Source organism: Plectropomus leopardus, chromosome 12, assembly GCF_026936395.1.
Source record: "Plectropomus leopardus strain MGB_pleo_1.0 chromosome 12, ASM2693639v1, whole genome shotgun sequence".
In the NCBI taxonomy this organism is placed as follows: Eukaryota; Metazoa; Chordata; class Actinopteri; order Perciformes; family Serranidae; genus Plectropomus; species Plectropomus leopardus.
This window is the reverse complement of record NC_142187.1, coordinates 1,389,535-1,461,623: the sequence shown is the minus strand read 5'-3', so window position 1 is coordinate 1,461,623 and position 72,089 is coordinate 1,389,535. Positions and strand designations below refer to the sequence as shown.

General features: G+C 40.3%; 1 pseudogene; it reads right to left on the bottom strand.

Annotated features, from left to right (window-relative positions):
- Nucleotides 1-19,442: 19,442 nt before the first annotated feature.
- LOC148187779 (uncharacterized) lies at nt 19,443-69,888 on the bottom strand (annotated as a pseudogene).
- Nucleotides 69,889-72,089: the final 2,201 nt, after the last annotated feature.

Below are 72,089 nucleotides of genomic sequence, written 5' to 3'. Positions count from 1 at the left end.
ATACCTCTCCATCTGTACTTCACCAAATCCATCATTTAGATCACAATCTGCCAATTCCTGGCACACCTGGCTTTAAAGGGAATGGGAGCTGATTCAGATTAGATTAGATTAGATTGGTTAATTCATGTATTGCCTAAAACACACCCATAACTAATTCAGAGTCTGAATACAACCCCTCTGTGCCATGCATCGCACCTGGCGTCCCGATTATCCGCCATTTAACTAACAAAATGGACTTCGGCATGCCCAAAAAGCATTTTCTCCATGCACTTTAGACCATGCGCAATAGATCGTCTAAATAGGGCCCATAGTGTTTTAGCAATTATTAACTAATTATTGTTAATTACTAACCACTATTTAACAATTGATAGGTGCTAGATCATGTTCCCACAATGTTACATGAAAACAAAGGAGGAAAGCAACATTAACAACATGTTTTCAGGATGTTATTAGGGCCTAAGATAACACTTCTTTTGTTATGAAATGTTCAATTGATGTGATGGGTTTTTTTTTTTATTTCTATGATGTTTATAGAAAATGTTACTCTATTAAGAATGATTACTTATAATAATTAGTAATTATAATTACTAAAACACTGGGTAGCACTTTCTATAAAGTCCACATCTATAACGCATTATGACAAAATTCATCGTGAAGTATAATGCATTCATAATGCTTATGAATACACTCATAAACACACATAATGCTTACCGATGCACTATATCAACAGTCATAACCCATTATAGATTTGACGTATAATGATTTATAAGTGGCAAGGGTCTTATAGATGCTCTTGACTTGTTATAAACTAGAGGTTGAATGCTGGGGCTTACAATGCATTATAAATATTTATACTCACCTACTCACATATCAGCAGTTAACTGTAATAAGGACTGAAAGTGTGAACAGTCCATGCTGTATCATAAGTTATCATGTATGTGTAAAGTGAGGTACATATTGATTTATTGATTTATTATTGACTTTTATATTAATTAATGCTTCATCATAATGTTAGATTGTAGGTGTTAAGTGTAATAATTTTCATGCATATATAAGAATGCATGCCATATCATAAGTGATTAATGTGTACCATACACAAGAATACTTTGAAAATGCATTTGAAAAGACCTGATTCTGACAATGTGTCAGAGAGTTTTTAGCCACAGAGTTAGATTTAAAAAAAAAAAAAAAAAATGGGAATCTTGCAGTGTCAGAGGTGGACAGAAACTGTTACAGCCATTGAGGTCCACAGTGAGTATGCTATATGTTGTAGCTAGCTAACTGTCCCCGTATCAAACAGGCTATCTGCAAGCTAAGTTAATCACTGGAATGTTTGCTATTAGCCTACAAGATAACCGTATGATTTAGATGAAGATTGCTTGGGTTGTTGGCTCTCCCAAAAGTAGCTTGAAGTAGCTAGATCACATAATCAACAAATGTTTATAATATGCAATTCTGGCAAAATTAATAGAAAAGGTTTACAAGGTAGTTTACAAACTAAGTATTAACTTTTTTACAAACTTCTTTTGTTGCCATATAACTATCCATCCATTTTCGTCTACTTATCCAAGGCCAGGTTGCCAGGGTAAAAGTCTAATAACGCATTATAAATATTAATACTCACTTATTCACACATCAACAATTAACTGTAGTAAGGACTCATAGTGTGATATAACATCACACCATAGCATCATAAGTTATCATTGTATGTGTTAAGTAAAGTGTGGTACGTATTGATGCATTTTTAATAATTTATGTTTCATTATAATGTTTCATTGTATGTGTTAAGTAAAGTGTGGTACGTATTGATGCATTTATAATAATTTATGTTTCATTATAATGTTTCATTGTAGGTGTTAAGTAAAGTGTAATCATTCTCATGCATATATAAGAATGCATGCCACATCATAAGTGATTAATGCGTACAATACACAAGAATACTTTGAAAATGCATTTAGAAGACTGAATTCCAACAATGTGTCAGAGAGTTTTTAGCCACAGAATTAGATTTCAGAAAGACTGGGGATCTTGAAGTGTCAGAGGTGGACAGAAACTGTTACAGCCATTGAAATCCACCGTGGGTATGCTATATGCTGCAGCTAGATAGCTAGCTAACCACTACCCCCATCCTTAACAGGCTATTTGCTCGCTAAGTTAGCCACTAGGATGTCTGCTATTAGTCAGTTTCCTTTTTATGTGTTTTCAAAAGATATGAAACCAACTTGCTCACATTTCAAAGGTTTAAATGCGCCTGAAATGTTGATCCAGGTTTCAGGGGGTTAGGACTAAGGACTCCATTACTGTACTCCTCCTCCTTCTGCCAGCAAGCTAAACATGCATTTTAGCTGAAGATTGCTAGCTCCACTCATATACATGGTCGCATGATATGATTTTTGAAGCTAGCAGTTTTAAGTTCAAACATACAGTTAGCTTGCAGGCTAATAGAAAACAATCCAGTGGCTAATGTTAGCTCACAGGTAGACCCTACAGTGGTTAGCTGGCTAGCTTACAGCATATAGCATACTTACCAGGAATTTCAGGAGCTGCAGTAATCACTGTCCACTTTATTCTTCCCCCTTCTAACACAGTACAAATCTGAAGTCATGTCAAAGAAGAAATCTTATTCCCTTGTTAGCTCCACATTGTCCTCTTTTTACACAGTCCAAGACAAATGTCATTAAATATGCAAATGTAAACTGTTCAACAAGTACTAGTCAATCAGTCCGACTAGTTTGGGAGTCCGGCTTTCCATGTGGATTTATTTATTTATTTTTTTTGTTTGTATACCTCACCATGTGCCTCTTGTGCCTAATCCTAACCATCATGACAGTAGTAGCGGCTGCCATCTCCTCCTCAACACCACTCACACAGAACTCATGTGGTCAGTCTGACCAGCAGCCCGGTAGTCTGCAGCAGACTCCATGACAGCTCTGAGAGCTGCCTGCCCTGCAAATAAATCATGCGTGCGCAGCTTCCAATCAGTCACAGACGATTTTGTACAGTTACAGCAGAGCCGTTGCTCAGTACATATTTTTAGATATGTTTTTGTCTTTTTTAGTTTCACACCCAAAACTCCCTCGCACGCTTCACTCTGTATCATTTAGTCTCACTCACACACTGAGTCACTGAGCCTGTCCCTCTTCTTGTTTTTCTGGCAAAAATATAAACTACAAGACCACATTTTTGTATGTATGTATATATATATATATATATCTATATATATATATATATATATCTACACTGTTATATATAAAATAGTAATAGAATATATGGCCCCTCCGTGAATCGCAACCTTACTGTGGTGTAGGGGTTTGCATGCCCCTGTGATCCTGGGAGCTGTGTTGTCTGGGGCTAGTAGTCCCTGGTAGGGTCTCCCAAGGCAAAGTGGTCTCGGGGGAGGGGCCAGACTAACAGCAGTTCAGAAAAGACCATCATGAAACGGTGTTCTTGGGATGTGGGTACCTCACCATGTATGTGGTCACTGCCCCCGCCCCGTGCCAATTCTCAGCGTCGCGAACTGGTTCTAGGGACGTGGAATGTTATCTCTCTAGTGGGGAAGGAGCTAGAGTTGGTGCAGGAGGTTGAGTGGTACCAGCTAGATATAGTTGGGCTCACTTCCATTGGTTCTGGAAGCATACTCCTGGGAAGGGGCTGGACTCTCGTCTTTTCCAGAGTTGCCCAGGGTGAGAGGCACTGGGCGGTTGTCAGGATACTCACAATCCCCCGGCTATGCAACGGTGTGTTGGACTTTACCCTAGGGAACGAGAGGGTGTCTGACTGTCATGTGCGTTTGCACCCAACATCAGTTCATATTACCCGCCCTTCTTGGAGTCTCTGGGCGGTGTCCTGAAAAGGGTGCTGACTGGGGACTCCATAGTTGTTCTGGGGGACTTCAACGCTCACGTAAGCAATGACAGAGAAACCTGGAGGGGCGTGATTAGGAGTAACGTCCTGCCCAATCTAAACCCGAGTGTTTTGTTTTGAGTTTTGAGTTCAGTTATTGGACTTCTGTGCCAGTCACGGATTGTCCATAACAAACACCATGTTTGAGCATAGGGATGTTCATAAGGGTACCTGGTACCAGAGCTCCCTGGGCCAAAGATTGATTATCGATTTTGTAGTTGTATCATCTGATTTGCGGCCATATGCCTTGAACACTCTGGTGAAGAGAGGAGTGGAGCTGTTAACTGATCACCACCTGGTGGTGAGTGGGATCAGGTGGCGGGAAAGGCTGCTTTACAGACCTGGTAAACCCAAGCATGTAGTGAGGGTGAACTGGGAATGTCTGGCATAGGGCCCTGTCCACGAGATCTTCAACTCATGCCTCCGGAGGAACTTTTCGTGCATCCGAGTGGTCCTTGATCAAAACCTCCATTGTGGAGGCGGCTGCCAGAAGCTGGTTGGAGGGTCATCGGTGCCTGTCGTGGTGGCAACGGAAGGACCCGCTGGTGGACACCAGCAGTGAAGGAGGCCTTCCGGGCTTTGTTGGCCTGGGGTTCTCTGGACTGCTACCAGTTGACCAGAATGGGACAGGTACAGGTTGACCAGAAGGGCTGCAGCGGAGGAGAAAGCAAAAGCTTGGGTGTAGGAGGAGTTCGGAAAGGCCATGAAGGAGGACTTTCGGTCAGCCTCATGGAAGTTCTGGCAAACTGTGAGACACCTCCGAAAGGGGAAGCAGGGCTTGTCTCAGGCTGTCCTCAGCAGGAGAGGAGAACTGCTGACCCGGACTGGGGATATTGTTGAACTGTGAAAGGAACACTTCGAGGAACTCCTGAATCCTGTCTTCATGTCCTCCGTGGACTTAAAGAAGGAGTCTGAGACTTGGGGGAGCCTTTTTCCATATCCTTGACAGAGGTTGCTGAGGTAGTCAAAAAGCTCATTGATGGCAAGGCACCTGGTGTGGATGAGATTCTCCCTGAGATGCTGAAGGCTGTGGACATTGTAGGGCTGTCTTGGCTGACATGCCTGTTCAGTGTCACGTGGAGGTCAGGTACGATGCGTGTGGAGTGGCAGACCGGGAATGGTGTTTCCCATTTTCAAAAAGGGGGACCAGAGGGTGTGCTCCAATTATCAGGGTATGACATTACTCAGCCTTCCAGGGAAAGTCTGCTTCAGGGTGCTGGGAAGGAGGCTCCATCTGATTGTCGAACCTCGGATTCATGAGGAACAATGCGGGTTCCATCCGGACTATGGAACAGTGGATCAGCTCTTCACCCTAGCGAGGCTGCTGGCGGGGTCGTGGGAGTTTGCTCATCTGGTCTACATGTGCTCCGCACACTCAGTGTGAAGTCAAACACGTTCCCAGTTGGTGTTGCCTCCTCCAGGGTTGTCCCTTGTCTCCAATCCTGTCTGTGAATTTCATTAACAAGATCTCAAGGTGCAGCCGGGGGGAGGAAGGGGTCCGGTTAGGGGACATCAGAATTGCGTCTCTGCTTTTTGCAGATGATGTGTTTCTGTTGGCTCCATCACACCATGACCTCCAGCATGCACTGGGGAAGTGTGCAGCCGAGTGTGAAGTGGTCGGGATGAGAGTAGGCACCTCCAAATCTGAGGCCATGGTCTCGGCCGGAAAATGGTAGACTGTTTCCTCTGGGTGGGGAGTGAGTTGCTTCCCCAAGCAAAGGAGTTTAAGTATCTTGGGGTCTTGTCCACGAGTGAGGGTAGAACGGGGCATGAGATGGACAGACAGTTCAGTGCGGCATCCGCAGTGATGTGGGAGTTGCATCGGACTGTCGTGGTGAAGAAGGAGCTGAGCCAGAAGGCAAAGCTCTCGATTTACCAGTCTATCTATGTTCCAATCCTCACCTATGTTCATGAGCTCTGGGTAGTGACCGAAAGAATGGTATGCATTAATCACCATGCAGTGTAATCCACCATGTGCTTGTGTTGACAAAGCAAACTGAAACTGCTGAAGTTAAGAGGAAGTGAGTTCAAAATTAACTCAAATGAAGATTTTATTATTTTTCTTTAACCATTGGATCTCTTTAGCAGAAATGTTTCCTGATGGTTTGTGTTATTGTTCATTGGTGCATGGCAAATATGCTTTGTTCTATACAATGACTATTGTTTCACGTCATTTATGTCAGTAATATTAATGTGAAGATATACCATTCAGAATCAACATTTACTAGAGTAGCATACTTTTAGTTTTTCAGCTGATGTCTATGCAGTTGCACACTTGTTGGCTGATGGCCATGAAATTTCATCTGAGCCTGCTTTTTCCAACACCAAAAGCTAAACAGATTTACATGCTTCTTTGTCTCCCTTTAAGTGTGAATTTGTTTCATGAGCTTTAGGTCAGACAGGCAAGTGGAAATTATGAAGATGTGCAGCTGTTTGAGAAGATGCTTTTCAAGACTCCAGGAATAAATGTCTGTTAAATGATGCTTGAAGCTCAGTAAGCTCAGAGTCATTTTATGGAACTATAAAAGGCAAGAAACGAGCAGCAGAAACATAATGTAGCAGTTCTAATCTCTCTAGCTGCAGACTGTACCTGCACGCAGAGCCTTTGTGCAGAAGCACAATCACTTAGGGTAGATCAACCAAGGCACATGTAGGCCTTGTGATAATGGGCCATTACATTTACTTTGGAAAAATATAGTTGATTGTTGATTCTCATTACCTGGTCATCAAATACAAACTCTTTTGGGTTGGTGGTTCAGTCTGACAAACAACCCAGCCCAACCCTAAGTGATTGGGCTTCTGCACAAAGGTTCTGCGTGCAGGTATAGTTACACCTCACAAAAATTCACAAAAATGCCATTATATAAGTGTTTATACATTGTGCCTGCTTCACTTCTTATTAGAACTGCCATGAGAACAACAGCACAGTTTTACCAAGGTTGTCCTGTTTACCAATGCTGTTGCAATGCACAACATTAGCCATTAAAAATGATCAACTCAGGGTGCCTGGTGGCTCAGTGGATGGAGCGTCACCCTGTTTGCAGGGGTTGTGTCTTCACTGCAGCGGCCGTGGGTTTGACTCCGGCCTCGACCCTGGCCTTGACCCTTTGCTGCGTGTCACTCCCTCTCTCTCTCCCCCTTTCATGCTCACACTGCCCTGTCAAATAAAGGCAATAAAAGCCAGAAAAAATATATTTCTTAAAAAGATCAACTCAAGAAAACACTTTATGTGCATCAGTTATTCAAATTTCATCGAAATGCACCTGAGGATAATAGGACCTGATTCATGTTGTTGCTGGCCTGAACAGAACCACCTATGGACAACACCAACACTTGCAAAATGTTGATTGGGTTGTCTGTCCAACATTGATTGGTGTAAGACGTGTCAGAACTACTGGACAATAGTTGTTAGGAAATTTGGTTGAAGAAATTACTGCTCCAGAGGCTGAATGTTTTCTGATCTGAATTGTACATGTGGAAATGAGTCAAAAGCACACTTTGCCATAACATTTACCAATATTTATACACCACAGATAATTAACCCTTTTAACAGTGTGGACTTCTTAGAACTGATGACCATCACGCATGGATGGGAACAAAACCCTAATCCAGTGTCAGCCTGAAAGGTGGCTGTCAATTGTACTCAACTGAAGACAAGAGTGAGTCTCAATCAAAACTGCAGAGCCTTTCCCAGCACACTCTAGGTCAGAGGTAGTGGGAGCAGGCCATGGATATAATTAGGAAAAAGATAAAGCAAGCAATGTTGTGGAGGGTATACGTCAGTATATAGGGTATAGCTAATTTCTGTGGCTATTTACAGCAAGCTATACCCACCTATCAGTCAAAAAGCCATTGCAATATACAAACATTACCCGCTTTCTCACTGGTAACATACCCTTCTACACCCACCACACCAACTACTACTAGATACATCACTGTCACTCAGTTTTGTTGTGAATTTCTCCAAGCGACCACTGCACTAGAGAAAAAATTGTCTACATCCCAAAAAGCAGACAGTTAGCGCTGCTTCAGCATGGCAGCTGATGGTCGGCATCAGGTATCAGTCCCCCAATGATGAGAGGACATCACAACTATTTTAGTAGTCTTCACTTGCCCCATCATTCTCATTGCAAACAATATGCCTAAAAATATTAAAATATTACAGCTTGCACGGCATTTTTTTTGTATGAAAAGCTGCTGTGAAATCTGGCTGTAACAATCACAAAAATGCTGCAGTACAGCATAATGGTGAAGTACTGTTAATAAGTCAACATTGAGGATTTGGAAGGCCGGCATGTGCATATTTCTGTACTCTTCCACATTACGTCCAGGAGATCTTCATGTTCCACTGTGACAGAGGAGCCACCAGGGATGAGGAGCAGACCACATCTGATGCAAACTGATGTAAAGGCACAGGTTGTTTGGTCACATACTGAGCTCATGCATAACCAGAACATGATTAAAATTTAATGTGTGCTGGTACAGAAAATAATTTTTACAGAACTGCATGGAAAAAGACAACTCTGATATAACAGCCTTTGATGATAATCTTTTCATATGAATTCATATTCAACAGTCAAAAGGTGAGGTCATCTAAATGTCAGTGTATACCATGACATTTAGTGAAGAGGCATCGTGTACCGTTCGCTCATCTAAAAGTGCACTTCCTTTATTAAAGTTAATTTGGGCAGAGCCACAGTAAAATTCATCTTAACGCAATCATAGAAGCACACATATAAATACATTTACATCCACGAAGGTCTTAATGTGCATAATACACTACAAAAGTGAATTAAAATCATATCCCCATCATTTTTCTGAATGAGACAATTATGGGTGGCACAGACATCTGTCACAGAGATGGAATATGAGTGTGTACGAGGTATTCAACAGTATAAGACAAATACACCTACGGATACGTCTCCAGCAGTAAAATGAGCCATTCATCAACTTTTAACTTTGAAAGAATCAATAATGCAAAAATCTGACTAGTTTCATCTGTGCATTAAAATGAAGTGAAGCCTGCAAGTTAATCCAGGCAGCCATGCACTTTTTTTCAATCACGGCAGTTCATTTCAGCCCGTGGTATTCTGGGTAATCCTTTGCTATGTGCCGGCTGTTGCAGCACACACCTGAAAGCTACGCTGTCACTCTCCGTGGCTGCTGTTCATTTCAAAAGTCAACTCCACTGCAGCATCCACCTGTGCGCTGCTCTGTGTTCCCCTAGAGGGGGATGTTATCACCATCACTCTCTGCTCCCTGCAGATTGGTATTTCCATGTGAGGGGTGAGGCGGTCAGAGCCTGGGCACCAAATAAGTTGCTGTTCATATTCGTATTTACATCATCTATTCCACATGAGTTGGGTGACTGAACTAATGGTGTCGCACAGGATAGTTGCGCATGTTTTTATTCAGGTTTACTTGTGTGGACCACAACACAATATATTCTCTCTGTGACCCAGCCAGTTAGTACCACATAACATGGTGTCTTGAAGTGGGATTGTTTTCTACCTATTTCCACAAGTACACTTGATTAACCCACTGATTTTGTATTTAGAACTTTGTAAGTAGAAATTTGTCATGTTATGAGCCTAAAGAATCTATAACTGATTTGCTCATTTCTTGTGTTGGCTTAATGTCCATTGTCCCTAGCCTGATACTAAAATGTCAGCTTGTTCTCATACCAAACTCATAAAATACTGCCCGTTTGATGGCGCTTTATGAGATTGGTATGCCAGCGCCAGTAAAAATGTAATACAGCAAGTGCGAGGGAGGGCAGGATGGTGGTCCAACAAACTCCAGACTGTTATGCAAGAGGCCAGTGTTCATTTGCCATCTGAACAAGATAATTTTTTTCCTACAATTTACCACATGCCTCCTTCCCCTAACGGCTGTAGGTAACGTGTGGCTCTGGAGTCACACGTGGCTCTTGAGCCCCTCTCCAGTGGCTCTCTGTGTCTGACAAAAAATTACATGGAAATGATAATGGTTATTTTTTATTATTTTATTATTTTTATTCATCATCCTTGTAGGCTTTAACTGGTTCTGACATTCACTGAATGTAAAAATGTGTAGCCCATACACCAAATAAGAATTTATTAATATAAATTTCATTGACTAAAATGTGTATCATACTTCGACAGCATGATAACTTTTAGTCTAAATTTTGCCAAAACTCATTGCTAGTCTTGATCGCTCAAGCTAAACTAGCTATGGATACCAAATGTTAAGCAGGAAGCAGGCAAAGTCTCTGAGCAAATTTGAAAATTTGAAAGTGCATGTGTTGCTCCCACAAATCACAGCATCAGGGTAGACATATTTTTAAAATATCAATGATTTATTCTGCAAGAAAACTTTTTTTTTTATCAGCTGCCCTTTAGTCCCCTTAGTTGGCTGTTACAAGCAGAGAGGCAACTAAACTGCAGGACAACTGATAATTGTTTCTAATTATATAAGCTGACTTGCAGGGGAGCTTGTGCCTTTCTCATTAAAAAAAGAAATGATTCAAATCAATTACTTAATTTGATTTTAACATTTAAAATATAAACACATATATAACATTACATAAAATCAAGTGTGTCAATAGAGAATAAATATCCTGAGTGCCACACATGGACAGATTGTGATCATAAATAGCTCACTGCAGAGTAGCCACCTTGTGCTAAAACATAATCAGGAATGCTCATTTAGACCTATTAGATGATTGGCAAATTAAGACTAAATAGGTTGCTACCATTATATAGGCTGTGTTACCTTCAGTATAAGGCTCATATATGTTTTGAAGCTCAAGACAATTTTTTAAATGTTATTTTGTCCAAAAATGTCTCTTTTTATAAAACAGGTTGCCGACCCCTGCCCTAACCTAACCATCTGTGCCAGCATTGGTTGCCATGTGCTGTTGCCTTACTTAAATACGTGCAGTGTAATCGCACCATGTGGGTAAAGAGCAGATGCAGAAGGATACCTACAGTGTAGTGTGTAGATGCGGAAGTCCATGGCAAAGCAGCATCATGTGATGACTTGGGATGACAGTGTGTTGGGAAGGCATATAACATAAAATAACATAAATAAACCACTGTTGCAAAAGTGAAAAAAAAAAAGTAATTGTTTTTATTGTCAGTCTACTAGCATCGATGGCTGGAGCTAGAAATTTGTCATGTGCTTGTGGTTTATTTATTCATGCTTTTTCTTATCTATATGTATTTTTATTTTGTTTTTATAAACACTTTAAATCACTAATGATGTCTTTTCTTTAATTCACATTCACAGCAGACTGTCGGGCGGCACCTGCTGGTCTGCCCATTGCACACACGGGTGGTGTCACTTAAGACTGTGGCCAGACCAGGACAGCAATGGATTGTAATGTTGCCGGTAAGAAGTAACATAAGTAACATAAACACCTTACCATGTACCTCGTTCCACTAAACCTGACCTTTGTCACCTAAACCTAGCCATCAGTGTTTTTGTTACCTAAACACAACCACGTGCAATGGCATCCCACCGCATTTGTTGACATTGTGGTAATGGCATCCCAGGATGTAAACACACACAGAAGGATACCAAAAACATAATATGTGGATGTAAAAGTCCACTGCAAAAAAGCAACATGTGATGACTGGTAATGAGAAAATGTTGGTAAGACCCATGTTTTGATGCCTTTGTTTATTATTTCTGATGCATGAAGCGTAGTTAGGCAGACTTCACTGACAGTCAGCACCGGAGCTGAGAGCATCAAAGAGGCACCATCAAGGTGATGGTGCCACTTTGATGCTCTCAGCTCCGGTTCAGCTCCAGATCAGCTCCGGTTCTCCGGTTCTCTGGTTCCCCTTCTTCCATCACAATGAGTTTTGTGGTGAGGTCATTTTGAGACAAAGTTTGTAGAGTTCACAGCCATGCTGCTTTTCCTGCGTTCCTTTGTGTACAATGACAGCTGAAAACAGAGGTGCAAACAGTGGACTGACAAAATGAGAGCTGACTCCAGGTTTTCTCCACTTATGACCCATATCATTGATTTTTTGTGGGACAGTCCAACTAACAAGGCTATTTTCACAAGTTGAAAACACTTCAGTTCAACACACACATATGAGTCAGCTGACGCACACATCGGACATGGAATTCAGACAGAAGAGTCAATACTACATTGAACAAAACTAGCAGGTGAAATTAATGCTTTTCTGAATAACGTGTTGGCATTGTAAAAAAAGAAACCTGCAATGTTGTGTGTCAAGATGCCACCGATGTTAGAAGTTTACAAAGAAACAAAAACATGTAGGTGTTCTGATGTGCATCATTCACAGCCGGTGTGTTCCTGTTTTAACACCAAGCATATTATGTGCCCCTCTTTCAGTGTGGAAAATAGTAAAGTCTAGTTAGTTTTGTTTATATAGCCCAGCAGTTTTCAAAGTGTGGGGCACGCCTCGACTGGGGGGTTGTTAGAGTGCTTTAGGGGGAGGCACAGGTCACAAAAAAAAACATTTGGTTGCTAACTGCTATGTGTGAGGGGCAAAAAGGAACGATTCTTAGTGAGAAAGGAGACAACAGTCACAGAAGAGATAAAAACTGGCATAATTTGTGTCCGGCCCAGGACAGGAATGCTCTACGGCGGGTGATTAAAACTGCCCAGAACATCACTGATTCCTATCTACAGCGCATCAATGACCTCGGTGAACTGAGGTGCCTGTACAGTCACCCCAGCCACAGTCTGTTCACCCTGCTGCCATCTGGAAAAGATACAGAAGTATCTGCTGCAGAACCTTCAGACTACAGAGCTGCTTCTTTCCTTCGACGGCAAAAAGATGTAGCAGGATTTAGGGTCAACTTTAATTTCATTTCTTCTTAAACTACGTTAAAGAAAAATTACAATAAATCGCAATAAAGTGCCACTCCAGGGTGCAGGTTGAAAACAATCTACGTGGCATCCCTGCATCACCTGCCTATTCCCATCTAAGACACAGACTCATAGAATCCCTAAAGTAGGTAAGTAAGCAAAATGAGGAGGCAAAAATGTGAATCAGCTTATTGCAGAGAGGGATGTATGCACAAACTTTGCCTCAAGCGGGTTTGTTCTACAGCATACAACACCCTCTGTCCTTAAACCCTCAATTCAGCTAGGGGAAAACCCCACCCAAAAAGTCGTTTAACAGTTTCCCTGTTACTTTGGAAGAGGGATCTCTTTCTCAGGACAGATAGACAGGCAATTGATGTTATGTGGACAGAAAAGGATAGAGAGGCACAAAGGTGTGCTTTTAGGACATAAACAAGTGGAGGGTAAGGGACCTGCAGTGGTTTTCAGACAGTTCACAGGATTCTCATTGGCAGGACAAACCCAAACTATTGTAGGCTGAAAAGACAGAGTCCTTGCGGCTGAGATCTAGCTTCCAGATGGTCAATGGTAACAGGTCCAAGCCTTAAGTCATCAAAGACTAAGCAATCATGTGCAAGTTAAGGCTAAAATATTAATTTAAAGTTTGGATTCAATGGCCTCAACAGAGTGTCCCAGATGTCTGCAGGGAGGAATGTGATATGATAGGAAACAGCTCTGCAGCCTGCGGATGTCTTTATAACCCTGGGGACAGACAGAAATGCTGCATTCTGACATCTGAGAGCATTCAAGCTAATATAATATAAAATAAGAATTTACACTTTTGAAAGTCATCAAAAGTACTTTAAAGTGTGATTTGAGATGGACAGGGAGCAAATGAAGGTAAGCTTTAACTGGTGTAATATGATAACATTTTCTAGGTTTAGTTAGGATTCTAGTTGTAATAGTCTGTATCATTTGCATCAACTTTCTGTAGAGCATTAAACTTAACACCAAGATTCTTGCCGGTCAAATTTTAAAGGCTCACACAGTTGCATAGAACACTGTCACTATAGAGCACCAGGCCAAAGACGCCTAATTGATTTTCCAATAGTCCAGGAGCATATTGTGATAATTAGTGTCAAAAGCTGCACTAAGATCCATATATAGAAGGACTGAGGTGGAATCTGAATCCATTGCAGCAGCAGATCATTCACCACTTCAAGTAAGTGCAGTTTCAGTGGAGTGGCAGGCCCTGAAAGAAGAGAGGAAGGCTCAAACAGGCAGGTTGTAGGCTTTGATGCTAGCATGCGCTTTGACAACCATTCATGAGGGAAATTCAAAATTTGAAAGAAAAAGTCATAGTGTGAGTCAACAGATAACAGACTTTAAAGGAATAGCTGCAGACAAGGAACTAATTTTGTATTTAACCTCATGTTTTTTATGTTAAAAAAAAGAGACCTACAGATGTTTGAGCTTCTTACCTTTTCTCTAAGGCTGAGCCCAGATACTCCACTGAGGAAACTTTTTTGCAATTTAATTCTTTCAGTCACTACCCAGAGCTCATCACCAAAGGTGAAGGGTTGGAACATTCTTTACCACAGTAGTCAGATGCCGCACCAAATTGCCTGTCCATATCACGCTCCATTTTTACCCTCACTCGTGAACAAGACCCCAAGATATTTAAACTCATTCGCTTGGGGAAGTAACTTCCTCCCCACTCAGAGGGGGCAATTTTTTTCCAGTAGAGAACCATGGCCTGGTGTGAGGAGGAGGATGTGTCTGTGAGGAGCGGAACGAGAGGAGGCGAGACCAAACTCGCGAGACCAAACTCGAACTGACGAGATCCAACATGGCGGCTCTCTCTCTTTATCATATCATAATGAGTAGCACTCTGTTTTTTTTCATGTTGTTAGTGTCTTGTGACAAACCACTGTGTGTTGATCTTTTGGTGTAAATCCTTGTTCTCTCTGTACTGTGCATGATGACATATACTGTGTGATAAACCAACTGTCATTGTTTGTCTTTGTCCTGTTTGAAGGACAAAGTGTAACCAAGTCAAGATAATGCACTGTATTTTATTCCTGCATCTCCTTTGCTCTGGGCCCTTCCTTTTTGCGTCGTCTCACAGCCACAGAGGTAAAAGATCTATTTGATTCATTCTTTGGCAATCACACTTCATAAAAGATGATCGATGATCTGCTCTCCCACACAGGAGGCCTGTGTACAAGACACACTTGCTCTCCTGAGTCATTTAGCTGATAATGACCACAAGGTCAGCTTGTCAAAACTTCAGTACGTTTCAGAACAAGTCACTTTCTTGGGTCATGTGATCATAGCAGAGGGCAAAACCTTCTCACCCAAACAGATTGACCATCCAAAACATCACCATTAACACCATTAACCATCCAAAACATCCCACAGCCTGAAACAAAGAAACAGATTATGAGTGTTTTAGGAATGACATCATATTGTAGACAGTGGATCCCCAATTACGCGGAAATTGAGGCACCATTAAGCAACATTAACATTAATGTTAAGAGGTGCAATGTTCTTAATCCTGCAACTTTCCTCCCAACACCAGGTGATGGACAACCGCATGACTGTGTGGCAGTGATAGCAGAAGCTTGCTCTCCCAAACCTGACCTACAGGACTCACCTTTGCAGAATGCTGACCTGGAGCTGTTTGTGGGCAGATCAGCTTCCAGCAACCCAGCGACTGGTAAAATGGCAGGCTAAGCTATAACAACACAATATGACACCATTATTGCTGAACCACTCCCCTCAAATTGTTCTGCACAGGCAGCAGAATTGGTTGCACTGACTGAAGCATGCAAAATTGCTAAGGATAAAACTGCCAACATTTACACTCACAGTAGATATGCATGGGTAGTAGTAGTAGGATTTGGAAATCCCACCATCAGATGTGGGCAACCCTAGATTGCAAGCAGTTTTGATCTAATATTAACAGTGTAGAAGTTATGGGGCCAAGAAGTTAGATGTTTTCGCCACCAAACAGGAAGAAGTTTTTAAATCTATTGTAAATGATCCAATCTGCTCCAAATTTCACGTTTGATAAGAGTCCCGTCCTGAACATATCTATATGACAATTTTCAGCGATAGTGAGAGCGCCACCTATTTACACAGGAAAGACAAAGTTTTACACTAAGAGGTCCTGGTTGTTTTGATTGATCTCAAAATTGTGTCAAAAAATCATTAAGATGTTGCAGATGATGAAAAATTAATGTTGTGCCATTTCATTGAATGGCGTTCTCGTGACGGCACGGCGAATTTCAATGTTGCTACATGACATGAAAAACTGTCATAACTTGACCCCAGATGGTCAGATCTTAACAAACTTTCACAAATTCAGTCCAAAACAAACAAAGTTCCAAGCCTTGAAGACATCTGCAGTGCAATTTTGAATCACAGTCATAGCGCCTCCTAGCTGAAACAGGAAGTTACTTTTTTTACACTTTGATTCTTCCCCCGAGAGCAGGTTAAGCCCAGTGACCTCATACTCATAATACTAAAAATAATAAAAAAGTCATAATACTGCAAAGACTTCATAATACACAGAAAAAAAAACTTTTGAGTTTTCATCACAAGCTGTTGCCATGGTAACACACTATTCGCCATAAAACAGAAAGCATTTTTTTAGGGGCAAGACATGCACATCAATGCGCCAAATGTGGCTAGATCCATTAGAAATTCTAAATTGTGATATCTGATCTGATCCAGAAGTGTTAATTCAACTCCTAGGGAGTTAAATTCAACACTTTAAAAGTGTCTATATTGGTCCACAATAGATCGAGTTAAAATAACACTTTTGAAAGTTTTAAACAGTTAACGCTGTGACAGAGTTGGAACAACACTCTCAATAGTTGAAATTTAACACTCACCAGTGTTGAATTTACTAACACTAGTGTGTAGTGTCAAAAAATAACACTATCATTGTTGTTTTAACACTGAATAAGTTTCAGATTATATTAACACTATGGAGAGTGTTAAATATTATACTAATACTACTATGACTACTACTACTAATAATAATGCTAATAGTAATACTAATACTACTACTATTACTACTACTACTACTACTACTAATAATAATAATAATAATAATAATACAATAATCAAGAAAACTACACAAGTTGCAGTTTGAATAGACCTGTATTTCAAACAAGCGTTTGAAATACAGGTCTATTCAAACTGCAACTTGTGTAGTTTTCTTCTTAATGTGGTGTGCTTACACCACATTAAAAACAGCACAGGCACAATGTATGTTTTTTCACACATCTCATTAGAAAACTGTTTGTCATAGGTTCTGTAATAAATCAACTCCTTAACTGGAAAAACAGAGAATGAGTCTGCTCTCTCATTAAAACAGTATGCACTGAAATGATCATCAAAATAAAGAGTGTCCACTCTGCAAGTCAAAATAAAATCTTGCTCATCATGTACAATGATGTTGGTGACTTTCCTGAAAATAGGAACTTCCATATTTGTTCCAGTACACACAAACATACCAATCTGATATTCTGTTCCATAGTTCTTCACCCAATTAGTGGTTGACACTCCACAGTATGCATTTAGATTAAAAACAGAACTTAAAACATCACCTCCTTCCAAGCTATCAATAGTTTCTTTCTTCACTGACCAAACTCAAATCTCTGAAAATCAAAATTCTCCCAGTGGTAAGCTCGCTGTCTCTGGTGTTGTTTCACCAATGCTTTTGTGATATTTTTGAAATCTTTCACTGATCTTTTAAAAAATTATGTTTTGCCTCAAACCTCATGCACCATACATGAAGGAGTGGACTTATTTTTCTAATACAATGTGGATAATGTAGCATGAAATGATGCTTTGGAATCAATCTTCTTTGTGGAAACAAAGATTGAAATAGCTTGTGGTGGTCCTTAATCAAGTGCTTCAAATAGTATGTCATACCGTTAGTTACAATTGGTGAAAATACAATATTCACAATCTGAATCAAGAGGAGGAGCAGATTCCAGCAACAGTTATTTCTTTCCATTACATCACCAAAAATAAGAGGAGTATTTCTCACAAGGCACCACGACTGAATAGCATTTAGACCAAGGTCCTTGCTAGCATCATCCATTTTCAACCCGCTTGGCCTATTTTTTCTCTCAATATAACCATAGTTGAAACTTTGGATCCTCAGTGACAATGAATCCAAAGACAGATACTTATGGTTGACAAGGTATTGAAAGATAAGTTTGAGTTTGTACTGTACAACACCTTCAAGTAAGTCGTGCATTATATCAACTGCATAGTTTTCAGAGGTGTGGAAAAAATGCAGTGTATTGAGCAAGCATGTCTTTTTGACACCAAATGTTGAACTCAACATTTGGTGTCAAAAAGACACCAAAGACGATTTTCCTGTAGAGCTGCACAATGTTCTGCATGCATTTCTTTTGTACGAAAAATCATGTCAGGGTCATCTTCAGTAAACACAGACTGTGACTCAGCCTTACTTGTCAAACAAAATCTGCAAACATATGTAGGACTGAAGGCTGAAGAACTCGACAAAACCAAACAGTCCATGTAAACCTAGGTTGTCACCTGTTACTTGTATAACAGAACCAAGCAAAGGTGAGTCTGAGAAAGGCACCTCAATTCCTTGTGTTTCAAGTATTTTAAGATCATCGAGAAGATGCTTCAAGATGTCATCAAATCCGTAAGTCTTCAGGTCTTGTGAGTGAAAGAGTGCCACAACATGTATATTCATCAACACAGAATTATATTTTTGGGGCAGGTTCCTCAATATAAAGTAAATGCAACCAAGTTTGTGAATCCCTTTCTTTGAACCTAAGGGATTTGCTGTCTCAAACTCATCAAAATGGAGTTGAATCTGTAGAGCATGTTTGTTCTGGGAAAACAAAACGTTATTCTTGAAGTATGAACCATCACATATGTCTTTATAAACTCCCTCTTCTTGATGCTTGGCTTGCAAGAAACTTTCACACAATTCAGTGTTCTTGAACATAGACTTAAGAGTTCCCAGGATGGGTGTATACACAAATTTATCTGTTACAGGGACATGACTGTAAATTCCTGTTGTGTGATGCCTGCAAACATCAAACCGCACTCCAAGAACATATTCAATACGTTCAACAATTTCCCACTTTTACTCAAAGAACTTCTGTTGTTTGGCTCTTGTGTTAAAGGTTGAGAAAGGATTTTCTAGTTGATCAAAACACGTTTCCACCTTCTTTTCCAAATCTGTGCCTTGAATTTCTGTAGTACAGCTGAGAACTGCCTCTCTCGCTTGCCTATGAATGTCATTAACAAGTTCCTCCATGGACCCCACCATTGCTTGGACTGTGCTCTCAGCAAAACCAGATGCTTGCAACTGTGCTACAACAGAGCCACATGTTTAACACAAGATTATTGTCAACAGAGAGCTGGGTAGTTGTTGGAGAGTCTGCACTGACTGCCTGTGAAGTTGAGGGCTCACCAACTTCATTATGAGTGTCCACATTGTCATCAGTATTAGTCAAAGCAACATCTCTATGGAAATGAACAAGCTTCTTGAAACCTGAATAGGTGCAAAATGATAAACAACATCCCGGCTGTCCACATTTTAAACGTAATGTCTTTCCAGGATATAGACCGTGGTTGAGTCTTAAATGCTGACAAAGCAATGCAGAACTTTTGTGGTGTGCCTTACAGACATAACAAAGAAACATATTTTCATCCACGGATATTTATCACCTCAAGCGTCGTGCAAAAATCTCGCTCTGAGCTCAACTCTGGGACTTTCCTTGGCACGTCCCACGTCAATGTTAAAAACTGTGGTTTGGATGAATATATAGAAGTTGAAGAGGGAATCGTGGTAGTTGACACTGAAGATGAAGTGTGCTTTGAAGAGCTCATCGGAAGCTGCCAAGGATGCCTGTGCCTTGCAAGGGATGGCCTTGTGGTCAATGATGACGTAGTATCTTTAGATGCTGTTCTTCTTTTGACCCACACAAGGGAGGGCTGTCTCGGCACCACACCAGCAAGGAACATTTTGACACTGGCTCCCATCTTTAACAAAATGTAAATAAGAATCATGACAAAATCATGAAATATAGCGCTGCTACATTCAAGTAACTAAACCAATAAAAAAAAAATCAAACACGCACGGCAGACATTAACTTTTACAAACATATATATATATATATATTAGTGCTGGGCATAGATTAATTTTTTTAATCTAGATTAATCTCACTGCAATCCTGTAGTTAATCTAGATTAATCTAGATTAAAATTATAGATTTGAATTTTGCCAAAGACATTCAAAATAATGTCTATCTATCTAAATGATGAAAATGCATCACAAAGTGCTTGAGAAAGCTGTTCTACTATAATATTTGGTAAAGAAAAATAATGTTCCATAAGAGTTACTTTGGTGTTTAACTTTTTTTTATTTTGTTAAACACAGACATTTAGGAACACAGGTTCTGTCTCCATGTGGAAAAAGCTTTTTCCTGCTAACTGGAATGAACAGCAGAGGGCGCAGCCTCTGATAACATGACCCTAACTGAACTGTGGGCCTACATTAGAGGTCATGAAGAAGACCATTAACAGTCAGCAGCTTTGTCACTCAGGCAGACCAGCTTCCGCCTTGTTCACGCCCCCTCCGCGTAATTCGACCAGGTATACATCCGCGCTTAAACAACAAAGTGAAATTGGTGCCTTGCTCACTGTATAGACCCAACTTAGCGAATAGTTTATCGCGCGATAAGGAAATTATCGCGCGATAAGAATCCCGCGTTAATGCAGCACGTTAACGCCGTTAACGGCCCAGCACTAATATATATATATATATATATATATATATATATATATTTTTTTTTTACCAATAGTAGGCTATTAATTGGTCAAAGTTATTGTTATCTGTTAAAGGAAAGGTTGATCATGTGAATCATGTGCATCCCTATCTGCAGCCTTTGCAAAATGGAGATGGCATACCACAGTGTTTTTGTAAATTAATAATCGTTAACCTAAAGATAATCGCTAGATCAGTCAAAAAATTAATCATTAGACTAATCGAAAAAATAGTCGATAGATTAATTGGGAGAAAAATAATCATTTGGGACAGCCCTACATAAGTACATTACTATTTGCATACCTGCAAATATCGAACGACATGGTCTTCAGCTTGACATGCGCTGATTTTAGGACTCTTCTTGTGGCCTTTGGACGTGGGCGGCAGCCAGTGAACCAACAGCAGAATGCTTGATAAGTCACTGTCCCAGCCTAGGGGAACAACAGGAGAAAATGTCTGACACATTCACATCATAATTTTAAAGAGTAGGAAAGAAAGAGAAGAAACTAACCAGACCCACCTGAGTCGTGCTGCGCAGACAATAGGTCTTGAATGTGTTCATTAGAAGTCAGTTTTTTGCAGTCTGTCAGGATCCTAGGTTTGAAAAAAGTAGGCCATTTTGCCAAAAATCTACCCAACACTTCCTCTCCAAACATCATGGTGAAATCTTGGTCAATCTACAGAACACACATTTTTATACTTATGCAACTTAAAAGTGTATACATTGAGTGACAATTCATTTCGACATTTTTTTTTTTTTTTTTAAATGCAAAGTGCAATTTTCTCTTCCTCCCTTTGGGCTATCATAGTTTATAGTGGGCTGCGCCCTCCCCTCACGCTTCCCTCCCAGAGATACACACACACACAACAGCAATAATTAATGACAATGAAGAGTACTTTCCCAAATAAGGCATTCTTGTAAGTGGTCTGGAACTGGTTTTGTTTTGCCACATCAGATTTAGAACAAGACACAGTCCGCTGCTACTAAAGGCAGCAGCATGACCGATTTATTTCAGTAGGTCAAACTCTGGCTTGCAGTCCCACTGCATATCAACAAAGATTCAGTGCCCATACATACAGTGGAAAAGCCTGCAGGTTTATCCACATGCTGAACACTACCCACTCAAGCTATGTACTACAAAGCTGCCCTGCCTCATCTGTACATTTGTACATGTGAAAACATCACAGAGTGCTGGAGGGGATGTCTTTTGACTTCATTGCAACAGACCTGTGGTTCAGTCATTTCAACACAACCAATAACATTATTTGTTAACGTGGAACTAATGCTTAACGATGGTTGTATGATTTAAGAAATGGTCATTTTCAGTATTCTACATTTAAGCCCTCTCCATTTTTCAGTTTGCCTTTGTCAATTTTTAATGTTAAAGTCAAAACAAAACTTGTTTTGAGTAATTTATTTGTGATTTGTTATCTGTTTTTAAGAGGGAAAAAGTTGATTACAATTGTAAATAGAGTTTGGTGTGAAAAAATCAGAGAATTTATTTTAGGGCATCTCACTCAGTCCTAATAGTATGTATTATACTGACTATAGTTACTATAGTATCTACTATAGTAACTATCTCTGAGTGACTATATCTCATAAAGCCCCACTTAAAAAAAACAACAAAAAAAAACCTCTCCCTTCAAAAGTCATTGCTTCAGCTATGCAGCTTAATGAATGCTTTAAAGAATTCAAACAATAAAATTGGAATTACATTTAAGTAAATATTCCAGACTTAAAAATATGATTGGGAAAAAATAAAGAGAGAAACGAGAGCCAAAGTGAAACAGAAACGCCTACATGGAACAGATCTCAATGTGACCAACTTGTAATGAACAGATATGATTAGAGCACACATGGACAGAAAAGACAGGAACATCAGAACATCAGACTTTTGCAGTTACGTCTCGTTGATGCAAATTGCACTCATAGATTATTACTACCCATGACCTGATAACCCTTCATTACCATCATCTGATGCAGGTCAGGTTCTGATCACATCAGAGGCAACTTGTCCCTACTTTAATCCCTCGGATGCAGATGAAGTGTAGATTCTCACTAGCCTCTGACTCATAATGATGTGATACACCTGGTCTCTCGAAATTACATTCACAAATACAATATTATGTTAAGTACAGTCTATTCTTTGAGGATAATCATGATCCAGAGCACGTTGCATTGCATCATATGACACATCTTGCATACATGGAAATGTCATCTACAGTGATGCAAACAGAGTGAAAAATTTGGAATACTGTTTCAGGTTATTTTTTGGAGGTATCATTTATATAAAAGCTATGGCTTAACATTGGTTTGGGATCTTTTGTTTATGGTTTTTAAAACACACAAATGGCAGTTTATTTTGTCCAGCAACATATGAGAAACAACAAATGATAATTAACACAGTAAAATGATAAACCCCATTGGTTTGCTTGTAATTTTTCCCCCAGTCAGTTAAGTTCACTCTGTTTTTCAGTGTTCCACGAGGGCAGTTTATATCTGTGGGCTTTAAGCCCTGAGCTCTTATCTGGATGTTAGTCGATGTGAATCCTGGAGGGAAGACAATTGGATGCTGCTCCCCACACTGACGGGATCACCAGGCATCAATCAAAATCTCTCACAAAAAGACAATCTGCATACAGCACAATAAAATGTTGGTACTGTACAATAGGCATATTCTCAGTGCTCCCGTGACCAGCACATAATCAAGAGGGTGAGAATCAACTCATCAAATACTGCTGCTGGGTCAGTAAGTTTGGTGTCAGAAACTGACACAGAAAGGCACTTTTCATGGCAGTATGATGAGCTGGCATCAGTTTGAAAGATAAAAGTTTTACAGTAGAGGTAAGTAATTGCTACATATGAGCTTATGCAATAACAGTATTTGCTTAAGGCACTTTTTACTATGTGATATGTTTAAGCAAGTATAACATCAAAGCTAACATGTACTTGTCACAACAGACATGGTTTTACTGCTGAAATCTTATTCCAGCAAAGCTTTACTTCATATGATTTAACCGTGACATGTTTCTGCTTAGATTAGGTCTCCTCTCTTGCTCTGTTTTTAAATGGAAACAGCAACCTAATTGTTCTGCCTAACTAGATGTATACTTCACAGTATTACTGTTACGATCATGTGTACACACGTGGCAAGCGCACACACATGCACACACATACATCTGGAGTATTTGTCATTGTATTTATTCATTAGTCATTATCTTTAAAACTCCAAAGCTGATTCCCACTGCAGCAGCAATAAGCTCACAAATATAAACACGGACATGCACATGCACGGCTGACGGCCTGTCAGAGCTCGGGGCTGTTATTCACAGAGGAGCTGCCTCTGCTCCCATGATGGAAATTAACAAACGCTACAAGGAATTAGTGTTTCTTGGCACTGTACAAATTAACTTGTTCTGCTCCGTCTCTCTGCGATGCATGCTGCTCCTTGATACGACTCCATTTGGATGTTATTTGTGTGTTTGTGTGTGTGTGTTTGTCTCTGTGGATTAACAGAAATTAGGCATGGCAAAGCCTGATGTCAGACGAATTTCTCTGGGTGATTTGGTCCAGACAGAAACAATATAGGGAGGAAAAACATGCCAGATGCACACACGCATGCACACACACACACACACACCTGCACAAATGCACACAAACACAAAGTGGTCAGCACATTACAAACAAGTGAGAGAGCAGGGATATATATATATATATATATAAACCATGGCATTCAGACAGGAAGCAAACACTAGACTTCTTTGTTAGCTGAGGCTGTCCAATGGCATATCATGCAGACATGAGTAGAGTACAGTACATTAGTTACAGTACAGTACATTGTACTGAAAATAGGTTTTATATATATATATATATATATATATATATATATATATATATATAGATAGATAGATAGATAGATAGATAGAGATATATATACACTCTACACCATAATACGTGGCAGCATTATTACCTCAAGCTGTCATGCAACTGGTTCTGTCCTGCCGCGTTCTCAAGTGACACTGCCTGTGCACATTGCATGGGGACATTGACATTGCCATCCAGCCATTCACTGGTATAAAATAACAATGTCCGAGCATGTTCTTATCTAATGCTGTCCAGCTACGTTTCTGTTGGTTTGGTGGCTTTTGGTGTCGTGCTCAGTTTGCAGTTTGATTGTACATGTGCGTGAACAAGACAAATTTCTCCTAAGGACATTAAATGCTTTACTTATACTTAATCTGAATTGATTTTGCCAAATTGAATTGATTTTTCATTTTAAAAATTAGGCTTAGACATACTTTATCTATATGTCTTTAACAAACTCAAGCATGTCCAGTTGCCTATGATATAGCACCTAGAATTACCATAACGTAAATGACTATTGTCAAGTCAAATCAAATCAATTTTATTTATAGAGCCCATTATCACAAAACATGGTTTGCCTCAGAGGGCTTTACATTGTACGACATCCCTCTGCCCTCAGACCCTCACATCACCCAAGGAAAAACTCCCGAAAAGAACTCCTGTAACGGGGGAAAAAAAAAAGGAAGAAACCTCAGGAAGAGCAGAGAATGATGAGGGATCCCTCTTCCAGGACGGACAGACGTGCAATAGATGTCGTAAATAACAAATGAAATACAATTGTGGCACAGCAATAATGTAAACAGATGCATGTCATAACACAATAACGATAGATGCGAAATTATCAAATGCACTCTATGATGATATTGTGGGTCATTGTGGGTCTATGATGATGTTGATAAGAGTCTCATGCATATATTGATACGAAGGTGTCCAGAGGCATGATCACAGCATCGGCACAACCAGGATCAAGAGCACGATCAGGGCGAGCCGGGGGTCCAGTATCAGTGCAGCCACAGCACAAGTACAACCAAAGGCATGGTCATAGTGCCAGCACAGATATCACCACGATCAGGCACAGCCAGGGTTGCGGCCAGGATTCGGGAAAGCTAGGAAACAAGGGAGCAGGAATGCTCCGGAGAGGCAACGGGATTAGCGTTGTGCAGTTCAACAGAACCAAGGTGGTGAACAGTAAAAAGGATAAGCACTCAGTGAGGATCCTAGAGTCATTAATCAGCAATTACAACTTAAATATGAATGCCAGAGTGCAGTAATAGAAAAGAAAGAAGCAGAGAAGAAGCAGATCCAGAAAGAAAGAGAGAGGAAGCAGAGCCAGAGTGGCAGGTCTGAACGGACTCAAAACCACCCCCGCCGGATTGGGCCGTAAGCTCTGCCACCTCTCCCCCCTCCCCATTACACAGACTGGGATTTCAACTGAGCACAAGAAACTTGTGCTCCAGGAATATACGCACTAACGATACTAGGGTCACTAATCAGCTATTATGGCTTAAATATAAAGGTCAGAGAGCAGTGGGACTAACACTGCTCTCTGACCCCCATAGAAAGTCCTCCAGCAAGCTAAACCTATGTCAGCCTAACTATGGGCAGGTCCGGGCAACCTTAGTCAGCCCTAATTATAAACTTTATCAAAGAGGAAGGTCTTAAGTCTACCCTTAAAAGTGGAAACGGTGTCTGCCTCCCCAACTGAAACTGGAAGATGGTTCCATAAGAGAAGAGCATGGCAGCTGAACGCGCTGGTTCCTATCCTACATTTGGAAACTTTGGTAACCACAAGTAACCCTGCATTTTCAGAGCGCAGTGATCTTGAGGGTTGGTAAGGAACTATGAGCTGCGACAGATAGGATGGAGCCTGATCATTTAGAGCTTTGTAAGTAAGGAGGAGGATTTCAAATTCAGTCCTGGATTTTACAGGGAGTCAGTGCAACGTAGCTAAAACAGGAGAAATATGGTCCCTTTTCTTGGTTTCCGTAAGAACACGTGCAGCAGCGTTCTGCACCAGTTGGAGTGACATGAGTGATTTGTTGGGGCAACCGAATAATAAGGAATTACAGTAATCCAGCCTAAAGATGACAAATGCATGTACTAATTTTTCAGCATTTGTCTGGGATAGGATATGTCTAATTTTTGCGATGTTACGCGAGTGAAAGAAAGCAGTCCTTAAAGTTTGTTTTATATGGGAGGCAAAAGATAAATCTTGATCAAATAAAACTCTGAGGTTCCTCACTGATGTGCTAGAGATAGATACATTTGTGTATCATCAGCATACCGATGAAAATTTATAGAGTGTTTTCTAATAAAGTTGCCTAAAGGGAGCATATATAAAGTAAAAAGGATTAGTCCAAGCACAGAACCTTGTGGCACTCCGAAGCAGACCTTAGTATGCGCAGACGATTGGTCATTGATGTGAACAAATTGGGAACGATCTGATAAATAAGATTTAAACCAGGTTAGTGTTGTTCCTTTAGGGCCAATTAACTGTTCCATTCTGTGCAGCAAGATTTGATGGTCAATGGTGTCAAAAGCGACACTGATATCTAAAAGGATTAAAACAGAGACCAGACCTGAATCAGAAGCAACCAATAAGTTGTTGTTAATTTTTACTAGTGCCATCTCTGTACTATGATGAAGTCTAAAGCCTGACTGAAAGCCTGTCCTCAAATAAACTATTATCTTGGAGAAAGTTACAGAGTTGATGAGCAACCACTTTCTCAAGGATTTTAGAAATAAAGGGGAGATAAGATATCAGTCTATAGTTCGCTAAAACCTCAGGATCAAGAGTGGGCTTCTTTAGAAGAGGTTTAATGACAGCTACTTTAAAGAACTGTGGTACATCGCCTGTTAATAGTCACCTCATTTTACCATTTATTTCCTTATGCAGCACAAGTGTGTGGTTGGCCCTAGGCAACAAAAGCACATGATTAGGTTAAACTAAAAAAATGTGGGGTGGCTCAACACTCACTCAGGAAGCGAATATCAGGCTCATGGAATTGTTGGACCCATCAACCACCACTCCTTAAGCCTCTTAGTGACTTTCCAGCTCCTTATATTATGTTGTTATTGTCGGCATTTCAAACTGATGCCCTCCCATGGAGTATGTACTGCAACAGATGCCGTCCATCTGCATTATAAACTGACACAGCCTGGCAGCAAATCAAACTGTTGCGAAAGATACCGTACGTATCATACTGCCATGGAAGGTGGCGCCCAGCCGTGTTATAAACTTACGTCGCCCAGCAGGGTATCATACCGTCCCAAAAGATGGCTTTTTGCATAGGAGTCTGATGCCTAAAGCAACGACATACATACAAAAATCTGGGTTTGGAATGACGGCGGAATTATGGAACATTCCTTGGTAAGGGCCGATACTGAAATCGTCTGACAAATTTATGGAACATAAATAATATTACGAACTGGTTACTCAAACAAAACACTGCTATTCCGTAAAAAAAAACAAAAAAAAAAAAATTTTGTGTCATGTCACATCTTGCCTCCTGCGTTCCTTGCTATCATTTTAAAGCATTTGCTTTTGTTTCTCAGGAAAGTGAGTCGGCAACAGTCAACTGTAAAAGCTGCCTCCACAGAAAACACTGCTGTGGATGAACCTCTCTGGATACATGACGTTTTAGAAGATATAAATATATAACCAACTAGAAAATGTTCTATTGTGTCCTTCTTCCTGTTTTATTCTGAACCTCTGGACATTTTCCTGAGTCAGGTCAGGAAACAGACAGCTTCCTGGGCATCTCAGTGTCCAAACAGTCCTTGAAGCCGATGCTGGGACAGCCAGAACAGGAAGTGAAGAGGTAGTGATGTCACAGGCGTGGCTTCAATTTAAATCTGTCATCACCGCAAACTGCCGCCTCAAACAGCCAACTGTGGTCATGGAAGCGATTCCTTTGGGAACAGCTGGCATCACATCACATCCTGTTTGTCAGACAGGCAGGTGATAAGGGGATCTGTTCTGTTATGATCACACAATGAAATGAATTGTTCATAAAAGAAAGGAAAAATTACTAAATGCGTTGGGTGAGAGCTGGAGATCAACCTAAGGGGATCACTGGTCTCCTATAGGGCCAACACATATGGACGAACAGGCAAGCAAAATGTTGAGACAATCTATTAGATTTCAAAAATTTGAAACTAAGTGTGTTTTCTAAATAAAAGGGTAGGGTTGTGAACAAATATGAATTCATTATTCAAATATTCACAGATAATGTGCTCAGAACAGATATAACAGATACAAGTCTATATGTCCCCTTCAACTCCACCTACCTCAACCTGTTATCTGACTGAGTCATCACATTCACCACAAAGGTCACAACACTCCTCTAAGTCATAACTCAGAAACACACAGATGTCAAAAGCACTTAAAATCAGTGGAATTAACTCTTTACAGTATCAGAATATCTTCAATTGTTTAGTAACGACTGAAATAGGCACTTACTTCATATCTTTGTCAATAGCTTTAGATATTTAAAATTATCTTTAACTTATCTTTAAACAAACAAATAAAGAACATGGCAAATGGGTTATGGACATTTTTGGCAAGAGCATTCTAATTTTTGTTGTTGTTTTGTTTTTTCATAGGTACTTCAAATCAATTTTATTGTTATCTGGGCCCAGTCCCATTATTCACTCAAGTTTGAACTAGCATTACAGTCACACAGTTGTATGCCTCTGTGCACCAGTCAATTAGCACTTATAGTTTACATCCATGTCTGTGAAAAGAATGGATACTTCACTCACATATTCTCCTGGCAGCACAGAAGATCTTTACAATCAGCAGTTTAAAGATGAGTGTCATCAATTTAGTATCTGACCACCCCCCTCACACAACTTGTTCTTGCAGAACCTAATGGTGTCCAAGTGAAGTTGACATTAACTTTTTTGATATAACATTTCACAACACAAATGTGTAAAAGGATAAAATTATGAAGTTAATATAGTCATAATTAGCATATGAATTCCTAAGTTATGACCAAAAACATATTTTCTGGGGTCACAGTCATTGTCTTTTGACACTTGACCCCCCAAATTATGATCAGCTCATCCTTTCGTCCAAGTAGATATTTTTGCCAGGTTTAAAGAAATACCTTCAAGGTGCTCATGAAATACTACCTTCACAAGAATTTGACATATAAGGTCACAGAAACCTAAAGCTTTGACCACTAAATTCTTGTCACTTCATCCTTGACTCACAGTGGATGAAATTTTAAGAAATGCCCTAAAGGTGTTGGTCTTGAGATATCACATTCATGGGAGTGAGATGGATGCAGGGTCACAGTGATCCTGACCTTTTATTTTTGACAGCAAAAATTTAATCAGTCCATCCTTAAGTCCATGTTAATGTGCCCATATTGGAAAATTTCTTCAAGTCGTTCTTGGTCTATCATGTTCACAAAAATGACATCGACAAGCTCACAGTAACCTTTACCTCGACCGACGACCACCAAAAATTAATCTGTTACGCCTTTAATCCAAGTGGACAGAAATTACCTTAAGGGGTTCTTGAGATATTGGGATGGGATAGTTTTTAGATGCACCACAAGCGCTAGATTTCAGTCAATCTTACAATGTACATATTTTTTGTTTCTCTATAATCACAGGAATGCATTTTATTTGCTGATCTGCTCTACAGGCAAAAGAGGTCCACAGTTGGCTGGTACAAAAAGACATAAGTTATTTGTGAAAATATTAAACTAAATCATGTATTTTTTTTTTGCTTCTAAAAGGATCTGTAAGTATGTTTTTATAACTGAATATAAAAGCTCAGCCTTTGTGGATGTCTTTATTATTTTATAGCTTGACACTTTGTTTAAAAAGGGGGCTACCCCAGTCCATTCTCATTGTGAACTTTTCAAATACATTCCCTCTGCCAGTGCTTTTGGCATACGAGCATACACCTGGATCATGGCAGGATGATGTGAGATGAGAACACAACTGGACAGAGCCAGTGGCATTGTTATTATACGTCAGTAGACAGTATAATACACAATGCGTGGCTGGCATCACTTGAGAATATGGCCGGACAGACTCAAAAATTCCTTTTAACAGTTTTTACAAGCAAAAAAATTGCCATGCAAGTTTTAGGTTTTCCTTTTGAGGATTTTTAGGTTTTTTTCTATTGTGATAAGAATATTAAAACGAAGATGTTATTATTCAAAAAAAAGGGGAATTAAATTTCATATGATGGTCATCATTGAATGATACCTTTTCAGAACCAAATAATTTAAAAATAGCTTTGCTGGTCCAAAGTTTTCTTTGTAAAACATCAAAGCCAGTCAGAAATATTTAGAGGGCAACTGAGGAACTGAATGGATTAGCAGATGTACAATGAAATCAGATTTTAACCGGTTTAAATAGTTAAGGATTCTGTATAGTTGCAGTGATTTGACAAAATTGCAAGGTCTCCCAGAATTCACAGGAATCAGCTGAATAACAGCTCAACATTATAAAATCCAGTGTATGTGTGCCCTCGATCTATATTCTTAGGAATCCATTTTATTTGTTGCTCCACATTACAGAAAAGAGGTCCACACTTGTTGTATAAATTGACATGAGTCCACTGTTGGCAGGTATATAATGACACAAGTTCCATCTTAGATATATAGTATAGAATGACATTCCCATTTCAGCATGGATAAATGAAAACGAAAAAAGAAAAAGACGAAGTGAGATGCATTATTTTTCAAAGAAAATAATCTAACAAACCCGCGACCCTTATGAGGACAAGCGGTTACAGAAAATGACTGACTAACCGATAATCTAACAAATAATTAATAATAATACAATTATTTATTTTTTTAGGAAATTGGAAATAGAAATGTCATTTTAGTTTTTCTGCACATTGCTTTTTGAGTCGTGCACCTGAAAAAGCTTTTTAGTTGTTTAGTGTGCTCCTTTTTACCTTGTGTTGAAAACACATTGACAACCCATCATGATATAAGTGAGCAGAGCAACAGAACACTTAAGTACTATAATTGATATTGATTGTTAGTGACCAACAATCTTTAATGGTATTTATAATATAGGAGGTTCTGTGAGTCATCAGTTTGTCTCAGATACAGGGATAAGTCAGTTAGAGGAATGATTAACCTCCGAAACCCTCTGTTCAACTGCTGAGTCGAACTATTTCAGAGTCCATAGGTTTTTGGCTGTACTTCTGGCTGTACTGGATTTTTCCCTTAATTGCCTGCATTAATATCATGAGAAAGCATACTTGAACTAAAGTGTCTGGTTTTTTTTTGTTGTTTCTTTTTTATGACTACAGTCTGTGTCACATGAAGTTATACATTAATTGGCAAATAAAAAGACAAATTTGAGAGTTGACACATTCTATAGCATTGTCACAATAGCACAGAGAGTTTGCACAAGGTGAAAGGCACACAATGAATGCTACATTAAGTTCACATTGATTTGGACTGGATTGTCTACTGTGTACTACCTAGAGAGTCTTCTGTTGTAGGAGAGGGAACTGTGAGTTTTTAAATGTGTGTACTGACAAAAATACTAGCACATTTATTGATTGTCTTGAATGGAGGTTGACTACTCATTTTGTGTTGGATTAAATGATTTGCCATCTCTCTGTGTGCATGCTGCAGTGTGCAGAGTGATTTATTATTATTATTCAACACAGTTTTGGTTTATTTAAAGAATTTCAAATTCTTTAATGGGTTTTCAGTTTATGATGTAAGCATTCAATAATCCTCCACATTGACTGAGGGGAGTGTCCAGCACCCATGTGCCTTTAAGGTTGCCTCTGAGAAGTGAGCGACTAGGAGAGGGTGGGGGGTCAGTGTGTGCAGCTCTGTGCCAGGCCTTCATTCTCTGCAGTGTGGGTGTTGGTTTCTTTATAGTTGACGATGGTCAATAGGCCTTTCCACATTAAGCTCATCATAGCTATCATAGCTATAAGCTATCATAGCTAGAATGTTACATCCAATTCTGACTGCCTGAGACATGGGTCTGTCCCCTGTCCTGGGTTAAGCGAGTGGCACACGCTGCTTATCTTGGCTGGTACAACATCTCTGGATTATTGGGAAGAAGACCCCAAAAGTGTACAGAGGGGGCATATAATTCTCCATTCAAATTTCCACTATCTTGAATACTGACACAAAAGTTGTACTTTTATGAATAGTTAAATATTTGAACATATTTAATCACCCAATAATTACATACATTTCATGGCATACCATTGTGATGTTACATAGTTTATTGTCTCAAGTTAACATTTAACTGTTCATCATAATACAAGGTTTGGTTTCAATTATAGGAGTAAAACAATACAAAAGAGTTAAATAAATAGCATCCTTAAGCGTAATTTAGATATTTAAAACTTTGTTAATTGTTATTTATTGCATCAAGTCAAACTAATTTGGCTCTGTTAAATATTTTATAGGTGATCTGTAAAAAGAGTTCATATTTGTGCCCTGATTGTGTGATTATCATTTTAAACACATATATGAACAGGAAGTCAATGTTGACATACAACTTTGACCCAAAAATAAATGTAGTGTGTTATTGTTGTTTTGTAACTTTTGTAACCTATTAAAAAATTAATGGAGGGCAAACATGTGTATGTATACTTTACAAAGTGCTTAGAAACAAATTATTTATTAAGTGACTCTAAAGATTTAAAACAGCAACTGCAACTTTATAATGGTATTCAAAATAATATATCAAGATCTACTACATGGTATTTGTTAACAGTTTAACAATATTTTGCCATTAGTATTTGCAACTTTATAGAAACCATCCAAACAATGTTAATAATAAACAGTTTTCGAGCCAACTATTAATAGTTAACAAAGTGTTATAAATATTTGGTCCATCTATCCAAGAGATGTTACTATTGTATATATATTTTTTTTTTTACAAAGATTTATTAGACTGATAAAATAACAATCTATAGCATTACTTATAACGGGTTAAGTTAATTAGTTATCATTTCTTCATTAGTTATCAAGGAGTATTGACAAAAGTGTAATTAACAGTCAGTTAACAAATTATTAATGATGCCTATAATACAGTATTGCCAGTTTTGGAAATATGATACTGACATGTAAGATTACCACATTTATGGAGTAAAATGCATCCCTAAAAGAGGTTGCGTATTCATATGTGTGAAAAAATGTTATTCATCTCTGTATGATCTATGTACTTTTGATTCAGTGGCTTTATACATTCTTTAGAAAGCAATCTGTCTTTATTACATTCACATACAGTTTTATACAGTATACAGTTTTATATTTACTTGGCCTTCAGTTGATGAAGTGGACAAAAATAGAATTTACAATGAAGGTGGAGTGACCAGCACCCATATGATTTTCAGATCCTAACTTTGAATGTTGAACAGTGGAGACTGCTGCCACTGAGAAGTGAGTGACCTGCAGTGGGTGAGGGGTTTGATTCTCTGCAAGTCAGTCTGTGAAAATCTGTCAGGCCTTGATTCTCTGCAGTGCAGGGGATGACTTCTTCTAGCTGATGCTGGTCGTTGTGGTCGTTAGGACATTACACATTGGGCTTCAGGGTTGCTTACTTCTCATATTCAAGATGTTGTATCCAGATACAACATCTTGGATTTAGACTGAAACATGGCTTATTTTCCTGTCCTGGGTTAAACAATTGGATGTTGGGTAAGCTGACCTTACGATTAGAGGACAACCCACTCTACCACTGATCCACAGCTGCCCCACATTTGTTGTCAATTGCACAATGGACTACAAGCTATTCAAAAAAAGGAGTTAAACATGTTTTTCACATGAAGAAACATCTGCTAGGAAATGACAACATAATAACATGTATGTAATACCACTGAAATAATTGAAAGGTAATTATTTGGTAAGTGGCCCTCTAAAGCAGCAGGGCATCTTGGCTCTCAGTGGCTCTGTTTGTCTGAATTTTTAACACAATGCCCATCAAAAACACTAACATTAGTTATATGTAAAGTGCTTAAGAGTTGTTTCAGTTGACAATACTGGAATGTAAAGACCTGTAAAGCTGAGTGTCAATGTGAAGTTATTTTAGCAATCCTTAGGTGTCTTCATGCACACTCTCTGTGCCACAGTGACAATGCTGCATATCAGCTCTGTATTTGCCAACTAATTTACAACTGTATGTGTTACAGACTGTAGTTATCAAAAAACAACAAAAAATAGTTATAACAATAATGAAAACTTAGTTCTGGGGTGCCCAAACTTCTTTAAATGGGGTCTAGATTAGATCATGCTAAAATACACTTACAAAGATAAGTGTTTCAGCCATCACTGAAAAACTATTCATTGTGAATACAATGGAATACATTCCAAAAACAAAATATTTTGTGTTCATATCTATTAACTATCTACAATAATAGCATCAAAATATTCAGAGAACCGTGAGGAATCTCTGCATGAAAGGGACAAGGCTAAAAACCAAAAATGAATGTCCATGACCTTTGACCCATAAAGCTGCACTGCATCAAATTCCAACATGACTGTAGGATTTTACAAAATGAGCTTGGGGACAATAAAAACCACCTACAGATTGTTTTCGCTTTCCAAATTGCACCTTTCTATTTCTTTTTCATTAATCTATGCTGGAGTGTGAATATCACTCTGTCCTATTCAAAAGGGAACTTGTGTCATTATGTACCAGCCAACTTGGGACCACCGTCGCTTTATTCTATATAAGTGTGGACCTTTTTTCTGTAATGTTGATCAACAAAGAAAATGCATTCTTATGCATATAAATTGAAAGCACACATACATTGTAAAACAGATCCTGTGCTTGTAATAACTCTTAAAGGGAATTTCCAGTAAAAGTCTGATAACAAATCTATTTTTATGATTAATTATCAAATAGTGTTGCTGACCTTTATATTCTTTTGGTCCTTTCTAGGAAACCCTTCATTGTAAAGGTGAACATCTAAAGTAAGAATTCCAATATGTTTTTTCCATGGCCAAGGAATCTACCAATATGTGTGATATCTCTCTGATCTAGACACTAGAGAAAGAAGTCTCAGACTTGTAATGTCATGAAGTATAAAGTCTGGAGCTGCTCCTTGTGCTAATCAAGAGCCTAATTTTGTGGACCAACAGAATGTTTGTTATCCCTTAAACCCAAATGAACTTTATTATATTGGTGTTCTCAGTTCTGTAACAGAAAATGTTCCCATAAACTCATAACATTGCCCTGGCTGCTCTCAGTGTCATCTAGAAAATCTTTCACAATTTCATATCAATGGAGCAACTCTACACTTTATATCACATGACATCACAAGCACTCCAGTTTTTGGATATGGAAGAGAGTTGGCCATGTTTACTAATGTTTTTAGACTGCCTTAGATCATAGAAATAATATGTATGTATTTTAGAAATGGGCATAATTTCCCATTAATATAGCATCAAGTCATAAAAAGGTTAAGCCATCCACTAAAGTTGAGCCTTTATATTCTGTTACACAAACATAATAACAAATCATATTTGAAGAATTGTTACATCATTCAGATGAGATTTTTTTTTCATAAGTATTATTAAATATGTTTGTATGTGCTTTACATGGTGGAGTGTGAACGTCACTCTATGCTATCCAAGAAGGAACTTGTGTCATTATGTACCAGCCAACAGTGGACTCATGTCATTATATCCTACACAAGGGTGGACCTTCTTCTGTAATGTGCACCAACAAACAAGCTGCATTTATTTAAGTACAGACTGAGAACACAAGTATATTGAAACTTGATTGACATTCAGTACTTGTGAAAACTGGTCAGGTAAATATTTTGGAAATTGAACAATTTTAAAGGTCAAGTCAAATTTTGATGTTACATAATTTTCATTTACATTTTTATAATTTTTCTTTTTAGAGTGCAAAGTTCAAAGAGTACAAAGAAAAGTCAACTTTTGAAGGCCCATTCATAGATGTGTTTCCTGTTGTGATAGTTTTGGGATGAGGTGTTAGTGGCTCATCACCAATGCCCATCAAAAACACTAGCATACCACTAGCATACCAGTCAAACTTCTAAAGAAAAGTTTTAGTTTACAATACTGGGATGTAAAGTCCTGTAAAGCTAAGTGTCATTGTGAACTTATCGTAACATTTACTATGTGCCTGTCACTTCATGCACACTTTGTGTCCTGTGACAATGCTGCATGCCAGTGTGTGTAGTATGTGTTACAGACTGTAGTCATTAAAAAACAAGCAAAAACAAAACAAACAAACAAAAAAACAACAGTAATAAAAGCTTTGTTCTGAGGTTCCCAAGCGTCTTTGAATGGGGTCTAGACTAGATAATGCTAAAATACACTTACAAACAAGATGTTTCATCCATCACTGAAAAACTATTGATTGTGAATACAACGGAATACATTCCAAAAACAAGATATTTGGTGTTCAAACCCATTACCTATCTGCAATAATAGCATCAAAAGATTCAGAGAACCTTGAGAAAAACCAAAAATGAATGGCCATGACCTTTGACCCATAAAGCTGCACTGCATTAAATACCAACATGACTGAAGGATATCACAAAATGAGTTTGGGGACACTGAAAACCACTGACAGTGAACACAGTTCATCACTGCATCAATAAATGCAAGTTAAGACTCTACTATGCAAAGTGAAAGCCAGATATCAACAAAATCCAGAAACACCACCGACTTCTCTGGACCTGAGCTCATCTGTCATGTCACAGTTTGTAGTTTTCTTTCTTTTGGAAGCAAACAGCTTTTAATGTCTAGTGACAGACTTGTGTTAAATCATTTTATAGTGATTAATTAAGATAATTAAAAAAAAAATATATATATATATTGCTGATCATTTTATGTTACTCATTAATAGCTCCCATCATCCTGTGGATTTAGTTTATATATATATATATATATATATATATATATATATATAAACTAAAAATGATCCTGTGGATTTAGTTTATATATATAATATATATAAACTAAATCCACAGGATGATGGGAGCCTTCTTTGAAAGGTATACTTTGCTTTGGCAAGTATTATTATATAGATGTCCCCTCTTTGGTAGACAGACGTCGCTCAAGGCTGCAGGTCCCCTCTTAGCAATTTCTTTAAAAAATAATAAAAATCACATTTGCAGTAATATTGTAAAAGAAGACCTCTGAAGTAAATTGTCAATTCTACTTTTGTATTTGTAAATGACCCCTAATAAAAGTTCCCACTTAGATAGTAAAGAATTACAGCCCTCCGTTATTAATGTATGTGTGTCTGTGTGTGTGTGTGTGTGTGTGTGTTTGGGTGTTGGGTCTTTAGAAGATGTGGGACAAAAAAGGCCATTTAGCCATTACAGAGACTACAAAGAGGTTTTGTTAAAGGATAGGACCAGCCTGTTTTCTAGAACAGAGATGGATGGGGCGTGGGGGGGCTGGGGTGATTTTTGATAACACACATACATTAGCAGGCACTTCTCCGATGACCAAAGGCTGGACACGTTGGCACCAGCAGCCTGTGTGTGGGTGTGGGGTGTGTTCAGGTCAGAGTGGAGGGAGATGGAGAGGCGCTGAGATAGAATTATTGTGAAAGCCTTCAGCTCAACACTGTCCTCACACGGAGGAGCAGAGAATGAGCAGCAACATGATGTACACACTTTAACAGGAGAGCTTTGTGTAAAGGGTTTGCTCTTAAAAGCCAAGAGTCTATTCATATCCATTTCACTCACTCGAAGTATCAATCTTTTCAAACTGGACATTTTTATCCAAGTTTCTGCTCTCATTACTCTGCAATGTGTTCAGAGTTCCTCATATACTTCACCACAGAGGCTTCACCCACAAAGCCTCACCTCTACATGGAGTACACCATGGTTACCAACGCTGTATGGCCAAGGTTAAATTTACTGGACTGGATCAGCATGTGTAAACAGGCCGCCTACTAACCAATCAACACTCCAGAAAAATTGTGTCAATGTTCCCACAGAGCCATCAGAGTAACAAAAGGCTGCAATTACTGTAAAGTGATGGAAAATACAAGCTATACACATCACGTTTAAGAGAAGTTGAGGCTTTGTTCATCATAACTGAGATAAGAAGATGGGATGTACTGCACCGAAACAGGAAACAGACAAACAATTTTGCCACAAGGGACCGCACTGTCTAATCATTGTATGCTGTAGCATTGAGGTTTCTGTTGATTAGTACTGAGGGGCCTCGTTTAAACCATGAAAAACAGGCCCAGACCCATAGTACTCTAAAGTATGTGGACAGGGGGATCACATGTGTTTGTAAATAGGCATGTTTGAGCTGAGCCAGTCCTGCACAGAATCGTTCACCGGCGATCGCCTCACAATGCATGCTGGTTAGATTTGTGTTCAACCTCGTTCCGTCTTACTCTGACCTCATGCAAAAGTAGACGCCAATTATCTTGAGCAATCAAGGCGACCGCAGTTTTTTGAACCAGGTGTTGCACATTCCATAACTGGAACCATCCCGAAACATGGAAAATGTAACAATTTCATATACTTGGAATTGTACCATGTATTTCTCTGTATGAGAAATAAATCATGATTGACTGATTTTTGATTGAAACACATATAATAGACGGTGTCTATTATACCTGAACCAGCGTTGTGAAACTGGTTCAGGACCCACAGGTGTCAGCTTAGTGAAACCAGATAACTCAAGAAGAGCCAGACACATTGGCTTTTTGTGTCATAAAATACCCATGCCTTGTGTCATAAAATACCCATGCCTAAAATACTATATACTATATACTATATATACTATACTATAACTACTATTAAATATAGCTGTTTGCAGTAAAAAGCCATCTTATATTCTATAGGGAAATGTATGTATGTATTTGGCAGCGTGTGTGAGAGAGTGATTGTTCAATTATTGTTCAATTGATCAAAATGTTGTTTTTTTTTTTAATGAACTGATGTGGCTAGGCTATATGGACAGAGTTTACATGTTGCTGAGACAAGTTGCTTCAGTGACATCAGTGTCCACATTACGTTCTATGCAAACAGAATATGCAAAATCAAAATGTAAAATCAATAGTTACACTTGAGGACTAATTATGTAAGGATTAATCAAAGAAAACATCACTTCCATCGTAAGTGTCTATACAATTTTATTTTTATTTTTTTTCTGTGCATTTACTTTGTACTTTTTGTGTTATTTCCTGTTCTGCCAGTGGAGGTGACTTCCTCACAGTGGAGACCTGCACGCAGACCTCTCTCGTCAAGACCTGTCTCTCTCTGAGCATGTGTGGAGCATTATGAAGAGGAGTGTTGGGCACCTGAAGTTGTATATTTAGCAAAAATGGAAAATATTTCTATATATCTAATATCTTTCAAAACTTCAATAATTAGTGTCCTCAGTTCCCAACACTAACTGAGTGTTGTTAAAAGAAAAAGTGATTGACCACACAGTGTTAAACTTACTTCACAGCTTTTTTTGGAATGTGTTGCAAGCATCAAATTCAGAATTAGATTTGAATTTCATCAGTTTGAACATTAAATATTTTGGGCCCTGGATAATCTATCTATCTAGACAATAGCGCATGGTTTAAGTGCGTGCCACAAATGCATTTAGGGCATAAGTCCATTTTGCGGCAGATAATCTGGATGCCAGGTGAGACGCACTGTGCAGAGGGGTTGTATTTAGACTCTGAATTGGTCATAGCAGTGATTTGGGCGGTACATGAATTAACCAATTATCAGCTCCCATTCCCTTTAAAAGCCAGGTGTACCAGGAATTGGCGGATTGCGATCAAAATGAAGGATTTGGCGAATTACAGATGTCAGTGCCGTTCTGCTGAAGAAACCAATCTGCTTGTGCACAAGGTGAAGGCGCGCGAGCAGATAATTTTTGAAAGCAGCAGATATCCACCAAAAGCAGCAGAGGTAAAGCAGGCATGAGAGAACGTGGCGGTGCAGGTTCCATCATTTTTTGGAACCTCCAGAACAGCCTTACAATGCAGAAAAGTGTACAGTGATGTGAGGAGGGGTAAACAAAGCTCAGCGTAAAAATCTCTCAGTGCACGTGTTGCTGCTAGCATATTTAGGTTAACTGATATCGGCATGCACAGCCTCATGCCTTCCCGTGTGCTCCATGTGTTGTGATGTTACACCTGACTTATCCAAACATCTGAATCGCATGCAGGTGCATCTTGCTATCTGAATAATTTGCCCTTTCAATAGCAGTTAACAGACTGCCTGTTTGACTTCAGAGCAGCTTTTATTTGGTCAATGGCGCACTGCTATCTATTATTATTGAAATGACGTGGGTGCTGGGCGTGAAAATGACTGCGCCAGTCTGACACTAGCAATGACACTTGCGCTGTGCCGTGCACCACCTTGAGTCCAGCGTAAGGTAGAGCCCCTTGTCTTTGTACTGTATTACTGTCACAGCTCAGGTTTCTTAGGTTGTTTTCATTCATTCATGTTGTTTCCTGTTTTATTTTGAAACTCACATCTCCTCTCATTTCAGATCACTTCACTTCCTGCCCCTGTGTGTTTTCCCTCCCTTTTGATGGCTTCATCTGTGTCTGATTGTCTGTCCTGCCCTGATTAGGCTCACCTGTGCCTTGTTATCCTTCCCCTCACCACAGTATTTAGTGTGTGTCTTGCTTCCTCTCTGTGCCAGTTCGTCTTAGCCTTTCTGTGTGTCGACGTTCCAGCCTTTTGATTCCCTTGTGTCTCTTTGTTGGTTTTTTGGACTTTGCCTGTTTTTTGACCTTGCCTCTGCCTTGCTCTTTTTGGATACTTTTGCCTCATTGACCATCATGTTTGTACCAAAGCTGTTTCGTCCAGTAAAGACTTTCTACTTACCTGAACTGTCTTCTGAGTCGTGCGTTTGAGTCCATTTCCACCTGGTTCACCAGTTGTAACAATTACATTGAATACAGGTCAAACATGAGTTTCGCATAATTGCATTGTGTTTGTCTTTAAACTTTAAACAGCGTCCCAAGTTTTTTGGGAATTCGAGTTGTATTTTTTAAATAATGCTTATCTGAAAAAATGTTACTTTTGTACCAGCTCTCCCCTGCATAGTTTTTCAGGAGCCTTTAGTAAATAACCCAAAGTGATGTAGTCATGCATATCTAATATTGTGGCCATCTGTTTTCTTCAGACAGCTGAGCCAAACACCTCCAACTATACGACTCAAAATGCAAACTTTAAGCCAAGGTTACTTAATTGGTGGTTCTTTACACACTTATTACTTCTGTCTTCCCAAAATAAATGCAGAAGATCTATAAGTGTCTCTACAGTTTTGAAAAGCTGTGGAAGAATGGTTGATGGTGTGTTCAGATCGCCCACAGACTGAAGAAAATGTGTGAAGTAATGAAATGATCATATTGGTCAAATTCAAAACAGCTTTTGGGATTAGTAGAACTAGTGGTCAAGGTGTAATGCTGACCTTGCATTATATTACACAATGGGTACTTGACACTTTAGTTCTGCTTTCAGTTACACTGCAGACTAGGTGAAGTATAAGTCTTGATTAAATTCTTGGCTGGCTAATGTTAAACTACTTAGCTTAAGCCTTTTCTGTTATCCTGGCCAATGAGGGAGACCATATGCTCTACATCTGTATTATTTAACCTAGTATCCCTTGTAATTACATCCATATTGGAAAAGTCTGCAGCTCTTGGAGTATGTCCAATTACAGCCAAATTTCAGTGCCAGTGGAGGAAGTGCCAATTATGTAGCAAGGCAGAACACTGAAGGTTGACCAAACTACTTTAGTTAAAAAAAATTAAAAAAAAAGTGGATTGTGGTGTGTGTAGAGGAGGAGGGAGGCATACCAACATGTTCTCATCCCAAGTTGTGACATATTGCTGCTTTGTCAGTGGGCTTCCACGTCCACATATTACACACTAGGTATCTGTCTGCATCTGCTGTTGGCGTTGTCCGGGATGTCACTACTAACACTGGGATTTCAACAAATGCACATGGTGGGATTATGCTACAAAAGCACATGGTTATGTTTCGGCAGCAAAAGCACATGGTGAGGTTGTGATAGTCCGAGGTTTGTTGGATCCATCCATCTCTCCTCCCGCCTGCCCTTTAGGGACCTCTTTCTCCTTATAAAGCATTGTTAATGGCAGCATTTCAACCATCCAGTGTATCGTGAGGACTTCACAAGTTCCATACAGTTGTCTGGCAGCATATCCTCATACCATGACTGAGTCCAACCATGTTCTCAGTTGACAGCATATCATAAAGCCACAAAAGGTGGCTTTTGGATCTTGCGCTGAAATCACTGCAGACGCAGTGGAATTCAACGACTGGAGAATGAAGACGGGCTGTGCATAATCGTAGACTAGACAGAAAGAAAATGACATGCATATATATATATATATATAGAGTAGTTCAATACTAATAATTAAAACTGTTAAAGTGTGGACAGATGAAGCCACAGCAGCTCTACAAGACTGTTTTGAGAGCACAGATTGGCAGATGTTCAAAGATGCTGCCACATAATAACATCAGTCTTGAAGAATATGCATCTTCTGTGACATCATATATCAGCAAATGTGTTGATGACGTGGTGATCACAAAGAAGGTGAGATCAGTCTCCAACCAGAAAGCCTGTATGAATGGGGAGGTGAAGGCTCTTCTCAGAGCACAAAATGCTGCCTTTCAGTCAGGGCACAAAGAGGCATATATCATCACCAGAGCATGACTGAGAGCTGGCATCAAGCAGGCTAAGAGTAGACATCAGCAGAGACTGGAGAGAGACCTCAACAGCAACAGTACTAAAGATATGTGGCAGGAAATTCAAAATGTTACAGGCTACAAAAGCAGGAGCTCCCCCATCATATGTGAGGCCACATTGCCAGATGACCTGAATGCATTTGACGCTGGCTTTGATCTCCTCAATAAGGACTTAGCTGTGAGGTCTACTCCACCTCCAGAGGACCGGCCACTCTCAGTAAGCACAGCAGATGTGAGAAAACTCCTGTTGAGTGTGAATATAAATAAGTCTGCTGGCCCTGACAACATGCCTGGGCATGGACTAAAAACGTGTGCTGATCAGCTTGTTAATGTTATAACTGACATTTTCAACATCTCACTCTCATAAGACACTGTTCCCTCCTGCCTCAAGACAGCCATCATCCATCACTGTACCTAAAAAGGCTGCTTTGTCTAGTCTTAGTGAGTACTGTCCTATAGGGCTCTTACCCCCATCCTGATGAAGTGCTTTGAGAAACTGGTTCTCCAGCACATCAAAGACAACATCCCTGCCACCCATGACCCTCACCAGTATGATTTCAGAACCAACAGATCCACAGAGGATGCCATATCTACTGCTCTTCACTCAGTCTTCACTCACCAGGAGAACAGAACAGCTACACCAGGATGCTGTTTGTTGATTTCAGGTCAGCATTCAACACAATCTCTCCCATTAAGATGATTGGAAAACTTAACACTCTGAGCTTCAGTACAACACTCTGCAACTGGACTTCCTCACATGCAGACCCCAGAGAGTTAGGATCGGCAGTCTCACCTCCTTTACATTAGTGCTCAACACCGGAGCCCCCCAGGGCTGTGTACTCAGCCCCCTCCTGTTCACACTGTAGACCCATGACTGCACTCCCAGACATCAGGAGACCTCTATCGTGAAGTACGTGGACGACACCACCATCATCGGCCATATTACAAACAACGATGAGAGTTAATACCAGGAGGAAATCAGCAATCTTGCAGAGTGGTGCACAGAGAACAACCTACTGCTCAACGTCAGTAAAACCAAGGAGCTGATTGTTGATTTTAGAAAGAAGGAGGCAAAGACACACACCCCTGTCTACATCAGTGGAGCTGAGGTGGAGCAGGTGAGCAGCTATAGGTTCCTTGGAAATACTATCACTGAGAATCTATCTTGGTCATCACACATCACCAGCCAGGTTAAAAAAGCACAAAAAAAGGCTCTACTTCCTACGGAAACTTAGGAAGGCTAAATTCCAGAGCAAGATCCTGGTTAACTTCTACAGAGGAGCAATAGAAAGCATACTGACGGGAAACATCATGAACTGGCATGGTTCATGCATGGCACTGGACAAGAAGCGTCTAAAGCGGGAAAACTGCCCAGAAAATCACTGGTACCCATCTACAGAGCAACAGTGACCTCGGTGAAGTGAGGTGTCTGCACAGAGACCAAAGGATACTGAAAGACAGCAGCCACCCCAGCCACAGTCTGTTCACCCTGTTGCCAGGGCGCAGAAGTATCCACTGCTGAACCACCAGACTATGGAGCAGCTTCTTACCCCAGGCTGTGAGAGACTCCTCAACTCAAGATGTAGCTGTGTCTACTTATGACATTTTAGGTATTCTTCTGCCTCAGCGGCTTATGCTTCGGGATGCCGCGATGTCAAAAAATGCACATGGTGGATTCAGATAATATGGTCCTTATGTTTACACAACAGCACATAGCAACCAACATGTACTGTGAGGATGGTTAGGAATAAAAAAACAAGTCATAATTGGTTAGGTTCAGGCAAAAGAAGCACATGGTAAGGTGTAGAAAAAAAGCTCACATTGACACATCCAGACTCCCACAGGAAAGTCAGTTGCTGGTGGGACCCATCCACCTGCCCTATAAGCAAACTCATACACCTTCGATTTGTTTAATACAGGTGGTGTTATTATCTTTCCTTCAGCGTTTCACACGCATGCGACCGGTTCTGTCCGGCCATGCTCTCAATTGACGTTGTCTGTTCTCATTGCTCATTGGATATGCCTATTGGTGTCTGTAGGCATATAATAATAACACCACCGATTCTATCCGAAGACATCCAGCCGCATTCTGGTTGGGAGCGGGAGGTGACTTTTGGCGTCACGCTTATACGCCAAAACAGAGCGGTGTTATTTGACGAGTTTGAAGTGAGAACAGCCTGTTATTTCTAAACAGGCTTACACGACTGTTGTACTCCGAACCCCTCCAGTACTGCACATGAATGGCCAGCAGTCACAATCCAGATCTCCCGGGCTGGCTCTCTATGAAGTCCTAAAGCTGCTTACTCCCTGTCTGACTGAGCGTCTATTAGCATATGTGGAGGAAACAGAAACAGAGCATTGTGTTTCCTTCTTCTGTGTGTACAGTTTCCAGTCCAGTCCAGTCCCCCCACACTCACACCTGCCACAAACTAACACAGCAGGTGTCAGTGTCCTCACAAAGCCAATATGGCTCTCCATTCTGTGAGTGCTAGGTGGAGGGTTCCGGAAATTACAGGGTCCTTAGTTCAGAGCTCAATTAATGATGCATCTCTCTCTTCATCTTTGTCTCCCTGTCTTACTGTCTGTGTTATTACATCAGTCAGATTCTCTCAAGCCACAGCACTCACATCTCAAAATAACAGGAACAACTAGCAAGAGAGAGTGCAGTGCCGTAGAAGCAGTTACAGGTTCATGATCTTCTCTCATAAGCAGAAAACACTGAGGCATGATGGAAGTTAATGAGCTGTCGCACGCAGTTCTCTGCAGCGCTCCAGGACAGGGCTTAATAGAGAGCCGCACTTTTTCCTATCTGTCAGTCTTTAGAATGCTCCCCCGCTCTCTCCCTGCATGTTTCAATTTCATACTCCATTCTTCAGACTGCTCTCCTGTCTGCTTGTCTCTCTCTTCCCGCTCTGTTTTCTCTCCCTCCCCTGTGTTGAGCACTCCAACTTCCCTGCATCTTTCCTCTCTGACCTTCTCCCTCTGCCCTCAGCATCAATTTATCTTGTTTGATGGGAGTTTGCAAAGTGGATCTCAATAGAAAGCAGCTGGGGATCTGTGTCAAGGCTCACTTCTCTAAGTGCTATCACAGAGCACTGCCAAAGCACCACTTTTCACCCACGGATAAAGGGGAAATGACTTTCTGCAGACTCCCCACCATCATGTGACTCTGGTATTCATGTAAAGAGAAATACCTCTGGCTGGGATGGCTGTAAATTGGCTATACTTCCTAGATTAAAGCACACACATGGATACATGATGTTACTAAAAGTTAAACATAAATCTAGACATAACTAGGGCTGGGGCGACGCGTTGACATTGATTACTTAAATACATCTTTTTACGTAATGTGCGTCGACCCGTTGCAAGGAGGATGTAAGGCTTGTTTCACACAGAGACCTCAGCCTCGCTGAGAAGCAGCGTGTTTCTATCAGGGGTGGGTAGTGCCAACTTTTAGCCAAGTGAGCAGAGCAACGTGTCAATCATTGCCTACCTTACGTCTAGAGAACAAACGTGACACTTTCGTGACGTGACACTTACGAGAGAACGGGCATGAGAAGCTATGTGACGTCTGTGTCTTTATGAATGTCCAACAACAAATAAATTGGACAGTTTAAATAGCAAAACATGTACACATTGATTCAACTTGTTCACATCTGCAGCTAGTGGGTCTGTCTCATTGTTTCTCATTAGTGAAGTATATGTCTCGTTACCACACGGTGAAAGGCAAAATTGATATATTAGCTGACAGCTGGTTCTCATAGTAAAATAAATGAAGCTAATACATTGGGTGAGAGATGTCCACTCATCCACTCAAGTCCATCATCAAGACGGTTAACCACACGCACGTTATCCACACGCTTATCCACGCATACCTTATATTAGACGTAAATTTATGTAAAAATTACTAGTAGGTCGCTGCTACACCGCCGTGTGAAAGGTAATTACCTCTGTGATGTCAATGTCGCCTCGACGTCAGGACATCTCATATAATGTTGTATTATACATTGAATACAATACAACAGATAGAATCTTTGTATCACGGAAGTTCGTACATCTTTGAGCTGTGGAGACACGTTGATCTGCTCACTTAGCAAAGAGTTGGCACTATCCACCCCCCATGCGTGTGGTGTTCATACACACAGCGTTGTTGTAATGTTGCTGCCTGCTGCTTTAAGTGCTGTATTTCTGTATTTAAAAGCACAGATTCCACTAATTTATGAAGTCATGCACTCCTGCACAGCTGACGATTTGGTCCTGTGCATGTTTCAAAATATAGTGCATTGTATCAGCAACTGATGGGATTCTGTCCACAGAGATGCTGTTCGAGGGCTTTTGTCTTGAAAGGGAAGCGGGGAAGTTGGAGTAAAACAGACATCTTTGTATTTCGTCATCTCTGTGACCAAGAGAGACTTTTAAACTGCAGTAAAAGTGGAATAGAGTCAATATAATCGTGAAAATATCATTTTTACAGTCTATTCCTGCTGACAAACATACGCGTCACGCATAGAAAAACGGCGAGCCACCGTTTCTCTTGATGTGCTGCAGCTGACGTGCCTGAAAAGTGCTGCTCAAGATGTAAATGAAAAATACTTACCAGCTTTTGACATATACTTGGAACATATGGCTGCACAGGTGAGGAGAATGTTGACCTGCTCAACCTCCTCCCCCATGGTTTTCCGTGCTCCTTCTTGATTACGTCCTCCCAATTGCAATTACAACACATTTACTCAAATGTTACTATTGATAAGTGATTATCAGTCTTTACCCCACACATCCAGGAATGCGCTTTTGCTTGGATGATGGAGAGAAACAGACGCATGTTTTGCAGGTCTTGCAATTCTGGACAGTGACCCACAACCCCCTGCAGATATGGCCAGTATTTGCTACTACCCAAAATGGCCAAGAAGTAGGCTACAATTGTTCATAAGACTAAGTAAAATACAGAGAAATGCAAAATAAATGTACATATTGCGTTGTCCCGTATGTTGAACCAGAAGTAAATCAAAGCTCCTTCAATGTCTTTCTGGTTCGTTGTGCATTCTAAAATATATGGTTTTTATTTAAAGAAACTTCATCACAAATATACAACAACACAAAGAAAATAAATAAAACAAAAAACGTTACATAATTCAGACATCCAAACCACATGCAAGCTACATGGTTTCGGCGACAACAGCATCCACGGCAACCACCATAGCAACGATTGAAAACATATTATTCCAACAATTTTCTGGTGAGACCTGAAAGAATAAAAGTGATAAAAAAGTAAATACCCTAGCATTCATCGGATGAAGATTATGAAAATAAAATGTACATTTGTCTTGACAAAAGTTATCAAAACGACAACTTAATCCACAAACTATCTTAAAATATGGCATTTTCCACGGAAAATGGAAGGAATGTCCGCCATGTTTTTTCTTCATGTGACATGATGTTGTCCATAGAAAACATAGACATGTCACAATTTTAGAGCCATTACTGTGAAACTAATACATTTTGCCCTGTGGACTAACATAGGTATTACACGATTTCATGTGAGACTGGGTTGCAGATAAATGACAAGTTTTAAAATGTTATTTTTGATAAATTTGTTGTTATATTACTCAAGTATTAAAAAACTAAGAGATCAGGAAAAAAATTGATAGATTAATCGATTAATAGAAAAAAATAATCAATAGATTAATCATAGAAAAAATAATCGTTAGGTGCAGCCCTAGACATAACCCTTTCAAACCTACGCTGAGACCAGTTTTTCTTGTGCTGCTACATTTAGACTCCTTTCACAAGTAATTTAACCCTTTTAAACCTGCACAAATAGGTTTAATTATCTTCAAAAACATGGGTAATGGCAATAAGCAAATTTCAAGAAACTGAGAAAAGGGTGACAAGTACAGAACCTGATTTTTTTTAAGAGAGAGAGAGATTAGAAAATTATTTCCAAAAATATGCAAAAATGTTCATGTAACTGTTTATGATGATTGGAATTAAATAAACAAAATATGTTACAAAATTTTAAAATAAATGAATAAGTTAAGATAAGTTTTTTGAAGTTTTTACTAATTTGTGGCTAATTTTAGGGTCATCTCTTGTTAAGTTGCTTTTTCAAATTTCTCCCATCTGTTGAGATAAACATGTTCATTCGACAGTTGTTAAGCCCATTCTAATGAGTAAATGGTCTCAGTCCTTGTGGAAGTTTTCTGATGCATACAGTCCCAGTCACCACCTATGGTTGTCCCTCCCTCAGTAATACTACCCAGCACCCCAGAACCATCGTAATGCACATTCCTGTTGTAAACAGTTCCACTGATGATCCAGTGCCAAAGGAACAAAGAGATTTCTCTCAACTGTAGTTACTGGTTTTGTTTTGTAAGTTACTTTATTGAATGCTTGTAAATTCCTGCAACCTCAAGAGGTCTTTGTGCGCAGAGTCATACATATACACACAAAATGTGAAACTGATTGGTCCAGAAGAATGCCAGATTAGCACCAGACACAAAGATACACACAAACAATACATTGGAATTCATGAAACTAAGTTACAAATGATGATTGCAATGAGGTGTGAGAGTCAGATTCAGTGGTGTGTAAGAGTGCATGGATGCAGTGGTTAATGTGTAAAACATAACAAAGCAGTACAACAAAGTCACAAAGTCAGCTTGGTGAAGGCTGAAGGGACGGATGCACTGGCATGGTTAATGGATTGTACTTGTTCAGTGCTTTTTGTTGTCTTTTTGACCACTCAAAGCGCTTTCACAGGACATGTCACACTCACCCATTCACACACATTCACACAGTGGTGGCCAAGGCTACCGTACACACATACATACGTACATATGCATGCGCACTCCGATGATGCCACACCAGGAGCAATTTGGGGGTTCAGTATCTTGCCCAATATGTTACCAAGAGGAGCTGGGAATCGAACCACTGACCTTCCAACCCACTCTACCTCTGAGCCACAGCCGCCCCAGCATGCAGGCAGGGGAGTGTAAATAACTGGGGATACTGGCCAGGTGTTCCCAGTTAGAGCAATCTAATGGACTGTGGACTCTTTTAACGGACTCTAAACAGTAATATTTTATCTTATTGTGTTGTAATAAAATTTCTATTTTTTTTATACGAAAAATCTCCCTCTGGCTCGTGTTGTGAAGTCTTGGTTGCTCCCCCAACAGAATATCAGTGGTCTTGCACCCTGTTGTGGTCACTCCACTCAGTGACATATACTGTATATAACGTTGCTTTCTGGGAGTGATGTAGAATTCACAGAAAAGAGGCCACACAAAAAACAGAACACTACTGTATTTCTGTAGGAGATGGGCAGAACAGTTGAAGCCAATGAACTTTCTTTTCGAAGATGATCCACCTGAATCCTGCACTTTATGAGCAAATCGAGGATCATCTGTCTGAATCCTGCACTGCATTAAGCAGATGGTTGAAATACATCTGTCTGGTGATATTTGCTTTTACTATCCAGTGAGGAATGGGCATTTGAATGTGGTTGAGGACAGCTGGCTGAACTATTAATAGAATGTCAGATATGGTGATTTGAAATGTTGCAATTAGATTAGCTAATTGCAAAAGCTGCAACATGTAAGACATATCTGCAGCACCCAGGGCAAACTCATGTGGTGCAGGGCACATATGGGTGACAGAGAGCGACACTTGTTGGAGCTAGTAGAGGCATTCAGTCACAGAGCGGGCAGTGAGTAATTACCACGGATCCGAGAGTGACCGCGACTTTTCAAAACTTGAGTTAAGATGATAATCGGGTTTTTACTGTGACAACTAACTTGGTTAGCTTAGCAAGTTTACCAGTGTTAACCAACTCTGTAATTGGCTGCGTCTGAAACTCCTGCCAACATGATATTTAACACACTACAACATTGTGTTGTGTATGTCTGAAACACTAGTGTAAACTCGCTTAGTGTAAACTCTGTGAAAGTGGTTGAAAAAATGAGGTGTATTATGCCACAGCAACAGATTTTTGATTTGTTAGACTGCTGTATGGTCTGTGGTACAAAATTAAGTCACACACCAAATCAAAATATTAGTCTGAAAAATGCTATTAGATATGCAATATGCTTTTTTTAATCTATTTTTTTTTTTTTAATTTTTTATTTATTTATTTATTTTTTTTCCTCTTCTTGTTGTTGTAATGTGTCTACTCAACCTAAAAATTAATAAATACACTTGTTTAAAAAAAGATATGCAATACGCTGACATATGAAACTTGTTCTTCTTTGTAAAGAACAGGATTTCAAATATTTTGGTCAAGATTTAGTCATGGGCTACCTTGTGAAAGACCTAAATAGTCTGCAAAGGAAACTTGTGCACCATCGCAGGTGACAACCTTGGTTCACACATACGAAATTGACAAAACATTTGAGAAAGATCCTCTTTCCCAAGGTACTAAGCGAACAACACAGTCATACAGAGATGTTCAGAGCAATAATGGGGTTAGTGGAGGTGTCAAATTTGACTCTGTATTCAATGAGCTGATTTACTTTCATGTATGTCAGCCAGGATTACCCCCTGTCTTGGCCATGACCTTTTTGAAGGGATTGTATCATCTGATCTGGCATTGTACATAAAGCATCTTGTCAGAGTAGACAAACGGTTTACTTACCTTGAGTTGAACCAACGTCTAAACCAGTTCCATTATTTTGGGAATGGTGCCAATAATAAATCATTTGAGGTTAATCCAGAGAGTGACAAGCTTGGTGGGCATGCTGTGCAAAACTGGTGTTGGTGGTCCAGATCATACCGAGGTATGGCAACTGGCTTTACAACTCCGAGAGACTGTGGAGTTGATCTGTGCACCAGCTGTTTCAACTGGCCAAATAGGCTATTTAAGAGTTCTTATTGATGAATATTTGTATTTCAGACAGCATGTTTTTCCTGATCACCCAATGAAGCCCAAGCATCACTATGTCTCTCATTATCCAGAGCTTATTTTGCACTTTGGGCCACTAATTCGTCTGTGGACACCACCATTTGAGGGCAAGCATACATATTTTAAACCATGTTGAAGGAAACTGACAAGACTGAACTGGAATTGAACCCAAATGCACAACACCAGGTATCAATGGTCAAAAAACACATTATTATAAAAAGGCAGTAATAAAGTCTTTCCAAAAGCAGATGCAAAACTCAAAATCACTCTGAAGAGGGAAAGTAACAACAAAAAATCTCTCAGAAGAGGAAACAAAGTACCAACAAAAAAAAAAATCACTCGAATGAGGTGCATGAAAAATCTAGAGTTAGTATCAAAATGAAAATAGGTTTCAAACCTGAACAATGCAAAAAGGCAAGGAAAAACAAAAACTTGACTTGATGCAGTAGAGCGAGGAACAACAAAACTTGACTTGGGCATAAGAAAGGCGCTGGTTCACTGGCAGACGAGACAAGACGAACTAGCACAGGACAAAGGGAGACGGAGACTATACACAAGGTAAGGGGAAACAGGTGGAGACAATCAGGGTGGGGCCGACAATCACAATGGCGGGAAAACACACAAAGGGAGGAAGTAAGGTGACCTGAAACGAGAGGAGAGTTAGGATTTCAAAATAAAACAGGAAAATCACAAGACAACATAGACACAAGACAAAAAACAGCTTTCCTAACATAATTTCCTTGACATGACAGAAACTACATGACTTTAAGAACCCTTCCTCAACTCTCGCAGAGAGGTATCAACTTCTTCAGGCTTTTCTGAGTGCTGGCAACTTCTTCCCACCAGCTGTTGTAGTAGAGAAGGGTACAGAGTTTTACTTAGAGGACTACAACAACAACATCAGAGAATCAGTTGCAAATCATACGTTTGAGCCAGAAAACACTCTTATAGCCCATGAAGTGATTGTGAAGGGTACAAAATACAAAAACATGTAAATACTTACAATGAGTAAATACTGAGAGGCCATGAGGAACATCTACCCCTTGGTAGGAGTAATACTCTGGCAACAAGTAGATCTGAAGCAACAGCATAAATACTCCTGCAGCTCATCAGGAGATTGCCTGCACCTGGCCCAGCCTATGGAGCAAACAAACCACGCCCACACTCACACACACACACAGGTTAGGGCACAGAAGGGTAACAGACAGGGAGAGACTCACAAAGGAGGGGGAGGGCGACCATGACAGTTTTTGCAGATGGCTCACTTATGGCAGGCGTTCATACTTCGGTCCTTATTCAGATGAAAACTCGTATTGAAAACTTAAACCGTGAATGCAGCTTTGAATGTTACTGAGCCCAAAGGTGCTCTGGATCCAGCTCTTGGCGCAAGAGGGGGCCCACTGACATATGGATGTACTAGATTTCAGCCAGATCTCCCACCAGGTGAGCCTGATAATACTGTGGAGCAAAAACACCAAGATTAGAGGAGATCTATAGACAGGAAGGTGCAAGTGGGGTTGAAAGAGCAGAGGTGTGTAGTCTCATGGAGACCACATTCTGTAAAAATGCTATTCCAGTTCCTACCGCTGGAGATATCAGAAGCAAATGACCTTACCACTTCAATTAGAGGTGCATCTATGCTCATTTGGAGCTTCTCACAGACCTTAATGTGCTATGTCACCTGGAGCTTGCCATGGAATAATGTGGAAGACTAATCACAGATCACACACGACTCTACCAATAAAGATGCCCAGGCTGTCCTCTCCCAAGGTGAGAACACTGAGGTGGCACTCAATGTTGTCCAGCTGCTGATGGCCCACTTCAAATGGGCTCATCTTTCTTGCAGATGTAAGTTTGTTTCTCTTTTTTCGTCATTTCTATTGCATTGAATTGTTGCCATCTTAAAAAGCATATCATGAAACTAATATTCTCATTACAATTATATTGGTTGTGTGCTACAGAGTTCTGCCACAGTGGCTGCTGTTGAGAAGACCCTCATCCTACCCCCAACTCCTTGTCTAATACTGCTTGGTATGTATTTAGTTAAGTTATCTGTACTCCAATTAAGCATGAATATTCTTTTAAGCTAGACAAAATGCTTTCTGAAATTAATCTATTTTTTACATTCGAGTGGAAAAGAGCGTGTGACTGCTGGATGCTGGATGGTCAGCCTCGAGGGTCATGTCCTGTTTGAGGGCATCCAGCCAACATTTGTGACAGGGCTTGCTGTTCTGTTTTTGGTGTGCTAAACCTTTAAGTTACAGTACTAGGAGGAGGCTGCCTGTACAATTGAATTCATTCAAAGGTGAAGCTTGTGTTGTCCAACAAATCATTTTAACAGCTGTCAATTTGATATGAAATCGCACAGATGATACTGATGACATTAACTAACGTTGCATTCCATTAAGGTCTAACAGAGCCAGGGTCCTGGTATTGTTAAAGCTCTCTCACTGGAAAGCCTCTGCTACACTATATGAAACATAACTACAATTAATGCCATCTTTCTCTCTCTCGCTCTCTCTCATTCATCATGCTCATTTTACCCTTACCTTATGATCACTTAATATTAGGGTTGGGCAATGTATTGTTTTTCATTTTGTTTGAAGTGATCTGATCAGCTGTAGTTCCTATCACTGTCTTTTAAAAAGTTTGATTTGCTGGAGGCTTTTTGATTTTTTTTCTCATCCTAATGTTGGAACTTATATGTCTAATCACCATCAGATCTGTTACTAGGGTGTGCCTTATATAAAATACCATTGTTCTGCCATTATTATTGATCTTGAAGAAGGCCTAAAACCTCATTTAAATAGAAAAGAAATGCATATTGAGCCGTAGTGTGCAACACTTTTTTTCCTACTCTTAAGCCTATTTCCAGTGATCGCTTAACATTATTTTCCCTTATGTCTGGCTTTGGTGTAACTGTTGCCTTTTCCTGGTTTTAAAGGCTGCTTTACAGTAAATAGTATATATATTTGTTGAACTTATCAAATTGTTGCAACCATTTTAATATCTGTCTCAAGCCTTTGGTCATCATATCCAAATGACTAATAATTGTCTATCAAAAATCGTGTATGCAAATATCTCATGAACCAGTAGCCACCAGTAGTCATCCCTACAATAGCATCACAAGATTGACATTGAGGTATTCAGGTAAAAATATTATGACATTTGATTTTATCCATATCACCCAGCCCTACTTTATATAGTAACATACTTTATTTCCATCCAACCTCTAATTTCAGACTGCTGTGTTTGTCAGGTGCTTCATTAGGATCAACCCAAAGAGAGGAACCAAAGCCAGCCAGGGCAAGATTGTTTCCAAGAGGAAAGGGAGAGTTGTTCGGAAGAAGTCTGTAACAGTCAGTCCCTGTGTGTCCACTCTTCTGAAGAACCTCATAGACTTTGAGTGGAATTTAATATAGGTCAGTGAAATCTCTCTACCCAGGCACTTCACATTAACACATCCACGATTATTTCACATTGTTTGCCTTAAGTTATGTGTTCTTGTTCTCCTGTCTACTAAATTTGGTATATCTCACTTAAAAAATGTCGATATTTATGCTGTAAAACTACTATTTATGTTAACAAGAAGGGATCATGTTTGCTTGTCCCAGAACAGGAGTACTCTTGTATATGTTCATTTTTGTCAGTCAGCAGAATCTTGGCAGACCCTTGATCAGTTCTATTCTAAGCAGACTTGAAGCCTTCTCTTTATGTTTTAAGATACCTGTTTAAGTTAATTTAAAAACGCTTGCTTTGAAATTCTGAGTTAAGCTAAAACTGTTGAGTTAGAATTTGCAGAAATTTTGATCATCAAACACTGCTAAAATTTGAACACGGGCTGGGCAATATAGATATAAGTATTTAGTCAAAAATATTGCTGTGTGTTGTGTTGTGATATGTATTGTATTATAGCGATTTCTCTGATTGAAGCACCACTTTCCACCATTTAGATTATTATTTAAAAAAAGAAAAACTTTTTACATGTATTTCAGTTTGTGTGAATGTGGAAGTTCTAGATTACATTCATTGGATTTTTCAGTCCCACTGACAAATTGTGCATTTTGTATCAAAAAGGCAGTGATACTCATAGTGGTTAGATGCATCATTCCCCCAAGTTTATTAAAAAGTTTATTAGTGTTAACATATTTGATGAGCAAATAGACTGCCTTGTTCTGTCAGACATACTTGAAATTTACAATTGTATTGGAAAAAATAGTATGTTTGTATCAACAAATGAAGTATTTCAGTTGGTGCTGCGTTTTAATTAAATCTTGGGTTACATCATATGTCATATTTTCTAAGTCTCTTCTTTTCCATGGATTTTTTTTTTTGCTGCATTTAAGTTAACTAAGTCATTCAGTATATGTTGTATATATCACACTGATATTGCTAATCAAGGTTACAGTCAAGACAGTGTTTACTTCATTGTAACTGGCTCTCATCAATACTGCCAGTAATGGCCATGGTAATACTCTTTTTAGAAAAATGACTACATGGTACTGTATTTAGAATTATGGTGAAATTCCATCGCTGATTTGGAAAAAATAATATTGTCGACCCTGCTAGGAGTATACTGTAAATTCAACAAAACACTGCACTATACTGTATTTTAGTACATGATATTATAACAGTAATAATCTGTAAATAAGTTCACAGTAAGCATGCTAGGAAAAACGATAATTTACTGGCAACCCTGCTGCCAGTAGTGTACTGTAATATCAAGAAAATTCAGCAATGTACTGTAATTCAGTGCATGGTATAATTACAGTAACATACTGTAGAGTTGATTACAGTAGGAGAACTGTAAAATTAATAGTAAACTACTGGCAACCCTGCTGCCAGTATTTTACTGTTAATCTACAAGAAAATTTGTTACAGTGTAAGTATGGCATTTAAAATAGGGCTCATGCTCACGTGCCTAGTTCCAAGGTTTATGAAATTTATCTAATTAGGCCTGCGTTTATAAACCTGACAAAACAAATGCATATGGATATTTCTATGCATATGGCCCCTATCTATCACAGTTAGAGCTTGTAAAGATTGCACTTGTGTTAAACTTGCTTTTAATGCAAACTTGGAAAGACATAAAGATGCTCAATTTGCTGCTGGGATAAAATCAGTGACAATGGTGGTATCACCACCTCAGCTGGGCTCATCTACACTTCAACACAACCGTGTGCCTGTTATCCTCACTGTAATGTGTATTTACAGTCAATTCTCATTCCAAACTCATAAAAGAGTAGAAGGTAGAAGGAAGATAGAAGGTAGATTTATTGGTTATACAAAGTTTAAAAAAACTAAATTACAATTATCCTTGATGCTTTGACAATGTTTTTGGCAGAAGTTCATGATGCAAAAAGGCACATTTCACCTGCGCTTGAAAAGCTGTTTGATGGCATGAGGTGACAAGGTGGCTGGACAGAACTGGGCATTTTGTTATTATATGCGTGTCTACATGATATGCGGGAGGACTGGGTCAGGTTGAAAAGCATCTGACTGTGATGGTTTGAATGTGCTTGTGTTGCAATAACATAACCACATACCACATCATCCCACCATGCGCATTTATTATGTTAATGGCATCCTGGAACGTCAACAGTAGATGCAGAAGCATACCAAAAGCATAATATGTAGACACAGAGGTCCACTGCAAATCAACAATACGTAATGACTCGAGATGAGAGTGTGTAGATATTTACAATAAAATTAAATCCTACATCATCATCAAGTTTATGTTAAAAAAGAAAACAAAATCCACAGATACATTACAGCCACTTGTAAATTACCAAAGGGCTCCTGGGATAAGACTGTCATTTATATAGCATTAGACTTTGTGGGATTCATACTAAATTGTACATGTAGACAAAAGCCAAAAATGGCGTGTCAAAAAAAAAATCATTTATAAAACCATGCATACTCCTTTTATAATTCTAAATCTACTCTGAACTGTCCAACCTGTTCTCATTCCTAAGCTGTCAAATACTCGCTTTTGCAGTGATTTTGGCGTAAGATCCCGACACCAAAAGCCGCCTTTATGTACGATACGCAGCTGGGAGGTGCCAGAACCTGTCACATCTGTATGATACATTGCTGGCTGGCATCAGATTGAAATACTGTCAAATATTTCAAACACATTCTCATCCAAGGCTATATCATGGACTGTCACCTCTACATATCACACCCTAGCTATCCTTCTGTGTCTGCTTTTTATGTTGCGGGATGGCACTACCATGGTGTAAGTACAAGCACATGATGTTATTATTGTAATTATTGTAATGTGGTTATGTCTAGGCAGCAACATCACATGGCAACCAACAATGGGACATCCACAAACACACAAGCTAGCCTGGGTGTTGGGTGTCAGAAAAACTAATGGATGCTTAGGATTAGGGGTGTGAGGAGCATGGTGAGGTATAGGAAAACCAAAAAAACAATTAACATCACATTCAAACAGGAATGGAACACTGGACTCCATCTTGAAAGATTGTTGGACCTATCCACCACCCCTCACACCAACCCTTTAGGCGCCCCTGGTCCCCATATTACATCGTTACCTGCAGCGTTTCAACCTGAAGTCATCCTGCTGCATGTCATGTGGACGTGACAGGTTCTGTCATAAGTGACGCCACCCGTCCACATATAATGAGGAACTGGCAGGTGCCATCCAGCTGCCTGCCAGCATACAGTATCACTGGATCTGACTCTGTCCAGCCCCAGTCTTACTTGATGCCATCCAGCAGTATTTCATGCACAAAATGTGGCTTTGGTGTTGGGATCTTGTACCAGAAGTACTGACAAAGTGGCAGTATTCTACAAGTTCAGAATGAGGGAAAATCTGTTTCTTTGGAGTTTAAAATGCTAAGTAATTTACACTTGCCTGATCCTGTTCATGGCTGTAACAGGGTGTAGTAGGACCTAATTACAGCACAACAGAACTGGAGAGTAACTGGTAATGACCTTTATTTAATCTTTTGGCAGGTTGAATGGAGCAATGGTGAGTGTAATCAGGTCGCAGGTAAGAAGGGACAGTTATCAGTTCTGGGGTGGAGTGGAGTTTGTAGAGGGACTGGGGTGAGCTCACGTTCACAGGTGATAGTTCAGAATTTGGGCGGGGAAATTGTGAACGTGGAGCGGACTGGCAGGCGAAGGTCACTGGTAAGTTGCAGGAGCACTTGCAGCAGGAAGCTTGTGGGAAAAGCGGGGACTTTGTAGAGGGGCAGGCATGGCTCGTGGTCAAGGAGGAAGCAGAGTTGGCATCAGGCTGGCAGGAAGCGGAGCAGATAAATCCAGTGGTAGCAGGCAGTAGGTTCAATGAGGACAGGCGGGGTATTGATGTACCATCAAAATGAGAAACACCAGAGGCACTCACATGGAAGACATGTTTCACTCGGCGTGAGGCTGACACTGCACAGCCACAGGCAGACAAGAACCAGAAAGTGCACAGGCGAAACTCGTGGTCGGGGACAGATGGCTGTTAGGTTTACGCGGGCAGAGACAAGGAGAGGTGGTCAGTGGCAAGCTAAGTCGAGACCAGGAAAACAGTCCGAGAATGAGTGCTGTAAGGTCTGGCATGGAAGTAAAGACAATCTGCCAATGAGTAAGTGGAGTGAGGCTGCTTAAATACTAGCTTGATTGCAGATGAAGGGCAGCTTGGAGCACCAGGTGGAGGGGATGAGGCTGATGAGGAGGAGTGACCAAGTGGAGATAGAGGCGGAGGTGGGGTAAGGGGTTAAATCCCATAGCAGCAGTCAGAGCAGACTGTGGTAATGGCAAGGTATTCAGGTTTTACTTTTGGCAAGCAAGGACACTGTACAGTTAACTACTCATCTGAAAAGAACTACTGAAACAATTAATCAATGAAAAATAAATTGTCCTGTTAGAATATGCAAACTTGAAAAATATGATGTCATTTCAGGAAAAGGTAACATTTTTTTGTTCAAATTAATCCCTCGAGAGTGAGGCTCATTGCCCCGGGGCTCACTTTTTAGCGGCAGTCAAGATCTGATTGGGTGCAGAACAGGAAACAAATGAAGCTAAAGCTGAATTAATCAGAGTTCACAGAGGTTCTGTTAGACCCTCTCTGTATATCTCTTTCACTGTTACTCATTCTCCCTCTCCCCCGTCCCTCGTTACTCTCACACACTCACATTTACACACATTCTTATTACTTTAACATGTCAGGCTGGTGCAGTCAGAGACAGAAAATGGCCAGTAATAAAACGGCAGTGGGACTGTCATCGTTTTTAATGAGCTGTAGTGTCATAGATCTGGGGGCTCATGCTGTCCCCTCTGGGAATAAAGACCTTGTCCTTTCACAAGAAACTTTTTAATGAACAAAGAGCTGAAACTTTATTCTCAGGTAGACTAGAGTTTGCTGTACCCTGCCCTAAGGGAAAGTAGTTCCTCTGAGTTGTAAAAACAGTTTAACCTGTGTTACAGCACCAATTTCCCTGAGTTCTCTAACAGAAATGTGTCAATGTATTACATTTATTTTAAAGTCAGTGACTGGGTTTTGGAAGGGTGGTATCTTAGATTTGTGACTTCATTTACAGAGATACTGTACTACATTCAGAGCAGAACAAATTAACATGTCACTTCCACTTCTGTTCTTCTTAATCATAAGGATGAATTCAGGCTGTGTATCTCTGCAATATCTTATTTCAGCTCACCTTCAACAAAATCATTAAAAATCCAATCACTGCATAGTGCTGATGCATTTACATGTACAGTTTAAAGATATTAAACAAAAACAATTTGCATATTTTGAAGAGAAACTAAAAAACTGTTTTTTTAATATTTCTGGGGAGTACAACATATCACTCAGTGTCACTGGCAGGCAACGAAAAGGTCCCACGCCTTGACTCCAGAAACGCCAGAGGCCTGAGCTATTCTGGGACTGGAGCTGAGTGTTATTTAACATAGCTATAGCCTGGTGAGACATCGGCAGACACACTTCAATCACTGTGGAGCTACTCTTTAATCCTAATCCTTGCCCCGGTGTGATGCACAGACACATTTCCCAAAATACTCCTGATCATCTGTCATATGGGGCTTTGGGCAGAGACATCTGAATCCGAATCTGGTGCAGCAGCGACCCTTGAGCACCTGGGTCATGCAAAACAGATACTGCATGTTTAATTTTGTATTTGTGCATTGTAAAGACATGGCTTTCCGCAGGGCATCAAAAAGGTTTAAGCATATATGAACATTTAATTTTTAAATGAAGACAAAGATGAGAGTAGCTCAACTGTCCAGTCTAACTGGTCATGCATCATTTGATCAGTTTCATTCATGCTTCACAATCACTGGCTCATTTGTCAAGTGTTTGGCTACCAGATGACATCCAAAGTCCAATCATACCTGTGCAGGTGGACAACACGGCCATAACAACCTGGCAACAGTTTACAACCAATTGCTACAAATGGTTACTTCCTAATCAAGTGTCTGTGATTATATTCTATGACTCCTGTTTAAACTATTTACAGCAGATTTGAAAGAAGAAGAATTAGAAGAAAAAGAAGCTTGTTCCGAAGCCAAGTCCCTACAGACTGATGTTTATTTTCTGTCCTGTCAGACCTGTAATTTCAGTCCGCTCTCATTCCAAAGTCATCAAATACAGCCACTTTTGCAGTGTTTTGAGATCCTGACACCAGTAGCCATGTTTTATGTCCCCATGATACGTCGCTGGATGGTGTCAGCTGAGAGTGCAGCCAGACAGGACTGTTCACTGTGTTATTATACGCAAAGGATAGCAGGATGGCCAGACGAAACCTGTTGCATCCACGTAATACACCAACAGACAGCGTCAAGTTGACACACTGTCAGTAAAAAGTTAATATAAGGAGCACAAAGGCCCCTATAGAGCAGACAGGAGGGCAGTTCAAGGGTTTGTTGATATCTTGGCATTAGTTGCTATATACTTTTGTTGCCTCAACATAACCACATGAAGTGTCATCTCACCAAGTGCTTTTGTGGACATCACAGTGGCATCCCTGAATTTAAACACTAGATGCCTAGAGCACGATATATAGACGCAGAAGTCCACTGCAAATTGACAATTTGATTGACATGTGATGACTTGGCATGAGAACGTGTTAGCAATTAACATTCACCTCTATTATCTTTGCCTAACCCTAACCATGCCATAAACAAAGGTTGTAAACAGTAAGCATTTCAAAGATGTTAGCATTGCGTGCAACTTGAGACTTGTCAGAAAAGCCCAATAATGAGGTTCTTGCTTAGTTGCTCCTACACAGTTGCTGAGACTACATCCAGCCAAAATGGTGTTTGCATCTGTCTCCCAGTAACCAGGTCTGATCAGTGTAGATGATGCTCAGTGGCCTTTGTGTTTCTCAGGGGCTCCTGCCACCAGCCTCTGAAACCCCTAAATTGGGAGTTTGAATAGAGCAAGGCAACTAAACATAACTATGCACGAATGGTACAACAGAGCAGAGTACCAAAATACAATGTGAATTTTTTTTTTTCATATTGGAAATATCTTCATTTGTACTCTTCTAGCTTCAATCACAGGGACACATCAAGGTAAGGAGTACTTGTCAATCAGATCACAGAAGGGCGGGACTTTCTGCAAGAAATAGTGTGAAAAAATGTATGAAACTGTTTTATATGATACAATAAGAGATGATACGATATACTTTACTTTCCCTGTAGGAAAACATGTCTTGGACTTAGATGCTGCACCCATACATGCTTGCTTTCACAGTCACAATAAAACAAACCACATATGAACAGCAAAACAGCAGATGGCAGTAGATGAAATGGTAACAGTATCTGTTTCTCTGGTAGATTGAATGACTTTGCTAACATTCAGTACCACAGCTGAGAGCAGTAGAGAGGTGCACAGAAAAAGGGTTAAATCTCATACTCCTTCTCTATTTCTATTACTTTTGTAGTACGGTCATTTGAGAAAAGACTTATAAAGCATTTCCAGCCTCCCATGTCCTGTGTTGGTCTCAAAAATTTACTTGGACTCCACAATGAACTGATTAGAAGTTGTACACTGTGACCTCGCAAAACATATTTTTGGAAAAAACTCAAAACAAAATTTCACACAGTTGTATTCAAGGATGAAATGATGTGATGAAATTGTATATCTAAAAGGTCAAAGGTCAATTTCACTGTGACATAATGTTCTGCAACAACACTTTCTAGCCTTTACCCAACGTCATATTTTAAGAAAAATATGAACCAGGCTTTTATTTATTTATATATATTTTTCTTAAACCAAATGTATTTCGATAAAGCAAATGAATGCCAGCTGTCTATAAACGATTTTTCCTGGCAATCAACAGCTTGATAAATGCAAATTAATGTTCAAATTAATGTCAAAGTGACAACTTGAAGGGAAGTGATTGTTGTTTTAATGTTCCATGTTGCAACATGGAACGTGCAGCATTTTTACAAAAGAAAATCTGTCTCTGTTCCCAGTTCTCTCAGTTGTTCCTTTTCCACCTGAGGCCATCAGTAGCAATCACCTGAGCACTCAGCTTTGAGATACAAATATTTGCAATTCCTTCCATTAATAATACACATTCTCCCAGGGAAAACGACATAGTGCTTTGACAGAGCTGACAATTATGCTATAATGCATGTATCAAGCTGAGAATGTGAGTGTGTGTATGCGTGTGTGCAGGTGCTTACTAAGGGTACAAAAAAAATGCTTTAAACCACACTAAAAACAGTGCCAGGAAGACAGAGGATCCTGGGAGGGACACGACTTGATTGATGATTTGGGTGGTATTAAGCCGAGCTGCAGGGTGAATGACTCCGGCATGCAGGCAATCACTGTGGAAGTCCAAAAGGCAAAAAATATTTCTGATGGAAGCAGCTGAACAAACTTTGACCACAAGTTTTCATGTGTTTGTGTGATCTGAAAACATACTCTCAGCACCAGGGTACACGGCTCGTGATGGTGGACAAAACAAACTGTCTTAGTAAGGTGCTGTTCTTCCAGAACAGCTGTAATACTTTGTGTCTTTAGGCAGGTTTTCATTACAGATTTGTGCAAAACTTAAGCTATATTTTGGAAATGTCATACACAATAGCGAGATGACTCCATTTCCACTGAGTGATGTTCTGCGATTTCTCGTCTGGTGATAACATTCCAAGAAGGATGTTCAAAACATAAGCAGCTTTATTTCTATTGCAGTCACCATATTAGCCATCATTATTTCCAATCCAAGGCCACGTAGGCATGTTATGGAGCCATAATGGAAAGACAAGCCCCATATAGGTGGCAGTGGCCACATATGAGGTATTTCTGGGAGGCGATAGTCCATGATTTTACAAAGAAATTGTTGATTCAATATTTCTGGATGATCTGCTCAACTTTTGAAGAGTTATGCTATGCAATAACAGCTATTAGAGTATTTTCGAAATTGCTGCATTTTTTGTATACAGAATTTCAATTTGTGCTATTTGAGGGTTAATGGAAATCCGCCTATTGATTCTCCTTGCCTGAGATCAGACAGAATTGTCAATTGTTTATATTTTTTGTGGGGGATTTTCACCGAACCAATCACTTGAAACCCAAGAAATGCCCAGATCTAACATAATTTGAAGTCCACACATAGCTATGCCAACATACCTGTTTTACTGTTATTTTGAGAGTGGAATAGAGCAAAGTAAACTATAAGATATGGATTATTTAGGACATCCATCTTGTCCACAGTGCTCAGCATTGTTGTTATTATTTCTAATGGGTTCCAGCACACTGTTTGACTGTGATTCTGATTGCCCAATCATTAATTCCCCCACAGTGCTGATTGGTTGTTGTTGTTTATTTTTAACTGGGAGACTGCCGTTTCATTTTACAATGCAAGATGATTCCAACTGGTTGGAATGGTGTTAGTCAAAGGTCTGGACCCAAGTAAAGATTCTCTATTCGGCTGTCTGGTGGTGTATAATAACAACGCTGGCCATGTTCTTAGCTGATGTCATAGAGGGTCATATCATGCAGATGCAAAATGTGCCTTTTGGTGTTGGAATTGTATGCCACAGTAAAATGAATGAAAACAGGCTTTCTTATACCACACGCATACCCCATAATCACATATTTTGGACATTCAAATACTTGCCTTTGACAAACACTACACTGCTGCAATTAGAGCCTGCTGCCTGATTCTCCTTCCATGCTTGTGTCATTTAAGTCAGCACCAGTGCTTTTCCACAATTTATAACCCACAAGTATAATTCATTTCAGTCATTCATATATGGAAATGATATATCTACCAGATATTTTGTGTAAGTTTCTCTAAAACTGAAACATATAGACCCACTGCTGTGTCATTGTTTCATTCTGCAACACAGTGTTTTGGCATATTGTTTCTTCTCTGAAGCACCACTTAAGAATTCCACTACACTCAGTGTGTATGAATGTGTATGTGACAAGCCAGCATGATTTGAATTGTGACTAAATGGACGACAGTAGAGAAAGCATGTGTGTTCAGCCTGTTCAATGTGCTAAGCCTCTCTGAAAGACACAGGTAAGATGCAGATAGACTCTGGTCAGGAAACACTGGAGCAGCAGCATGAGCTGAGCTGTCTTTTGGGATTATCAGTCAGCGGCGGGCCAGTTTGGAAACACATTTCAACTCTGTGATCAGGCTGTAGATTTCATTAAATGTCTTTTTGATAACGTGTGAGACACTTCACCTCGTGTAACCTTTCTCAAAAAACAGCAGACTGAATCCTAATAAGCTTGTTTATGTGTGCCAGACGTGCACAGAATTGACCCCCAGTAATCACCACACACATGCCAGATTTCTTCTTCAACTCGCAGAATCAGAATCAGTAAATCTTTATTGTCTGTCATGACAGAAAATTGTGTTGGGCTTCACTCATACAACCAAAAACAACACTATAAAAGATTAAGACTGAAAAGACACACAATTCCTAAAACCAAGTGAGATAAAATACTGTGCAAATAATTTAAACCTAATTAAACCTCTAATTGTGCAAAGTGATAAAGTGCATAAGTTGGAGTTCATTTTGAATGATTGTTTGTTTAAAAAAGAAAAAAGAAACTGTGTAATACTCCCACTAAGCAAATGGCATCTGTGTGCTCCTGTGCTATTTGCACATATTTACATGAGGTAAACACTCTCATTTGGTGCAAAATTGGTCCCATTCTATGAAAAGACCTCATTGCAAGAACAGTCCAATTCACAAAGATCAGCACTAAGCCACATGCAGTTACAGTAAAATTATTAATGTTTTGAAGTTGGTGCTAATTGAAGCACAAATCATGCTATCATTTTTACAGTCTGAAAGTGTGTGTTAGGAAACACTAACAGTACTGCTGACATACATACATACATATATAAAATCCCAAACACAGTTTCTGTCACTTTCAGATTCCTAGCCTGAGATTTTGAAGAATTCCTCTGCAGAGTGTTGCAGTCCCAGCACAAAAGGAAAGTTAGTTGCCAAGCTTTTGGTTTTGATAGGTGGACCCCGACAATTCATCTTTTTTTTTTTCTTTAATGAATTATAAAGAATGCACATCATGATATGGTGACTTGTCAGAGGTAATATTGGAATAAAATAAAATAAAAAAATAATAAAAAATGCTTTGCTAGTTTGATGTTTTTTATATTATACATATCAGAGCCAGTCAGGAGGGTTCAGGTGTTTGTATTACGCCAGTCGGGCCATTTAACCCTCTACCTAATGTTGGGTTAACATTAACTGTGAATTTCACTGTTCTTTAAACACAACATCTATTGCATGTCTGTTCGTCCTGGGAGAGGGATCCCTCCTCAGTTGCTCTTCCTGAGATGTTTTTTTTTTTTTTTCTCGTTAAAGGTTTTTTGGGGGGATTTTTTTTTGTTTTCCACTGTAAGGGTCTAAGCTATACTATGCTGTATAGCCCTCTGAGGGAAATTGTGATTTGTGATAATACATTCATTCATTCATTTTCCATAACCGCCTGTCCTCGCAGGAGTCGTGGGGGGGTTTGGAGCCAATCCCAGTTGTCATCGGGCAGAAGGCAAACTCCGCACAGAAGGGCCCCCACCCACAGATGGAACCCCGTTCCAACCTGGGATTGAACCAGGGACCCTCTTGCTGTGAGGCAACAGTGCTAACCACAGCGGCAGTAGTCTCATGATAGACACAAAAAGAGAGAGAGAGAGAACACACTGCAGGCAGCACAACTGAAAGGAGACGCTTTCTTTTTTTAAATAGTCAAATCTGCAGTAACATTGTGGTGATTGGACAAAGTTGCAAAGATTCACAGAGATGGCTCAATTTGCTCTAACTTTTGTGATCACAACACTGCAAAATCCTGGATGGACTGCCTATTATTTTGTGTAGACTTAGGCCAATATTAAACCTTGCAATCATCAACAGTCAAGTCAGTTATTAGCGCACAAAGTCACTAAAACAGCGACACCATGACCGTTTATTTGTTTATAAGGATCCCCATTAGGTGACACCTAGGTAACAAGCTAGTCTTCCTGGGGTCCAAGACAGTTGCATCCGCACAATGAACAGCATCCACATCAAAATAACACAACAGCTCAGGGGACATTTGGTTTTACTCTCTCACCTATCTATTCCTCAATATCAGTAAGCATGCACTGAAACTCAATCATGTGGACACGTGGACATACTTTAATAAATAAATAGGAATGAGGACTAAACATCAGATGCTTTCAGTGGGTAAACGCTGAATATGTGGGTCCAGTAAATTGCTTTCTATCCAGTTAGGATCTTATTAATGTTTATGTGACTTTCTTTCATAGGGCAGAGGGGTCGCAAGTAAGCTTGGCTTGGGACAATTTTTGATTAAAAAAAAAAAAAATGCAACTGAAATTTGTGACAGGGCGCCTTATAGGACATGCAAGTGTGGGATATGCAGAGAATGGATAAAAATAACTCAATAAGAGAGGACATGGATAGGCCCATTATGAAATTAAATCATGATTTACCTATATAGAATTAAGTCATGAAGTGCTCTTAATAAGCTTGGTTTTATTTCCTCTTTTCATATTGTGATTTATAAACATGTAGTCTATCATTTTTATCTTGAAAATAATTGCTTGTTTTTTACACACAAAACATCACCACTTGGACTGACCATGTAGCGGAGCAAAACTTATTTGAATAATTATCCATAAAGTGTTACTCTCAGAATTATTTCTTTGTATTGGTGACCCAACTCCTCACGTACAAAGTAACATTTTTTGTTATTGTTTGCGTGCTGGAGGTACGATATTACATCACACATTAGCAGAAGGCTGCTAATAACCACCATTTTTCAGGCAAAAAGAAAACACGTTCAGAACACACTCAGTGCAAACAGCCCGATTGTTGCAACATAGCAGCATTGGCCTACTTCATAGTTTGGAGAATACATTAGTTGGTTTAATATTTTATTTATTCAGAGAACACCATTTTTCTTATTTATGTAAAGATGTATTCATTATGAATGATTATTTATTTTATAGACCGCTAAAGAGTGCACAATGTAGCACTGTTTTTTCCTTGTTGTTGCCTGTTATGAATAAATGATAAATGTAGAGAGTGAATGTGTAGCAGCTGCTAGGTGCATATAGTATAGATCTTTAGACACATCACATCTATGTTAGACAGACATTTCAAACACAATCACACAAAAATATTCTCCACACATTCGCAAAGCATGCATGCAAAAACTATTTCTGGTACAAGTGGCATGTCAGATTTGTTAGAATTAACTATCAGAGCCAGAGTGTTGGACTCGTAAACATTATTTCAAGTTGATTATTGTTTGTAAGACATGGATTTGGTAAAGCAATTTGGCATCTGTCTAAGCTCACAATTAACCAATTTTTTGTTAAGCTTAATGTTGGGTTATTGCCTAAATTAAGCTGGCTGCACTTAGATGTTTTAATGGTGGATAGAGTTCAGAACACTGCAGTGGCTGAGAGCAAACACTATTGTTACCTGCATCTCCAAGAAGGCAGGCCAGGGAGACATGGTTAAGTTCTGCAGGGCACTTGATTTGCATGTGTCAGCTATGGTGACTGTGAAAAGGGTATTCAGAGAAAGAGGGGCTGGGGCACAAGTCACATACAGTTATCGGGAACAACTCGGGAACACAACACTTTAAGAATTGGTACCATAAACAAAGATATGAACTTATTAAAATAAATATAGAAACTATAATTATGGCCCTGCGGTTGAATGCCTCTGCACCAGCAAGTTGCACTTAGTTCACATCCATGTCTGTGAAAACATGGGTGTCTCACACACATTTCTCCCCCCCGGCAGCAAAGAAGATCTCTACAATCACAGTTTCAAGATTAGTGGCCAATTCAGTAAGATTCTTATCTTTTAGATAATACTTTATTAGTCCCACAACAGGGAAATTTGCATTGTAAGGGTGGCAAAGGGATATCAAAGCAAGGTATGTACAAGATAAATGTCATGGCTCCTGCATTCTCCTCCTCCCCACCGCCAGTGTTTTTCCACTCACCTCACTCTGACCTGCTCTACTTGCCAGCCTCGCCCACTGCTGCAGCCCGCTCTCCCTCAGCTGCAGCTCATCTCCAATCAGTCCGGTATTTAAGACACTCCCACACATTCACTCACTGCCAGATTGTTCCTCTGCACTATGCACGACTCTCCAGCGTTTTCCTGCCAGATTTACCGTTGCCGACCCAGCCTGTTCCTGACCTGCTCTCCGTGCCTGATTCCCCGTGTACCTACCTGCCTTCTGTCCCCGACCACGTGCTTCGCCCCGGCCAAGCATGGAAATCTGACGGCCCACTGGCGAAGACCTCACCGCCGACCAATGCACGATCCTCCTGCCTGCCTCGACGGCATACCGTTGTTCTTTCAGACTGTTTTCTCCTGCCACGGATCCTTCTGCCTGTCCCCTAATTTCCATTCAGCGCTATCCCCAACAACGCTCCCACACGTGTTGTCGGCTTGTCGAGCCACGGGTTTCCTGTTCTCCAGCCACAGTAGGTTCAAGCTTCGTGTCTTCGCCTGTGGGATTCCCAGAGACATTGTTTGGGCTTACCCCAAGAACGAACTGAAATTCTGTGAGCTGATCTTCGTTTGTGTTGGTTATAATAAAAGTCATTACCAACTAACTTTGAGTTTTGGCGTACTGCATCTGGGTTCTAACACAGCCCGTTTCAGTACAATCTGGCCAAACATGGACCCAGCAGACTCCAACACTTTACAGTCTCGTCTAGCCCGTGTTGAGGGAATGCTCCAGCAGCATGAGGCTCAGCTCTCCTCCAACGCGGCGGAGGCTCGTCTTTCCGCTTCGGCGTTGGAGCGAGCATTAACCCTGCTGGCGAACCAGGTGCAACAGATGGCAACCACGTTAACCCAACACACCGTTCCTGGTTCGAGTCCTGTTCAGCTGGCTCCCAACCCGGCGCCGTCTCCCAGTTCCACTCCTGAACCCCGGGTTGGGGCACCCGAACGTTACGCTGGAGATCCAGAGGGCTGCAATCCGTTTTTGACCAACTGCTCCATCCTGTTTGCTCTGCAGCCGCACACGTTTGCCACCGAGGGAGCCAAGGTGGCTTTCGCCATTAATCACCTCACTGGCCGAGCTCGACTATGGGGAACAGCAGAGTGGGAGAGAGGTACACCAGCCTGTGTCTCATTTAAAGCCTTCGCAGATGAGCTACGGAAGGTGTTTGGTCCCGTGCCTTTGGGTCCTGACGCCACCGGGGGACTGTTGAATCAGCGACAGGGAAGTCGGACAGTCGCTGATTTTGCTATTGACTTCAGAACTCAAGCTCGACAAAGTAACTGGAATTCGGCAGCCCAGTGTGACGCCTTTCTTAATGGACTAGTACCGTACATCAAAGATGAATTGGTTTCATTTGACCTCCCTCATTCGCTTGACGGTCTCATTGAACTGACTACGAGACTGGACAGGCGGATTCAGGCGAGAAGGAGGGAGCAGCGCCTGGAGGGAGGCTCTCACCGGCTTCCTGGTCACCAGCGGGGTCCTCCACCCACCACAGCGCTTCCAGCGGACCTGAGCCAGGGAGGGACGGAGCCCATGCAGGTGGGTCGCACTAGGCTGACATCAGAGGAGCGTGAGAGACGGCGTCGGGGACGGCTCTGTCTTTACTGTGGGCAAGCTGGACACTTCGTCTCCTGTTGTCCAGTAAACGGGCAGGCTCAGCAGTAGAGAGGGGCATCCTGCTGAGCTGTTCCCAGAACTCTGCCCCCAGTCTCCGTCCCCTGTTCCATGTGCAGTTTCTGTTGGGTGAGAAGACTCACACTCTCGCCACATTCACAGACTCTGGGGCTGACGTGAATCTGATCGACGAGGAACTCGCTCGTCAGCTGGGATTAAAGCAGGTCCCACTACCACGCCCCATCCCCGCCAACGCTCTGGATGGTCATCTCCTGGGAACCGTGACTCATCAGACCAATCCCGTCTCCATGCTCCTGTCCGGCGAACACCACGAGACCATCCAGTTCCACATCCTGAGGTCCCCAGAACTGCCTTTGATCCTCGGGTACCCCTGGTCTGGCTGCACACAATCCTCATATAGACTGGTCCACCGGCTCGATTGTGGCATGGAGTTCCTCGTGCCAACAGATCTGTCTCCAACGGCCAAGACCTCCCAGGGCGATCACCCACTCCTGCGCCACCCCAGATCTCTCAGGGGTGCCCACAGAGTACCACGACTACAGGGAGGTGTTTAACAAGGCCAGGGCCACTTCTCTGCCGCCCCATCGTTCCTATGACTGCGCCATTGATCTTCTTCCCGGAGCTGCCCCTCCTAAGGGTCGTCTCTACTCTTTCCGCACCAGAGAGAGAGGCCATGGACACCTACATAAGAGACTCTTTGGCTAGCGGTATCATCTGGCCGTCCTCATCTCCTGCCGGGGCCGGATTCTTCTTTGTGGGAAAGAAGGACGGTTCCCTTCGGCCCTGCATTGACTATAGGGGGTTGAACGAGATCACAGTAAAGAACCGTTACCCCCTCCCTCTCATAGCTTCAGCGTTTGAATTACTTCAAGGGGCAACCTTCAAAAAACTCGATCTTCACAACGCTTACCACCTGGTCCGCATCCGAGAGGGGGATGAGTGGAAGACGGCCTTCAACA